The 72089-nt window shown below is 44.4% G+C and overlaps 2 protein-coding genes across 2 annotated transcripts in view; both read right to left on the bottom strand.

The window, feature by feature from the left end:
* Positions 1-29257: 29257 nt before the first annotated feature.
* MCM5 (minichromosome maintenance complex component 5) lies at positions 29258-53736 on the bottom strand. Its single transcript, XM_054988633.1, has 17 exons — positions 53656-53736; positions 52511-52686; positions 51585-51711; positions 51346-51474; positions 49771-49943; positions 48419-48574; positions 47605-47771; positions 45583-45754; positions 44461-44572; positions 42231-42374; positions 41130-41195; positions 40115-40291; positions 39208-39320; positions 35460-35588; positions 33439-33581; positions 30930-31057; positions 29258-29671 (listed from the first exon to the last, which is right to left on the bottom strand). The coding sequence occupies exons 2-17, from the start codon at positions 52675-52677 to the stop codon at positions 29570-29572; spliced, it is 2205 nt and encodes a 734-aa protein (XP_054844608.1). The 5' UTR covers positions 52678-52686; positions 53656-53736; the 3' UTR covers positions 29258-29569.
* Positions 53737-69351: 15615 nt separating this feature from the next.
* Positions 69352-72089, bottom strand: part of HMOX1 (heme oxygenase 1) — a 15650-nt gene continuing 12912 nt past the window's right edge. Inside the window, exons 4-5 of the mRNA XM_054989437.1 lie at positions 71789-71894; positions 69352-70401 (exon numbers count right to left, since the gene is read on the bottom strand). Of these exons, the coding sequence (XP_054845412.1) occupies positions 70265-70401; positions 71789-71894 (243 nt within the window). The 3' untranslated portion in view covers positions 69352-70264. The remainder of the gene's footprint in view (positions 70402-71788; positions 71895-72089) is intronic.

Below are 72089 nucleotides of genomic sequence, written 5' to 3'. Positions count from 1 at the left end.
AAATTAAAAGATTGCTTTTTATGCCCTCTTGTTTTAAAGATATAGGACTGATGAAGGAGATTGATGCAAACATAGATGAAGATGTTTAATGTTCCTGCCTGTGATGGAAGAAACTTAACCTAAAGGAGGGCTAAATAGATAGTACATATTACAGGTGAATGCGCAATCAAAGGACAAAGTCATGAGCAGTCTTTGTTAGCTGAGCGCAAAAAGAGCAGTGAAGTTACGCTGTGCTGATTAAAGAGGCAAAAAGTTTATTTGAGGAAATACATACTTGATAGTAAAGAGAAGAGAGAGAGATTCCTTGCTATCTGACTACATCTTGCAGAGAGAGAAAAAAGAAGTGGAAGCAGGAGAGAGAAGAAGCAGGATATTGCCCTGTTTAGCCCAATAGGAGACAAGGAAATGACCCCCAGGAAACAAGAGAGATGCTGCTCTCACTGTCCTAACTACGTGATCCTTGCTGCCCCCTGCATAGAAGGCTCTTCTTCCTTCTTGCTGCTGCAGTACACCAGACATTGCTATTTCCAACACTTTCTAAGGTTGATCAAGAAGGGAATGGTAGAGAAGCAGGAGGTGCAGAGGGTGGGGTAAGTAGTGGAGAACACTATCTAGTAGGGGTGCAAGGAGTTAAGCATTAAGCATAACATGGACACGTTCCTCCAAATACAAAAATACTGATACAAGGCAAACCTCAAGCATTGGGGGACTATTATCCCCCTTGCCTTTCTCCCCTGCAAAAGCCATTGAGGAAAAGTGGCTTGGGGTGGCTTTTTCAGATGGAGAACAGCATGGGAAGAAAGCATTAAAAATCATCTTTCTCCCCACACCAGTCCACACCTCAAAAAGGTGTCCATGGTAGTTGTATTTGGATGGTCTTTTAAAAATAACCTTAATTCTTCTTCAGTCTACTCTCTCCAACAGACTTCATCACCAATCACCCTAGGACATCATAGAGGCTTAGGGCCAAGTTAGACTAGATATTGGATATCAATGGGGCCATTTATGCCATCCCCTGATGCCAGCTATGGGAGGAGGGAGTTAGCCTCACACCACTTTCCTGACCTAACTTTGTTCCCTGGGTCTGCTCTTTCCTCTAATCAGGAGAACAAACATTTTCTGTATGTTTTCCTTATCTAAGAAAAACCAGCAGCTTCAGTGGGACAATATAAATCAGGAAAATAGTTTGAAAGGCAAGGGTTAAATTGTTTCTGTACCACTGTCAGGGGCCATAACTGCCAAGGCCTATGGTCTGAGGGAGGGCTCACCTGGCTAAGAATGCTGGGCTGATTACTCATTCCCAATAGTTCATGCAATGGAGTAAGCAACTGCACCCTTCCCTTGGCAAGCATCTTCTACACACCCACTGCAGAGAGGGTCCTAGTAGTTTCCCATTTCCTGTAACCTTGAAATGGTGGAAGTGTGTGATGCTCTCTTGCTTGAAGGAGCACGTAAAAGTCAAGTTCAGCTGTGTCCTGGCACCCCTCAGATCACAAACATGGGCAATCACCTGAGAATCTCTGAGGTGATCCTCCATCTCCTGATGGAACCCGGAAGGCAACAAAGCACAATCCCCTTGCTCTTAGAGGAACATGACAGAGGGCTAAACTACAAGTGATGCCTGACACAGGTTGGACACTTGTCAGCTTCCCTCAAGTTTTGATGTGAAATGTAGGCATCCTAGTCTTGCAGCTTGGCTCTCCGACTGCTGTCCAACGGACTTTTCAACTGCCACTTGTCCAACATTCCACCAAGCTGCCTACATTTCCCATCAAAACTTGAGGGAAGCTGACAAGTGTCCAACCTGTGTCATTCGTCACTTGTAGCTTGGCCCTCAGAGTCATGGCAGTAAGGTTGCCAACTTTGGCTTGAGAAATTCCTTGAGATTTGGGGGTGGTGCCTGGGAAAGGAGCTCAGTGGGGATGTGATGCCATAAAGTTCATCCTTCAGAGCTGCATTTCCCCACAAGAAAACTGATCTCTGCAGTCTGAAAACCATTTGTAGTTCCAGGAGAATTCCATTCCCCAGGTGGAGGTTGATAACATTGCTAGACACCTCTAGAATCATGAAATAAATTATCACCATTTCCTGACATGAAGGGCCAAATAATCCTGATCCTGTCGATCCTTCATGCTTGCCTAGCAGAAGAGTATTAGCACTTCCACTCCTGCACCCTTTTATGGATTAAATTAGTCTTCTGGAGGTGGTATTTACCTCAGTGGGGAAACATTTCCTGATATTACATCATATGTTTTCCCTACTAGGACCATGAGCAGCTTCAGCAGAATGCACTGGGGAAAGGTTCAGGGGGAAAGAACACCTGACCACAGTCAGGGGTCAGCTGAGACATTTGCTAGCAAAGAGGCTTCTTTCAAAAAATCAGGCTACCACTAATGTTATTCAGTGAAAGCCTTTCTCCCTATTTCAGAGAAAGCTTGTGTGTGTGTGTGTGGGGGGGGGGGTGTTCAAGATATTTCCAAGTGTTCTGCACTTTGCAAGACTCAAAGAGGATAATCATCACTCTCCAGTACTTAGGGCACATACAAGAAAAAACATTTCCCCAAGAGTGCCATCCTCAGCAGAGTTACACCCTTCTAAATTCGTTGAAGTCAATGGGCTTTGAAGGGTGTAACTGCTGCAAATTACTTATACGACTGAAATATAGGGGGTTAACATATCAGCTGGAAACCCCACAAAACAATTTTTAAGCTATCTGGGTGGAAAAGAAAGGATCCCAGCATCTCAATATCATAATGGAAAGCAGGATGTATGCCGGCCACATTTCTGATGGCAGTATTTTTGATGTTATTTTAAGGAGCTATGATTGGAACTGAAATAGTTTTTGGAACAGGGTACAAATACAAAGCAGAGAAGCTGGATCTCCCTATATATAAACCAAATGCAACACTTGAGATTCACTCTTAAAATGTAAAAGATTAGAGCTTGAATCAGATGTGCAAATATACCAAAAAATGTTGGAAGGAGAGACATAGCGTAGAGCCAGCCTTCGTTACTCACACCATATCTTGTTTTCATCAAAAACTAGCATTAGAGAGATCTTCCATCATCTTCTATCTGCCTCTCTGAGCAAAGCCTTTTTTGGTGTTAAGACTGAAAACAAGTTCAGTATCATGAGCAGCTGTATCACAGGATTCTGACTGAGGAAGTAGCTAGATATTTGCAGAGCTTGTATTATGGAAAAGAAACCATTATTACATGATGTGGGTCATCAGGATTTAAAACTGAGTGAGCAGATTGGTTGCAAGGACAGCAAAGAGGAAGAGGAGGGATTGGGAGGCTCAACAACTTTGGGTTGCCTCTTCATAAGGTGCAAAATGGAATGTAGCCTGTTTGTCTGTAATGCTGTATACATACATATGTATGCCTGTATGTGTGTGGTAGAAAGTGCTGTCAACTCATAGTCAACTTATAGTGATGACCCCTGCTGGGGTTTTCAAGGCAAGAGTCTAACGGAGGTGGTTTTCCATTGCCTGCCTCTGCATAGCAACCCTGGTCTTCCTTGGAGGAGTCTCCTATTCAATTACTAGCCAAAGCCAACCCTGTTTAGCTTCTGAGATCTGATAAAATCATGCTAGCCTAGGCTAACCAGGTCAGGACATAGTTATATATACTCAATAAGAAAAATAGAACATAAAACTTGCTAATTGATGTGAGACACCTGCATTTTACATTGGGGAGCCAGCATGGTTCAGTGATGGGACTGGGATCTGGGAGACCCCAGTTCAAATCCACACCTAGAGTCTCTTTACAGAAGACATCTTACAGGGGGATGCTCAAGTGAAAGATCTTACACTTGTTCTCCCGTTGTGAATACACATGCACTGCTAGGGAGACAGAGTACACTTGAATATAAGACCACACAGAAAGTAAGTCAACATTTAAATCTCAAGACTAAAATTTTTGTAATTTCAAAACATAATGATAGTAGCATTGTTAAACTTACCAGTAAAGATAGGAAGCTGCTTTTTTTCCTTTCAAATAAATTTGTGGAGTACATTATGTGTGTGTGTGTGTGTGTGTGTGTGTGATGTGCCATCAAGTCACCTCCCACTATGGCGACCTTATGAATGAAAGACCTCCAAAACATCCTATTATTAACAGACTTGCTCAGATCTTGCAGCTGGAGGACGTGGCTTCCTTTATTGAGTCAAGCCATCTCATTTTGTGCCTTCCTCTTTTCCTACTGCCTTCCACTTTTCTTAGCATTATTGACTTTTCCAGGGAGCCTTGTCTTCTTACCTCAGACTATAAACTTAAACTTACATCAAACCAATATAACTGCCATGGGCGTCACTAGAGGATCCTGAGAACTGGAGTTTGCTGAGGTTGCTGAATATTCTCTAAAATATCCCTCATTCACTGGACCACAGTTACTAGTATTCCTTGGGGAAAAGGAAGTATCTTTAAGCCATTTTAAATCTGTAGAGTGAATATGCCTCTAAAAGTACAAGCAGTTGTTGTATCTGTGAAATGAAGTTAAGATGTGGATTTCTCCCTACTTAATTTCTTTCTTCTATTATAAAAACACACACAGTCGCATCATGTTTATCCACATCTGTGTCACAGGCTTGTGGAAATGCATCATAAACTTTAGCGACTTCAGCATCTGATAAAATCTGTCTAGATGATCTTGACCTAAATGAAATAATTTCTATCAGTAATTCTGGATAAAGTCATTTTTCTGCTACTAAATCTAAAGAGGAAACTGCCCTTGGCAGCAAATCCTGTCAGGAAGTGACGAGAGCGGACCGATTAGTCCCTGTCCAGGCTTTCAAAATCCACAGAGTCCACTCCAAACCTGCCTGTAGCTCCTTGGTCTGTTGAGGCTGTTTAGCCCTTCCAAGTTTCATTGTTCCCCTTCTATCCTTAAAGCCTATATTACAGTTAAGCTGTAGCTTGGGGAATTGGTACCTTGTTTCCAGGTTACTGTATATATCACTTTGTGTGTGCCTCAGTGCAGAGCAGTAGGTTACCAGAGGGTACAACGTGTTGATGTTAATGTTGCTGTGGAAACTATGAGGTCTGAATTGCCTGACTTCAGAAATTACATGCACAAGAACTTGAGCAAATTTATCTATGGTTTCCACAGCAACATTAACTTCTCAACAAGGAAGAGGAGGCAGGGAAATAGCATGTGTATGTTCCAGACTTTGCTCTGCTACCGATTTTATGGATAACCTGTGGCTGGTTACTTTCCCACTCAAAATGTCTCTGTTTCCTTCCCACATCCTTTTTAGTGTACAAATTGTTCTAGCAAACAATTGCATTTGCAAAACACAAATTTGACAGCCATTGCAGCAGGGGATTCAGCTCATGTTGTTTTTTACTAATCAATACTTCTGCATCTAAGGAGATGTTGCAATTGATTCAGCAGCCCTGTGGGGTTTCCATTCAGAGTTACTGCAACCTTGTGGAAAACTGGGCAGCTGGCTAAGACCAGCATGTCAGGGCCTACTTGGACGAGATGGTGGGCTGGGAGAGAGGCTTCCTACATCATTGTAAGAGATGTACAAAGGAAGTTCTGCAGCTTGCCAGCTAAGTGAAAGCCTCCATATTCTATAGGAAGTGACCAAGAGTTTTCTGATCTTCACCAGCTGTACAGGGCATTGTAAAAGGAGGAAGCAAAGAAGCAAGTGATGTTATAAATGAAGAATAAACCAAGGTTCAGGCCTTGTTTACTCAGAGGGGATGATAAAACTACTCCCAACCTGTATAACCTGATATCAAGAAGATATGTTCCATTTAAATTTTTCTCTGATATCATAGATTATGTCTCCCATTTAATTTTGTCATCATCTAAGGTTCCTAGGTGCCCATTTGTGGCAGGCAATCTCCTGGGAATTCCAGTTGCTGCCTGCCAATCAATAGCTGATTGGTGGGCAGAAGCAAGCAGGCCAAAGGGGGGCATGTGATTGTTGTACTTGCACAATGATGTCATTCTTGGAAGTGACAGCACCTTACTGGAGCCAACTCTTTAGCACTTAGCCAAAAATCAAGTTTTTGAAATGAAATTATATTTTTAGCAGAGTGCTAAACAATTGGACTTGGGCAATGCTATCACTTCCGGGTTGCACCAGAAGTTTATTTTTATTTTTAAAATGTTATTAATTTCCAAACACAACATAAAAGAAACCACTATCAACGCCACAGACATAACATTCAGAATTACATAAAGGAATAGAGAAAAACGTGATAAAAAGGGGAAAAAGAATTAAAAAAGAGAAAAAAATAAAAGGAAAAGAAAGAAAACACGCAATGTTGAATCAACCTATTAATGGAGGACTTTTCAACTTTACCTTGTACTATATAGAACTGAGAGAGGAAATTTTTAATGGCATTTTTTTCCTTTTTCTTAGAGCATTTCCATGTATGCTACAAATCTAATCTCTTCCACAGTTTGGGAAAGGGTTCAGATAAATGTTAGTGTTGGGTACTTTTCTGATTATTATATGTAATGTTTCATAAAAATCTAACATTCTAGCATTATTGTTGATAACTCTGAGTTGGTATGTCAGTTTTTCCACCATTGCAATTTGCCATAATTTAGACTACCAAAGATACACTGACAAAGATTCTGCCGACTTCCAGCACTTTGCTATACCCTTATGCACTGCCATCAGCATGAACAATATCAGCCCCTTGATGACACTTTTGAATTTGTTCCCCCCAGATTGTTAATAGGGACAATGTTGGTGTGGCATGGATAGCGTGACGTGTGATATTTTCCATTTCTATGAATATTTTTTCCAGAATCTTGACACTACCGGACATGAATGAATATAGTCATCTTGCTGACCACAATTTCTCTAACAGTTAACATTATTTGTGTTGTTTATTCTGGCAAGACTTGCCAGGGTGAGTCAGAGAAATATTGTTTCTTTGCTGTTATCACTGTCATACTTTAAAATGAGCTCTAGCCTGTGCCTTGTCTGATTCATCCAACAAGAGAGAATTAAGGGGGGACATGAAAGAGATTTATAAAATCATGCATGGGGTAGAGCTATTGGACAGAGATAACTTTTTCTTCCTCTCCCAAAACACTAGAATTAGAGGTCATCCAATGATTTCAATGAGCAGAAGATGCAGGAAGGAGAAAAGAAAATACTTGTTCATTCAATGTGTGATTAAAATGTGGAAAATGTGGAATTCTCCACCAGGGGATATAGCAATGGTCACAGGCATAGATAAGGTTGCCATTCTCCCACCCATCACCCCCTGCCCTGCTTACCTGGCCAGTGAGGGAGCCACAGGCCTCCCGGGGTGTGCTCCTGGGGGCACGCACGCTCCCATGGGCCCAATCCAGCCCAAAATGGGCCGATTTGGACCACTGCGGAGCGCAGGAGCACTCCCATGATCCACAGCGACCCATTCAAGGCCAAATCGGGCCAAAGTGATGTCATTGTGCCGCAGCCTGCACAATGACATCACTTCCCAGAAGTGGCATCATTGTGTGGGTCCAGGAGCACATGTGTGTTTTGCGTGATGGGCATCAAACCAGGTAGGTGCCAGAGCCCCCACCTCCTTCTGGGAGGGCAGGGGAACCTGGCAATAACAACAACATTCGATTTATATACTGCCCTTCAAGATGACTTAACACCCACTCAGAGCGGTTTACAAAGTATGTCATGATTATCCCCACAACAAAACACCTTGTGAGGTGGGTGGGGCTGAGAGAGCTAGAAGCTGTGACTGACCCAAGATCACCCAGCTGGCTTCAAGCGGAGTGGAGAATCAAACCCGGTTCTCCAGATTAGAGTCCCACGCTCTCAACCACTACACCAAACTGGCAACCCTAGGCATAGATCACTATGAAGAGGGCTTAGACAGATTCATGGAGGACAGAACACCAGCTGCTACTGGCTGTGGTGACTAAAAGTAACCTCCAGATTCAGCTGCATTAAACCTCGGAATACTAGTATCAGAAAACAATAACACCTTGGCCTCTGTGCCCCATTGTTGGCCGTCCAGGATGACTGGCCACTGTGTGAGACAAGATGCTGGTGTTCATGATGAACCAGTGGGCTCTTCTTATATTCTAACCCTTGAAGGCTAAATCAGATGAGATGCTGAGAAATGTGTGATGAATCCTCCCAGCATTTTAAAAATGGAAGTTATAGCTCCAGGGGGCTTTGATTCTGAGCAAGGCATGAGAAACGTGGGGGTGGCGAAAGGAATTGGTTTCAAAATTACTTTCTAGGGCTGCTATTTCCCTAGAAGGGAAAAAGACAGGCATTGAGGGGTAGAGATGTGGTGGATTTAAATAGTAAAGCTATGCAGGCTTTCAAGAGTTAAATCTCTTCTTCTCACTCCCCCCCCCCAAATGCTGTGATAGTGGCCCTGATCCAAGTGAAGCATGCTGTGGGTGCAATTTACTTTTTAAAAATGCTAGAAAAACCTGTTTATGGGTCTTCAAGAATCACCTCTGGTTTGCCTGAGTTTTTAAAATAACCATGTTATTTTCATTACCATGTTAGTTTCAATCCAAACCTTAAATTTTTTTTTCTTATAACCCAATGTTTAAGTTAATTTAGGAAATGAGTAACCAAAATCTTTGTATAACAAGTCTAGTGGAGAGAAAGTAGTTATATTTTAATATATCCCGTTCTTACCCTGTGGTTTTCTACTTCTTATAGAAGCAGGGGTGAAGGTGACAATAATACTGAAAATTTCTGTTGTACGGAACCCTGTCAATCATGGGAAATATTCAGCCTGAACCAGGCTGTGATGAATGATGATCTCATTTGAACTTGCTTCCATCTCTTGTTTATTTTCAAGACCAAGCAATAAATGCAAGATGAAAGTAAGCTAAAAAGAAAGGAAAGAACTCTAAAATAAAATTGGTGTCTCTCACTATTTCTTATCTGGGTTCAGGGGAACAGTGAACTGCTGGTTTTGTTGTGGAAAAAGACATGGAACTCCCTGATTCTATGTTGGACATGGAGGTGGCAAAGTGGGGGGAAACCAAGACACCCAGAGCTCTGTGAAAAGCTGTTCCAATCTTGCTCCTCACATGTGCAAGAATCAAGATCATATCTGAAAACAGAAATGCATACATTAAAATCTTCCTTGATATATATGAACACTCTGTTCATGAAAACAAGACCCATCATTGGTGCAGAATACAAAATGGAATAATCCAGAACATCCAGATTTGAAAGTCTTGTCTGTAGATTTTACACACACGTTTGCCTTTCATTCTCCCATAGCTCTATATCATTCTTACACACTAAATGCTGTCTTAACTAATGCTGCTCTCCCAAATCTTGACTGAAATTGCTATTATTGGCAAACTGAAGGGTAAAAGCAAATTGTTGAATTATTCAGCTCCGTTTCCAAGATGCTTTATTTCTAATGTATAATAGTAGAATCTTTTTTGATACATTTCAACTGCATGCATAGTTCCTAAACAATAGAGTTCATTTGCAAGCCTTACACATACTTATGTAATCTTCCGCACCATATAATCAACACATTTTGTCATGCCAAAAGAGATCAATCATTCTGCCTGCAATTGTCAGTGTATGCTGTTCTTCTGCCAACACATCATGGCACAAGAACTAAACTATGATCAAGCTTATAACGGCATCATTGTATTCCTCTGTAAAATTGAGCTATACACTAACAAAAATGTGTTCTGTCCTGAACAATAGGCAAAGGCAATGTGAATGACGGGTAGTGGTCTTCCACCCTGGTTTATAAAAGGCTGTCATATTTTAAGGTGAACAATGCCCACCGTGGTACTTGGGTGTGGTTCCTAATGATTGCCTTACCCTTTTTCCCACCTCAAAACAGCACAGCAAGCCATGCATGCTATATAGGGCCTCTTGAACTCTGTGAGAGTTCAGCCACCATTTTAGTTGCCCTGGCAACCTTGCCATTGCCATGGTTGCTTAGCTAACCAAAATGGTGTCCTCTCACAAGTGGAAGAAATCTGTCCTGAGTCTCCATTTCTTGAAGCAGAGGACAATACATAAGAATCAAACTAGGACTGACGATGGCCTTCACGCAGAGCAACACAAGAAATGTACCACTTAATACACTTTGGAAAAGAAAACGCAGCAGAGAAGTAGGTAAGATGGAAGGACTTAATGGAGCTGCTCTTTGCAGGACCACAGGAAGATAAGTGGGCCGCCATCCAAAAGGACTGCTTGTTTTCTAATTTGTATTGGGCTAAAGGACAGAGACATTTGCAGAGCTGGGGTCGATACTGGCAAGTTTCTAGAGGTGGCAGTGCAGCGAAGGGGTGGGGGAGACATGGACCAGACAGGCTGTTTGAACCTTTTAAAGCCTACTGCATGCAAAAGGAAAATATCTCAATACAGAGGAATTTTTAAATGAGAAAAAACAAGGTCCTGTCAAAGCTATTGAGTGGGTGATCCAAACTGCAGTTAATATTTGAGGCTTACAACATTCTGACATAGGGCCAGATTGCTTATGGGATCATATTCTAAAGACATACAGGAAAAACTACTCATGGAAGAACTAATTCTTAAAAAAGCCTTGAGAATAGCCAGAGCTCATGAGATACTCTTGGCATCTGTGCAACACACCAGAAGCAGAACTGGGAAGAGTGCATGGTAATTCAGGAAGTGCCCACAAGTGTCTGGCAGTGACTGGTAACAGATATATCCGGATTGGAAATGAAGTGCTATTTGGTAATATTTTATTATTGTAGCTGCTATTTTGCAGAAACTCAGTTGAAAAATATTTCATCTAACACTGACACAAGGAACAATATTTGAGACCAAGCTGGTTTCTGACAATACCCCCCCCACACACACTTATATCAGAGGAATTCCACACGTTTGCAAAGTACTGCTAGTAAAGAAATATGAACAAAAAGCAAAATAGATACTGATCAAGCCCAGTAATGTTGGCTTATTATATAGGTTTGCTGAATTAACAGAATACACTCATGAAATCAGGGTACTTGTCCACTAAGGTTCAGAATACCAGAAAAGTTCAGGATACCTGCCCAAGAATCCCTTTCAAAACCAAGAGTAACCGATCACCGTTAGGTGAAATAAAGACGGATTAATGAATGAGGAGATCAGAAACTATGATAAAAGTGCCTAAATACAGAGATTACTTCCCAAGAATTCAAATATAATGATGATGCAATGACTTGAACAGAAAATGGTACCATGGTACAGTTACTGAAACCCCAAAACATGGCAGACCATACGCAGTGCAACCTGAAAACTTGCATCTTAATTTTATTTACTTCACTAGAGCCACTTTTCTCCCCAGTGGGAACCCAAAGGGGCTTACAACATTCTCTTCTTTTCCTTTTTATCTCAACAACAACCCTGAGAGGTAGGTTAAGCTGAGAGTGACTAGCCCAAGGTCACCCAGCAAACTTCTATGGCAGAGTAGGGAATTTAAGCTTGAGTCTCCCAGATCCTAATTCAGTACTCTCACTACTACACCACGCTGACACTAAGGCACTAAATCACAGACTAAGGGAAACCACAGGCACCTAAGATTTGCTCCCAGCAGCTGAAAGTATAGAAGAGAGGGATGGAAGAAGCATTTAGGAGGGATGTAACAACAACCTGCTTGCATATGAGGCAAAGGCACAGACACAAGAGCCAGAGGCACTAGCAGGGCTTTTTTTCAGCTGGAACGCAGGGGAACGGAGTTCCGGAACCTCTTGAAAATGATCACATGGCTGGTGGCCCCGCCCCCTGATCCCCAGACAGAGGGGAGTTTAGATTGCCCTCCGTACCGCTTGGCGGTGCGGAGGGCAATCTAAACTCCCCTCTGTCTGGAGATCAGGGGGCGGGGCCACCAGCCATGTGACCATTTTCTCCGAGGGCAACCCACTGAGTTCCACCACCTCTTTCCCCAGAAAAAAAGCCCTGGGCACTAGTAAGTATGAACAACTCTCATTCAATATATGGCAGTTAGTTCAAGTCTAATAAGTTGAAAGATATCACATCTTAGCGGCATCATTAAGCAGAAGCATTTGGAGTAATATTTACATTTGTTTGTAGAAAAGAGGGTATAATGTAGGCACATTTAGCCAGCATACATACCAGTGTATGATCTCTTGAAGAGAAATAGTTATGACCTGTAGCATCTTCTGAGGTGCAGTGAGTAGGAGCAAGCTTCTCTCTCTTGGTTCCAGTTTACCTGCTCTGTGGCCAATGTGCTGTTGGCTGAGTAATTAGGCATTACCTATTAAGAAACCCCAAACACTTGCCAGTAACAGAAAGAACAGAATGTTTATGAAATAAACTGGCTTGTTTATGAAATAGACTGGCTTAACTACTGCACTGTACCCTAGGTATTTCCCTATTGTTCCTAGGCATTTCCCTATTGTCTTCCCTGGAAGTCCTCCCAGTCCTAGCTTCCTTTTGTGCCCCCCCCCTTCCAAGCAGGAACTTCTCTCACAACCAGAAGAGTGAGAGAGAAACTACTTGGGACGCCCAGGTGTGTGTCAGATCCTGCAAGGTTCCCTGGGTAGTGTAGTCTTACAAAGAACAGCCACTCAATGTGATTCTCTACCAGGGAATCTTTTAGTCTCTTGCAAAAAGCCATTTTAGCTAACTAGGACATCCACATTCAGAAGCAATATACTTCTGAATGCTAGATGCTAGGCTCAGACAACAGACCCTTCATACTCTGCTTATGAACTTCTCAGTTGTACATGGCTGGTTACTGTGCAAGACAGAATACTGGAACAGAAGTTTATAAAATTATGCACGAGGTGGGAAAAGTGGGTACAGATAATAACTAGAACTCAGGGGGCAACCAAAAAAGCTGGGGGCAGTAGATTCAGCATCAACAAAATGAAGTACTACTTTACTCAATAAGTAATTCTGGGAAGTGATGTCATCATAACAGCCACAGACATGCTCCCACACTTTGCACGGGGCAAATTCAGCCTGTTTGGAGCCAAAACTGGTCCTAGAGAAGTGCAGAAGCATGCCCGCAGCCAGTACAACAATGTCATTTCAGGAAGTGACATCATTGTGACCCACCAAGAGCATGCACATTGCATGCTTTCCCAAGTTGTCTGCCAGTGGTGGGCAATTGCCTGGGGGTTTGCCACCTCCTGCCAATCACCAGCAGACAATGGGGCAAACCCCTGAGAGACTGCCCACCACCAGCAGGCAACTGGGAAGTCTATGCATGGGGAGGGTGAAGTGAAAATCTTCAGTTATTTATTCTCATAGTTTCCATATAAGTTCTCTAGCAAATGGGGACAGCAAAAGCGCCACATGGTAGCCTAATTAGTATAATGGCTCTCCAGCAATGCTGATTTCTGATGCTGCTTCTGTTCCTCCAAGTATTAGTTCTTCTTTTTCCCTTTGGAGAGTCCTGACGTCATCAGCCATGCCATGAAAGCCTTTGGGGAAAAGGATATGTTGCTGCGCTGCTCACTGTCTTAATACTCAGTGAAATCGGTAGGAGAGCAAAGAAATATATTGCATTAAGCTTTCTCTCCTCACTTTGCCCCAATGAAACCTTTGCAAAGACGTACAGTGAAGTTCCTAGAATTCCATCAAGCCCACGTCAGCAGTTGATTGGTACATGGCATATTCGCCTGCTTCTCTTTGCGCTTCCTACTGCATAATGCCATCAATGGCAGGACTTATCTACCAGAGGCAGTACATGAAGATGCAAGCAAGAGCCCAGATTTTAAAACATATCTGAACTGTCTTGGACAACCTCTAGAAATGGAAGAGAGAGGTGTTTGGCAAAGGGGTAATTTTAGGGTTAGGCTGGCTTTCTCTACCAACAGAATGCAGAATCCTGATAAGAACATGTCACTGAAGTGACATATAACTAAGAAATGCTGTTTTTCTGGGTGTATAAACCTGGAAGAACCACAGGATGCTGCCTTGTCAGTGTCTCAGGAGGACTAAAAAGATGGCTCATTGTTGTCACAACCCAGCTATTTGCATGCCTTGATAACCTCATGGTGGGCCTGTGCAACTTCTGGCCCAGTAAATAGAGTACAACCCATGAGCAATCCCATAAACCTTCTGTTTTCTCTGCTTGCCATGGAGGTTAACTTCAATTTAGAAAAAAAGGGACAGCAAAACTAGATGTAATTGATCAGTATGCTTAACAGCAGTCAGAATAGGTTTTTCTTCATTTGATGAGCAAACCTGATTGTGCAACTTGCTCATAAATGTATGCAAGTTGAAAGCTGAATCAGGGTGGATCTTCACATCGCAGGATATTGTTGTGCTATTTTTTCTTTGGGCACAGGGAAGTCCAGGTAAACTATCACAATAGTGCAAACATCCTATGATATGTGAATCCACTTACTATCAAACTAAACCTGGTGATAGTTTTCTTGCAGCCTCTCTGTCCAAGTGTGAGAGAGGTCTCATATTAACAGTAAAAATAACACACGGGAGAAAAGTGCTGAACTTTCACTTCTGGGCCCTTTCTTCCCTCTGTCTGTTGTTCTAGCCATCTGTCTCCAATTTTGTAGCTCCTTCCAGTTAGAGCCACAAAAAGGAAGAAAAGGATCTGGAATAGAGATGGGCACAAACTGAAAAAGAAAGGAACCGCAAGGTTCAAGGTTCGTTTAGTTTCACGAACCATGAACTTTGACGAACTTGACCCGGTTCACAAACTGGTTCATGGTTCACTGAGCCCAGAACTACCCCCTTCAGACTCAGAGAGCCCAAACTTGCAGGGAGTTTTCTGCAGTCTCCCCTCCAACCACCCTTCAAGTTTGGCGAAGATTACAATACAGCTCTCCGAGTTATAGACCCCCAAAGCTGCTGCCCCCAGGAAAGTCACATTTGATAGAATTGGAGCCATCAATGCCCATTGACTTATGGCTCCATGTGATGGACCCCCCAGATGTGGTTGGTGTTGGTGATGTTGGTGTTGGTGATGTTGGTGGCCCCCCTCCTTGCAGGCTCAGGGAGGCGGTCGGCCACCTCCCTTCTCAGGGGCGGGGTGTGTGGCCACCAGCAGGTGGAACCCCCCTGTGCCCAGCCGCATGCTCCAATGGGTGGCCACTGTCATGTCTGGCACATGGGCGATGTGGTGGGGGAGGGTAAGACTAAGTCCTCTGGATGGAGCCCAAGTCCCATGGATGGTGTGTGGGGTACCCCCGCCCCCGGGACGGGAAAAAGAGATTGATACCCATTCCTCATGCTGAGGAGCCATGAGTGACTGTGGCCAACAAAATTCACCTCCTGGACATGGCAGCACAGGCAGACACCTCCCCCTCCTTGGGGGGAGACTATTCTAAGTCCACTTGTGGGGATGGAAGGGATGCCTCCCCTCTTTGGGGGGAGGCTATTCTAAGTCCCGCTGGCGGGGTTCATGGGGGGCCTATTACCTCCTACAACTTACAATCTCAACAGCGTGAGGCCCCTCCATCCTAAAAGATGTGGCCGTCAACCAAATAAAACCCACCCAAACCCCTGCAGCACACAATTATTATCACAGTATTTCATATCACTGTTGCATATTCGCACATTATCAAAGTATTTCATATCACATTGTTGCATATTCTCACATTATGGCATATTACATTATCTGAGTACGTGGATTTGATTCTAATAGCAAAAGACACCTCTGAGACGAGACGGCAGTCACAGATGCCTTCCCCACCTTGCGGGGAGGCCATTCTAAGTCACAGGGGGATAGGATGTGGTGGCCACAGACATCACCCACCTGCCAGCCATGGCGGCAAGGACGGAACCCCTTCCCCCCAGTGCAGAGGAGACAGCAGGTCCCATTAGGAACCATAGAAGGATGCGGCCACAGACATCACTCACCTGCTGGCTGTGGCGGCAAGGACAGAACCCCTTCCCCCCGGCGCAGAGGAGACAGCAGGTCCCATTAGGAACCGTAGAAGGATGCGGCCACAGATATCACCCACCTGCCAGCTGTGGCAGCAAGGACGGAATCCCTCCCTCCCGGCGCAGCGCAGGCCACAGGTCCCATTTGAGACCGTAGAAGGATGCAGCCACAGACATCACCCACCTGCCAGCTGTGGCAGCAAGGATGGAACCCATTCCCCCTAGGTCGGGGGGTGAGGGATACACCAAGCACCATGCTAGGGGACACTCCCACTGTCCTGCACAGTTACATGTGTAACACTGTCCCTTGTGCTGAGCAGTGGTGGACACAGACATCACCCAACTGCTGCCCGTGGCTGATGAAAAGGATGCCTCCCCCTCCTTGGGAGAGGGGCTGTTCTAAGTCCCACCGCCCTTCATGGTGTGCATCCCATCGTGAGCAGGTGCAGATTATTGGCAGCAGGCTAACAGAGCCTTCAAGTGATGCCTCTTTCAGGGCTGCCAGGAGTGGGGGGGGGGACAACACAGAACACACAGAGACATGTTTATGCCCCCCTTGCCCCAGAAGACGTGGCTGCTGACATCACCCTCCTGCTGGCTGTGGCGGCACTGATGGATCCCCTTCCCCCCATTGGGGAGTGAGTGATAGGGGCAAGTTGCACCCAGAAGGGACAGAGACATCAATCCCCCTTGTGTGGGAACCCTATCCCACCACATACAGACACCCAACCTGAGCAGGCAGGACAGTTGCACAAAATAAAGAGATAGTAGCCCCTACGCATCAGGCCATCGCGGGAACAGCACTGTGCCACACAGGGTTCGTTCAGAAGGGTCTGAAAGTGCTGCCAGAGTGAAAGATTGAAACAGGGACCGGGAGCTAGGGAGAACTAAGCATTACCAGCCACGGTGTGGAACTGGGCTGGGAAGACGGAGTGATGGGTGAACTACAGGCAGGGACCCCCCAAGAGTTTGAGATGTGGCGGGGCTGGAGGTTTCTCCAAACCCCTGCCATTCCTCCTGAGATCCCTCGAGACCTACCACGCCACACAGAGAGACCTGACCTGAGCAGGCAGGACAGGTGCACAAAATGGATAGTAATCAAAAAAGGAAACAACAATGTGAGCCCTCGGCCGAGGTACACACTTAGCTTGGCCCCAGAGTCAGACGGTGGCCCTGAGCCAGGGGTGGGGTAGAGTCCTACCTTGCCACACAGAGACACCTGACCTGAGCAGGCAGGGCAGGTGCACAAAATAAAGAGATGGCAAAGAGAAAGAACAATGTGAGCCTTCAACCGAGGTGCCCACTTAGCTTGCCCCCAAAGCCTAGCAGTAGCCCTGAGACCAGGGGGGGGGGAGTAGAGCCCTACCCCGCCATACACAGACACCTGACCTGAGCAGGCAGGACAGGTACACCAAAGAGATAATAATTAAACCCAGAAGGAATAAGGAGAAACAAAGAAAATCCAAGAAAAAAAAGGTAGGTCTCAGTCAAGTTAGGCCCCAGCCCAGATCCAGGCAGTGGCCCTGAGACTGGGGTGGGGTGGAGGAAAGAAGACACCCTTCCCAGCTATGCCAAGACTGAAGCTGAGGAGGCTTTTCAGTCTCTTTTAAACCACCCAAGTTTTAAAGCAGCCAAGCTCAATGCCACTCTCCCTCTCTCTCATTCAAATGCCAGTGACAGCTCCTCACTCTCCCACTGTCTGCTGAAACTGAAAGCACGAGGCAGAGAGCTGTGCCTTATATAACAAATGCTCACATAGAGCAGAACAGGAGGTCTGTAGTTGGCAGGCAGACCTGCCTAACAGGGTTTGGAGGGATGAGATTGGTGTTTCCATGGCTACAGAAGGCCCGTCTCCCCCCTGCTCTTGGCTCCCATATAACAGAATGGGAGCTCCATGGTTGGCAGGGAGACCTTCCTATCAAAGTTAGGTGGGCTAAGATTGGGGTTTCCACGGCAACAAAAGGTCTGCAGGCATTCCTGGCCGACGTTGCCTAGAAAATCAATTGAGCAGCGCCAGCCTGTCTGGCTTCATGAACCGCTCACAACTCTCATGAATTGGGCCAAAAAAGTTGTGGAGTTTGTGGAAAACACAGCCCCACAAACCACATTTTCACAACCACGAATCAGCCCGTGAGAATTTTATTATATACATATGCCAGTTTGCAGATGACAACTGTCTCCCAAGGTGGCTCACATCGATCAAGAGACATTAACCACTGAGGGGCTTAAAATCTGAAGACAAAAAACATACAAGTAGAATGGAGTGGAGTGGCAAAGTGGAGGAGGGAAGTCAGTCTGACAGTGCCAGGGTGAAGAAAATGTTTATATATCCAGCTGGGGCCAAACAGACTTTTGTTGCATCTAGTCAGACCCTCAATCGATCCCAGTCACGAAAGAAATTCTGAGTTTGATAAGTGAATGATGCATCTTTAGGCCATTAAAGGAGGCATAAAAATGTAGAAAGACGATGGGATAGAAGGCACATTAGCTCTTCCCATCTCCTACATGCAAAGTAGATCCGCTTACTCTGCTGTAGGAAAGAGCTTTATTGTAAACCCCCAACTCATGCTTCTAAGGTCATAAATTATAGCCACACAATGCTTTACAACAGTGCCATCTTAAGCAGTTACAAACTTCTATTGAAGTCAGTGGGTTTAGATGAATGCAACTCTGTCAACTGCAGTCTTTACAACAACCTTGTAATTTAGGTAAGTTTTGTTGCCCCCATATTTCTGTAGGCTCTGGTATATCTTAGGAATTATCTTGAGTCTGATTAAGGAGTGAAAGAAGAGAGTTTATTCAGGAACTACATTTGATAGAAAGTAGAGAAACAGAAAAGATATTAACTACCTTTCTAAACTGGGAGAGAGAGACTTCCGGGGGGGGGGGGAAGCAGGAAGTAGCCTAAGAATACCAATCTGGAGACATGCAAGGACAGAGGAGAGGCAGAAAGTAGGATCTTATTTTGCTGTCAGATTTGCTGCCCCCTGCAGGTAGTCTGTGTCTTCTGCCTTCTCTGTACACAAAACATTCTATTTCCAACAATTTCTAGGGGCCAGTGCGGAGACTGAGAGGCTTGCCTAAGGCCATCTAATTAGCTCATAGCAGAGGCCTGCTTCAAACAGGGCATGTTCTAATTCTTTGCTCAGTCTCTTAGTTATGGTCCCATACCTGTTTTCATTAGATTGGGGTTTTTTTTAAGTTAAGATGGTGAAAGAACACCAAAATTGGCTGGAGTAAGCCATGCATTTCTTATTCTATACATTACCATCAGAATGACAATTCCTCATTTTAAAAAAAATATATATATTTTTTTACACCTTGCTTTGATGCACCCTGTAGTTAACCATCAAAATAAGACAAAAGGAAGCTGGGTGTGTGTGAGAGAGAGCAGGGAAGAAATAGTTCAAAGTAACGAAAGAATGAAACAGGCCTCTGAGACTCAGCCAGCATCTGAAGTTTGACAATAAAGGAAAGGAGAGAATGCTACAGTGAAAGAGCCAAAGGTTGTCATGGCAACCACTGAATTGGCATAGAGAGCTCTATTGTACACTTGAACTCCCATCCCTGCATGGAGTCTTGTCACTCTCCAGCACGTGCAGCGTGCTGGAAGAGGCTGTTCTCTTCTATATTCACAACCCATTCACCCCAGGGAGAAATGCCAGTTATGTCTGCCTGTGGATGGCTCGTGACTGTGACAGTTGCTGCTGACTTCAGAAGCCCTGAAGTCAAAAGGAACCCAAGTGCCTGTCACATTCTTATCCCACCCTCCTTTCATAAAGTGCAGGACAGCACACACCATTTCACCCCTTCTCATTTTCTGTTTGCAACAACTCTGGGGGGTAGGTTAAATTGAGAAAGCATGACTGGTCCAAGGTCATCTTGTGAGGTTTGATTTGAACCTAGGTTTTGCCTGTAGGGATTTCTCCCATAGTCAGTTTTGATAATGAGCTGTACACAACTCCCACCCATAAAGCCTTTCCTACCCTTTCATTTCTATTTCATCTTTGGTTGGTATCCAACACCCCATCTTGAATTTTATATTCTTGACCTGGTTCTACAAGATATTCAGGCAAAGGAATCTCACAACTCCTAATATGATCCATTGCCCTGACTTTATTTTATGCTGTGCTGGGGCAGAATTCTAAGGAATTCACTCCATGTTATTTTCAATTTCATCTCAGCAGTCATAGTGTGCTAGGTCAAATATGTTTAATTTATGTATTTTATCTGTGATATTTTTATACCACCGAGAAAGTCTTTTGGGCCGAAATGCATCTGGTTTTATTGATTCTGTACATATGACAAGTTATACTATTATAGCTCTTTATTAGTGATTTTATTTTATTTATGTACAAGGTTTTAGAATGTGTAGAAACATGTTTTAATCTAATTTATATATTTCTAATGAAATGCTATACATGTTTTTAATTTCATATAAACCCCTTCCAGTCTGGTTTCCGCCCGGGACATGGGGTCGAGACATTGTTGGTCGCCCTCACAGACGATCTCCGCAGACATCTGGATCAGGGCGGATCAGCACTGCTGATTTTGCTGGATCTGTCAGCAGCGTTTGATACGGTCGATCATGAGCTTTTGACCCACCGCCTTGCCGATGTGGGGATTCAGGGGACAGCACTGCAGTGGCTGGTCTCCTTTCTCCATGATCGGGGACAGAGGGTGGCGCTCGGGGAGAGGGTGTCATCTCGTAGGCCACTGGTTTGTGGTGTGCCACAGGGAGCGATACTCTCTCCATTATTATTTAATATCTATATGCGCCCCCTCACCCAGCTGGTGCGGAGTTTCGGGCTTGGGTGTCACCAATACGCGGATGACACCCAGCTTTATCTGTTGTTGGACGGGCAGCCTGGATCGGCCCCTGATGCCCTGGAGCGTGCTTTTGAGGCTGTGGCTGGTTGGTTGAGACAAAGTCGGCTGAAATTGAATCCCACGAAGACGGAGGTCCTGTATGTGGGTCGTGGGGAGATGGCTTTGGGACCCCAGCTTCCTACACTTGATGGGGCAGCACTTACACTGGCCCCGAGGGTTAGGAGCCTGGGGGTGATTCTGGATTCCTCCTTGAAGATGGAGGACCAGATCACTGCAGTTGCCAGGTCTTCCTTTTATTATCTTCAGCAGGCCAGGCAGCTTGCCCCTTATTTGTCTCCCCGTGACATGACTACAGTGGTCCAAGCAATGGTCACCTCTAGGTTGGATTACTGTAACGCGCTCTACGCTGGGCTTCCCATGGGCCTGATCCGGCGGTTACAGCTGGTACAGAATGCAGCAGCGCGGGTCATTGCTGGAGCACCGGTGTGGGAGCATATTACACTGGTGCTACGCCAGCTGCATTGGCTGCCAGTGGAGTACCGAATCAGGTTCAAGGTTTTGGTGTTAACCTACAAAGCCCTACGCGGACTGGGACCGACGTATCTGAGGGACCGTCTCTCACCATATGAGCCCCGGAGGACTCTCCGCTCTGGCGGAAAAATCTTTTAAGTGTCCCTGGCCCTAGGGAGGCCCGCCTGGCGTCGACCAGGGCCAGGGCCTTTTCAGTCCTGGCCCCGACCTGGTGGAATGCTCTGTCTTGCGAGACAAGGGCCCGGCAAGATTTGCTTGCATTTCGCCGGGCCTGTAAGACAGAGCTATTCCGCCAGGCATATGGCTAACGCCGGGCAGTGCCCGCCCCCCCCCCCCGTGAAGGGGGGGTTAAACCATCACCCCTATGCAAACACAGAGGCATGTATGAACCACTGGGCAGCATGAATTGTTATATTTAATGTTTTTAAATGTTTTTAAATGTATTATTTAATGTTTTTAAATGTTTTTAAACATGTTTGTATTTGTTATCCGCCCTGAGCCTGCAAAAGCAGGGAGGGCGGAATATAAATATAATAAATTAAATTAAATTAAATTAAATATTTGTTTTTAATTCATATTTTGTTATTTTCCACAATTTTATTTTTTCTGTTCTTCCAACCTCTTAGATTACCCATGGTTTGCAGGGTTGTTGTTTTTCTCCCCTTTCTGTGGTCAAAAGAAACCCCTCCATTTTTCTCCAGCAGAACAGCTGGTTGGATTCAAACCACCGTTTCTGAAAAATTAAATTGGCTCCCAGTCCTACAACTTGAGAAGCAGATAAAAGAGGAAAATTCCATGTCTCCAGCTGACAGAGTTGCTTGGAAGGTCAACTGCAGTACATCTTTCTCTTCCTCAATACCTTTCCTCAACATCACATCGATGTTTCTCACTACTTGCTATCATGGCAGATTTTCCCCTATGTAAGCATATTTGTAGTCATTATCTTCGGGAAGGCAAACAGGCATAAGCCGGGTCTTTGCTTTGACAGCACTTGACCTCTGGATGTGGTATGGAATTGGAAAGGGAAAGCAGTAAAAGCTCTTTAATTGTACCAGTTACACACATACACTCTTGTGAATGTCATACCAATTAATGTCTCTTTCCTTTCCAGAGAGCCGAAGAGATACAGGCTGCCATTTGGGAAATGTCAGCAAGGCTTGAGCATGTGTAATTGGGCAAAATGGCATGCCGGCAGCCTTCCAGAGTATCAGGGGAGAAACAATGGCTCATGCCACTGTGGCAAGACCACACCACGTTAGCAAATCCTATTAAATTTATGGGCTTTTTGCAAACTGTGCCGATTTACTCCTGCTTTCCCTTTCCTGCAGCAATTTGCACTGCAAAGTCTGCGCAGGCAACTGTTTTTCCAAAAAAGGGGATGGTGTCTTCCACATTGCGTCTTGGGATCTGACTCTTCTTAAGGTTTTGTGTGCATGCACAAATAGCTCATTAGAGGAGAACAACCTGTCTCCAACTTTCTCTTCCTCGGTCCATTCCTGTTTGTTCCACTTGCTCCATTTCTCCTCTTCTCTTCAAGGAGCTTCCCCCCACCATGTTTTCTAATTAAAATTTTTTTTTGCAAGTGACAAAGGATCAACATCAAAAGCTGATCTGTGATAACATCCTAAACACTTTTTCTTTTAAAGTAGTGGTAAAGATTAATATACATGATTATGGTTTTCACTCTTTTGCCCATCCAGTAAGCGTTCTTTTAGCAAAAGTTAAACTGGACTATTGGACAGCCCTGCATTAAGAACAAGCAAAATAGAGGTCTCTAGAAACCAGTAAACAACCGGGGACCACAGTCCTATGAGACCTAACAAATACTAAGGTTAACCGAAATATGATTTTATAATTTTTAATTTGGTTTTTATATTTTTTAAAGTGCAAGGTGCAAAAAGTGCTATCTTATGCTATGTCTAATTACTATAAATTCTTCACATCCAATCCATTAATACACCAAGTAGCAAATATTCAATCAACCAATGCTCCAAACTCAGGTAAGTTTCCACATCCACTCTTCACCTGAAACTTACCTGGTTTTGGAGCATTGGTTGATTGAATATTTACTGACTTTCTGTAGTAACTTTGACTTTCTGATTTTCAAACAAAAAAAATTGTTTTCTTCAGCCTTTTCCAAATTACAGTAAAATCCCTCTTGCCAAAAGAGCAAATACTATAATGGGAACAAATCCTCAATAGGCATAAAGTGGATTAACTAGCCCTTTCAATGTTTACTGTTAAATAATTATCTTTTAATAATAATACCATAACATTCAATTTATATACTGCCCTTTATAACGTCCATTTACAAAGTATGTTATTATTATCCCCACAACAAATCACCATGTGAAGTGGGTGGGGCTGAGAGAGCTCCTAGAAGCTGTGACTGACCCAAGGTCACCTAGCCGGCTTCAAGTGGAGGAGGGGGGAATCAAACCCGGTTCTCCAGATTAGAGTCCTGCACTCTTAACCACTACATCAAACTGACTAAATGTGTAGTCATAAATTTGTACAATCGTGCAGATTCAGGATCTTTAAAAGGACCCCGTCCTGTACGTCCACAACTCTGGGACAAGAAGACCCATATTAGAGAAGTAACATACAAACAGCAGTGAGAGGTAAAACTAAATAAAGTGTGTGCTAGATTCCTGCAATGGTGGCTCAGAGACTGGATTACAGTGCCTTCCAGAGTCCTCTTTTCCCCTTAAGGCCTTGGATAAGCCTCAGTCACAAAGGAGGGGTTCTTTAGTTCACCCTAGCCCCTCTCTAGCTATCTACCTCTCCCAACATCTCCTGGGGAGAGGTCTGGTTCTTCCCCTTTGCCGTTCTCTGGACCTTAAGAAAAGTTCTACTTGAACTGATATCATTTTACATTAAAAATTCAATACCGTAAAGGCAGTCAAGATCTGGTAAGTATTCAGTCATAAGAGCCATTTCACACACTATGGGCTGCTGTAACATAGTGGTTAAGTGGCTGGATTACAAACCATTAGTTCTGCCAGTTCAAATCCCACTATTGCCTTGAACTCTGCAGGTGGCCTTGGGTAAACTGCTCTGAGAGTAACTACACTGACACTGTTCACAGCTCTGAGTGGGGCATAGGGTTGCCAGTCCAGGTTGAGAAATTCCTGGAGATTTTGGGGGCGGAGCCTGAAGAGGGTGGGGTTTGGGGAGGGGAGGGGCCTCAGTGGGGTATAATTCCATGGAGTTCACCCTTCAAAGCAACCATTTTCTCCAGGGAATGGATCTCTGTTGCCTGGAGATCAGTTATAATGCCAAGAGATTTCCAGCTATCACCTGGAGGCTGGCAAGCCTAGTGGGGCACTAATCTGTTTAGAAGAGCAGTATATAAGCACAGTTATTATTATTATCCATCCCTGTGCATGAGAGAGAGAATCTGTGGGTATTGAACTGGGGACTAAACGCTGTGGGCCCTCCTGTGGTTTTAAAAGGCTGCTCTGCCTGCCTGTCAGATCCCAGGAGGCCCCACCTGCTGCAGGTCTCCTTTGGCCTATTCACAGGTGCAGTTTGCTGCCCGAGACTGCCAGGCCTCCCTGGGCCTGCAAGGCTCTGAGGCTGCTGCTGGTGCCTCTGTGAGCCTGGCTTCATCCTTGCTCCTGTCCTCATAGCCCCTGGTCGAGTTGCCTGCCTTAGCGGTGCCTCCTGCTCGAGGCTCCTCTGAAGTAGGTGAGCATGGGCAAGAAACCACCACCCCTAGACAGTTCATTCTGGACATGGGAATCTTATTTTTTCCTCAGAATATTGTGTTGTTGCTTTATCATGGAAAGACAGAATGGCTATTGACATATGAAAACCCTCTAAGAGGAAACACTGGCCAGCTAATAGCCATTATTGTGGCTACACCTGATTAATAAACAGATCCTCTGGATTGGCTAGCTGAAGACAACCCTGGATAGTTTGGCTATTCCACCCCCCCCCCCCGTGCCCCCCCCCCAGAAGAGGGACGCAATTTACAAAGGGAGTGCAAGCACTTGCAAGACAAGTTTGGCTACAACTTTTTAAAAAAACATCAGGCAATCCAGCCCTTCATTTCAGGAGAGGGGGCTAAGCAAAAGAGCTGAAGGAATAGCTAAGAGTGGGCAAGGGAAAGTGAACTGCAGAATTTGGGGGTATGGCCCAGAGGCAGCAGAAGACCAAACCACAGATTATGCTGGGGGTCTGTAACCAGGTTCCTGGATATACCATTCAACTGCAAAATGTAACTGTAGAAGTGACAGGGACAGGAGTAAATTCTATCCTACAGTGTTTACTCATATACAAACCGACACCTCCCCCCTTACAGGTTGCTCTTAGCCCTGTTTCTGCCCAGCTCACTGGAGACAGGCACAACTTACTTGACTTTTTTCTGTATCAGAGCTAGAAGCGGCTTAGGGGAGTCATGTGTGACAGGAAAATAAAAAAGAGTGGCTGCAATAGGGGAGTTTTTAAAATGTTCCCTTTCCCAAAACTGAGACCCAGACTGAGATTATTCTCCACCCCCCTCCAGCTGCTTTTAAAAGTTTAATTACACATTTGAGGATATGACTGTGACCCCCCCCCCCATTATGGCTTTGAGGCTTACTGTATCTGTGTGAAAGGCCCGTCCCTGTTGGCAATGGAGCCCTACCTGACCACAGACTACATCAGAGGCTATGGAATTCATTTTCTGGGCCAGGAATCTAAGCCAGTCTGTCCCATGAGCAAAGGGAGAAATGGAAGCCACTGGTCCTCAGAAAGCTGGCCCTAGCCTCTTTGTCAGGGGTCCCCAATGTGTTGCATGTGGGTACAATAGCACTCACCAAGTATTTGTAGAAAGTGGGTGGGACAAGCAGAGCTTCTGATTGGCCATTGGAGACTTGACAGATACTGCTAGATGAGTGTTTCTGAGCTAGCTCAATATGTGTGGTGTGTATGCAAGAAAATATATTTAAACAATATGGTCATTCTAAAAAGCATCATGTTTAACAAAGCTTCTGCCTGAAATGCTGAAGAGCTACTATTATGCATAACCTCACTCCGTGACATTTTGTGGTGGCTCCATCTCCTGAGGCAGCCATTTTGTGGTTCACGCACCACCTTCATCAGATTTCCAAAGGTGTGCACAGGCTGCTCTATGTACTGTTTCTAGCTTCTGCCATTAGCTTTGACTATAGACCACTGCTTTAGTTTTCCCTCAGCAAGTCTCTATTATTTGAACAGCTGATAAAGCAACACTTGCTCTTTTCCCCATCCTACCCTGTCTTCCCTCATCTCGTGTTCAGGTCACTATTTGGTGGCAGATTCTAAATCTTCACACAAGTGTTGTCCTGCAACTCCTGCCCCGATCAGAGAATCCCTGGTGTGTCAGCATTTGGGGAGAGGGAGCCTGTCACATCTCCACCTTTTGTGTTCACAAAGCCTTTAAAAGCAGCTGTTAAGTAGTTCTTCAGGCAACAAGTATTTTAGATGGTTAATAACACATAGCCTTGGTTTTTAAATTGCTGACATTTCTTATAGCAGTTAGTTATTTTCCTATATACACGTCAGAGATCTGAGCGTGCGTTTAAAGGAAAATACACAAATGTCAAGTACTATTGTACAGCCATAATGGCATCAGGCAGCTGTTATCCAGGCAAAATCTGGGTATTATGATTTGGCCAAATGCATTTCTGTCTGGCAAAAAGCTCAAAATCACAGCAGGGTATCAGAAGGGACTTTTTGCAATGAACAAGCCAAGAACAACACAAACCACCAATCAACTCCTGGAGGGTTTTGTTCAATGGACACAGTTTGTATCTACCTCTTTTTGAGAAGGGATAAATACTTTCTAAATCAAGGAGTAGGAAGCCAAAAGGATGGGAAGTTACTTGAGCTGAGGAAGGAAAAGGCAGAATATTCAGCTTGCTAATTTAATTTGCAGTTTTCTTTGCAATTGACAGCAGCTAGCCGTGATGAACTCCGACCTCGATAGCCCAGGTTAGCCCATTCTCATCAGATCTGGGAAGTTAAGCAGGGTTGGCCTTCATTAGTAATTGGATAGGAGAGGCTTGGAATTTGTCACTCTATGACCTCAAGCCGATTCATTTTTTCCTTTAACTCACTGCAATTCACAGCTAGACAAGTTCCACTATTTTTGTTCCCAAATTGCTAGCACCCTCTCCTGGCCACAAGTATGTAAAATACAAGGCACTTCAGGCTCAATTTATGTTGGGGTCATTTCCCACATTATTTTTAAGCAACAGTCAAATAATTTGAGAAAAATGACAGATTTTATAATATGAGCATCTGATAAAAAAAAGCATAAGCAGGAGCAAGGGCTCCAAATGGTTGTTTCCAAAAACCACAGATAAAAAGCCCCCCTTGCAAAAGCAACTGGATTGCCACTTGAAACAAAACCACATTTTTACGAACTGCTGAAACCCATTAGGCACTGTACAAATTGTTTTTTAAAGGGTCCCTTGCTAGAGGGTTTTATGCCGGTGTGATTCGATTTTAGATCATTCTGTGTTATTTTATTGCTGTTTTAATGATGTTTTTAATTCTCCTTATATGAAGTGGAGCTACTCATTAAAGCATATGCCACAACAAATGTGCTGGTGCTTAAAATATCACAAGACTTTGTTGCTTATCTTGCCAAATAACTTTGTGCATCCTAGTGCAGCAGCAGCATACAAAGAAAGATTAATAAGAGTTCTTTATGAGACAAAAATACAAAGGGGCCTTTTGCATCTTCAGAGACTTCGGCACAGGCAGCTTCAGACATTAGCGTTCTCCTAACCGTGGAAGCATAAATACATGTAAGAAAATTGCCTTCACCTATGATTATTTGCTATCTGGCCAAAAGCTACTGAAGGCAAATGTATTTGCATGCAAGGAAACAACACTGCCTTCACTCCACAATAAGGGTAGCTAACTAGAAATACTGGGGGTCATGGAATGAGGAGGAGGTGGGCAAACAGAGCTTCACATTATGGTGATAAAATACCTTAGTGGAGCCACGCAGCCAGATGAGTTCCTTTCACAGCCCAGCAGGGAAAACAGCAGCCACTGATATGCTAACGCCTTGCTATTAGGCAAGCGACTCTGCTGGAGTTTTGGGTTCCGGAACTTCAAGCCTACATGAACACTGAAAAGAAGCTGTCTTTGTATGTCTGCGGCGTGTGTGTGTGAAGGTATGTGAACATCTGTATTATAGGAAGATGTGCGTGTAATGTGATCCTGGGTGTATCACAGTGGGTGAATATGTGGAATGACCAGCAGCCATACCATTCCCTCACCTTCCTGTCACCTCCAGCCTGGGTGGGTGGGGGCAAGTGTACCAAAACTGCCCCAATTAGCTCTGCAGCCTTTCCCTCATGCCTTTTATTTCCTCAGCCTGTATCATAGTTCTGTACTGTATTCTAGAGTTGCACCTCTGTAGTAATAAAGTTGTCTTTGTTAAGAAGCATTGCCTCAATTCCTACCAAATGTCCATGACTGCTCACCAATGCTACTGTACTACAGTGTACCCATGGGAAGTGGCTAGAGTACAAGGGGAGGTGCCCAGGATGAGAGGGGGAATATCCAGGAGTGGTGGCAAGCTATGGAAGAGTGACCGTAGAGCCTTGCAAGGGGGTTGGAGGGAATTCGTTAACAGCTTCCTACCCCAGTCTCCCAGCCACGGCTGTGTGCCAGTGCGATAATCTCACTGGGCAGCTGGGAAGGAAATGTTACATCAAGTCTTTACTCTAGCAGCCCACTAGCATTAGCACATTTGGTCCCCTGGTGCTACTACTCAAAAGACACACAATTACTTTGCTGATTAGCAGGTAATTACTTATTGATGTGTCATCACCTTCTGGAAGAGTCAGGTTGCTGGCAGGCTTTGGAGTTCACACCTCTCAAGGGAAGGATCTTTGCAGAAAACAAACTATTTACCCTTGAGGAAATACTGGTGACCTCAAGGTAGGCTGCTTGAGACCAGGCTGTAATTTACTACACGTAACAGCTGATCTTCCAGAGTGGATGAATGGAAGTATTGAGCAGAGACACAAGTGGAAGAGGGGTTAAGATTTTCTTGGCACATGCAACCACCCACTCTTCCCTCCCTCACCCACGGTGCAACAGAGCCGCCTGTTACAAACATATTTTATTTTAAGTTTTAATGCAACTAAAAAGCTTTTAATCTTCTAGCAAAACATCAAGGTGACTCTTTCATGGGGAAGATGAAACAAACAAACAAAGCAACCAAGTCCTGTCTCACCGGCTTCTATTGACCTCCATGCCAGGAAGAGTTTCTGCACAGAGGGGGGAAAAGTGATGCAAGTTCCTCTTCACTCTGCAAGACTTCATCACAGGAGGTTGGGGTGGGAAGCAAGTAACGCGAGGACACCCAGCACTTTGGTGCCTATTGTGACTTTAGAGTCACAGCAGAAGCCAGAGTCTTACTTGATGCGGAAAAGGACCTTGCGCTGCATGCGGTGCTGGATCTCACCACGACGCATCATGAGCTGCAGCACCTTGTAGACGGCATGTTCAGGGTATTTCTGGGAGTGAAACAAGAGGGCAGGAAAGATGCAGTGAAATCTATTACATGAAAATGCGACAGCTGCACAATTAAGGCAAGGATGGCAGAACCGCTAGCTAGCCAACTGCTGGGTCAAGTGAACAGTGTAGAGTGCAAAGGTTTGTCTACACACACTACAGAATAGCTTGGCCTCCAATGCAACACATGATCCTGGAGAACCAAGAGGTGTATTTAAAGCTGCAAAAAACAGCTACTGGGGAGAGCAGGGAGTCTAAATCGCCACCCTACCCTGCTAACACTCCCCTAACTGGAAATTCCAACTCACTGGATGCTTTAAGCCCTCAGCAGGGAAACAGAGAGGTGTTTATATTGAACAAGTGCTTTGCACCTGAGATGTAACCAGGATGGGACAGGCGCGTGGGGAAGAACAGGAGGAAGGGCAGTTTCATGTTCCAGCACCATTGTGAATTGCACATACAAAACGTATATATAAAGGAGTACTATCTTTCCCCATACCAGTGTGCAGCCTCCACGTGCTGCAGGATCTTTACAGGGGGGTCACAGAGCACCTATCTTCCAAGCCCTGCACACGCACATGGGCAGCTCATTGGGCTATTCTGAGAAAACGGACGAACATCCCCCGCCCTCCAGTCCAGCTCTAGTGGATTGAGCTTGACGGCATATGGGAGATGTGCTGAGAGCTGATACTCCTTGAGCTACCTATAGATGCTTGACTCATCCATTGCAATTTGGCTTAAATGATCATATGTGGATGAAATCATTAGGTTACACTGACCTCCAACAGTGAACAAACTGAAATGGGATTTAAACAGGCAGATTATCTCAAAGTGTGCTCACAATTGTTGGGGAAAACAGAAACTCTGAGTAATTCTCATTGCAGAAAAAACTGTTGAAACAAAGTCACTAGAAAAATTCCTTTTTAAAAAGTGGAAGAAAAAAAATCATTTATAATTTCTCTGTTACCTGTTCCTCTTGAGCAAATGGACCAAAACTTAGCTGATCACTTCAAGCTGTTCCATCAGTGAATGGTCTGGACAAGCTCTACTCATTGAAACAAAATGCCTATGTCTATGGTGACACTTCAGGGCCCCAGGAAACCTCCCGTTTCTGCAGACTGGCTGGGATTGCAGGGCCACGTGGAATGCGCAGCACCTCACAGACTGCTACAAATGTCCAGTGGGCTGCATCCGGCTTGCTAAGTCATGAGTTTTGCAAGAGCTGCTCCAGGCTTACTCTTACCCCTCCCATTAACTTACTTGTTTAACAAAATCCTGGATGATGCTGTGTTCAGACACTTGGGAGCCAATGGCAAAGCGTCGCTTCAGCTGTTTCTCAATGCGGGACAGCATCTCCTGGTCTTCTTGGGTAGTGAAGCCTTCCACTCCTAGAAAGGAGGATGCTGCACTTTAGAGAGACACATTTCCTTTCTGGGTTCCGCTGGACCTTCCAGTGCATTCTGTGCTCACCCAAACATTTATGACTTTCACTGAAACATGCAAAGGCAGGCAAATGGCACAAAGGGGATGGCTGCAACTTCTCTGAATGTGGAAACACCAGGTCATTTACCCTGCAAAGGTTGTCCCACTGCTAATGTAATAGCCCATCATTGTGACAAGCTACCTTGATACATTTTCTTAAGCAGATGGCCTCCCCCTTCTGGTTTGCCCCTTGTGGTTTTAGACACCAGGGCAAAACATTTTTTTGACCATAGTTGACCTTTTAAAATTGTTTTTACAGTCTGCTTTTAGAATGAAGAGTCTTTTTATAATGATTTTAGGCAGCTAGATGTTTTTAAGCTGCTTTTATGATATGGCTGGGTCTTTTTTTTTTAAAGGCTGGGAATTTCATAATGCTTTTTATATGTTAAGATGTTATGTGTTATTGTGTAATCTGCCTTGAACAGGTTCTCTGGAGAGGCAACATAGAAATTCTTCAAATAAATCAAGCAAGCAAGCTAGAAGTTTCAGAAAAATCCAGCTAGGCCGCTCCTGGGTGAAAACAAACTACCCTAATACAAGAATCAGCCTCATGGTCTGTCCAAATGAGAGTCCGTTTGGTGTAGTGCAGGGGTGGGCAATTGTTTTGGCTCAGGGGCCACTTTGTGGGAGCAGAGGTTAGCGGAGGGCCGCACCTTTTAAAATGATCGCATTCGTTAGTTAACTTTGCATTTCAGAAAAGGTATAAATTGTATCATAAAAATCAATAAATATAAATTAAATAAAATAGTGGTAGTTTTAGTCAATTTATTTATTGTGCTAATTTCATATCATCTATAGCTGCAAGCACATTTAATTTTAGAACCAGTTTAATGAGACAAATGTACCCTATCACACTTTTCTACTGTCTTGGCGGGCCACAAAAAACTCTGTAGTGGGCCACATGTGGCCCGCGGGCCGCAATTTGCCCACCCCTGGTGTAGTGGTTAAGAGCAGCGGGACTCTAATCTGGAGAGCCGGGTTTGATTCCCCACTCCTCCGCTTGAAGCCAGCTGGGTGACCTTGGGCGAGTCACAGCTTCTATCTCTCAGCCCTACCCACCTCACAGGGTGATTGTTGTGGAGATAATAATAACATGCTTTGTAAACTGCTCTGAGTGGACATTAAGTTGTCCTGAAGGGCAGTAAATCAAATGTTATTAAAATTATGTTAATATTTTCTATACTCTGATTTGCAGCAGCTCTACAGGGTCTCCTGATGGAAAAAGACCCTCTCCAACACTTGCCATGTGACAGCAAGCGATGGCTGGACAGCCTGCAGTGGTTAGAATATCAAGGCAAGAACTGGGGAAATCTGGCTTCAATTCTCCACTCGGCCACAAAGTTTGCTGGATGAACTTGGGCCAGCGATCTCCAGGCCTAGTCTACCTTTGGCTAGACAAAATGGAGAAGGGGAGAACCAAAAAAATATGCCTAGAGCTCCTTAATAAAACAACAGGGTAAAAATGAGAATGAGATCCTTAAAATGGAGACACCAAGGACTGAATATGGGACCTGCTGCATGCAAATCATATGACTGACCAATGAGCCACAACCTCTCAGAAAAGGGAAGCTGACAAGGACAAGATCTCTCTCTCATCACTTGTTTTCTCTAACTGAGCCAGTCTTTGCTCAGTACTTGGCATTTGTATCATACTTGTTCAGGGCACTGCATTTACACAATCTTATATCGTCTGTACCGCAGAGCCCTATATGGGAAACTAGAAGGGCTTTTTTCTGGGAAAAGAGGTGGTGGAACTCAGTGGGTTGCCATCTGAGAAAATGGTCACATGGCTGGTGGCCCCGCCCCCTGATCTCCAGACAGAGGGGAGTTGAGATTGCCCTCCGCGCCGCTCAGCAGCATGGAGGTCAATCTAAACTCCCCTCTGTCTGGAGATCAGGGGGCGGGGCCACCAGCCATGTGACCATTTTCAAGAGGTTCCGGAACTCCATTCCCCTGCGTTCCCCCTGAAAAAAAGCCCTGGAAACTAGTAGTATCATTACATTATATTGCAGGTGGGAGTGCAGTGGCTTGCCTGAGGCCGCAAAACTTGCTCACATAAGAGGCAAGATTTGAAGTGCAGAAAAAAATCACTACGCCTAGTTTACTAAGGTCGAAGTCAGTTTAGGATTCATGCCACAAAAAGAGAAACCACCACTGTCATTCAACAAGAACCACTGAAAATCTGAGAAAAGCATGCAACTCCTTCCTTGGAGAGCAGCATGTTTATCCATTCAGTATTACTAATGTTGGTTCAAAGAGGACACTGTTTGTTCTTCAGCTGCCTCACCTGAAAGGTTGCCTGACATGGCAGCATCCAGAGTTGACACCTGGAAGAGCCGCAAGGCCTCCTCAACGTCTGCCTCTGTAGCAAAAGGCTGAAGCTTCATCTTGCTGAGGGCCTCTGCAATCCGCACAATGGCCTCCAGCTGCCTGCGTGACAAATCAAGGAACCCTTATTTAACAAAACAAATCAGCAGATGGAAGAGTAGACTGGCAGCAGGGTATGCTAAAGCCACCCCTAGGCAGACCCTGCCTGTTTCCAGGAGTGAGTCAGCTGGACAGGACAGTGCTTAAGTGGCCTGGGACCTAAGCCGCCACCTTGGGGATTCTTATTTGGGTGTAAAGCTGGTATAGAAATGTTGCAAATGAATAAGCCAGAAGACCCATTTCCAGCCCCAATGCAAATAACTCTGTAGAGCTGAACTGTGCTAGTATTTGGGAGGCCTAGGGAGACACTGGTTCAAATCCCCACCCAGCTATGGGACTTGCTGGGTGTGACCTTGAGCAGTAGCTCATCATCACAAGAACCCTGCAAGATAAAGTGAAGGCTGAGAGCTCCTTGGAGGGATGGTGGGATAAAACAGTATGAGAGAGAAAAGACCCTTGTGCAAGTGCTTCAGAAACCAAGAGTATTGGGGAAATTGCTGGAGCCCAAGAGGGCAAACAGCACACACATGAGCTCCAGGAATACTTTAGTAATACTGACATGCAAAATCAAAAAGAGTCCAGTAGCACCTTTAAGACTAACCAATTTTATTGTAGCATAAGCTTTCGAGAATCATGTTCTCTTCGTCAGATGCATGGAGGGCAGAAGGAAACTGGTCAAATATAGAGGAGAGGGGGGAGGAGGAGAGGGGGGATGTAAACAACTCCTTTGATATGGAGATGCAGACAGCTCATTTTGGTGTGGGGATCAGTTTGCTTGTGTAAAGGTTCAAAGGAGTTTGCTGTGTTAGTCTGTAGTAGCAGAATCAAAAAGAGTTCAGCAGCAGACATGCAAGAGAGCCATTGCACATGAACACAAATATCCAAATGGACTTGACAGAGTCCCACTAGGGAGTCATAACCTGGCACAAAGTCACCACAGTCCAAGGCATGCCCAAGGTTTCAAGAAATAGGGGAGGAAGCAAAACAGAGCTCAAGCTGAACACCCCAGGAAAGAGCAAACATCAGACAGAGGGAAGGACAGGATAGCAACTGGGCAATCTGGAGGGGGGGAGACTGACTATCTTGCAAGGAAACCGGCTGGTGTAACAGCAGCCACCCTGGCTGGAACACAGGATCAGACGTCATGGCTTTACCTGCTTTAGGCCTGACCCAACGAAGAGGCGTCATCAAGCCACATGAGCCAAGAAAGTGGTTTTACCAGAGTGATTCTTGGCAGAGAGCAAGAGCTAGCACAAAAACTGAGCCGGGTGATTTCTGTTCAGACACAGGGAAACTGAGGTCTAGGGTCTCAGTGAGGTGGCAACCTCAATTGTATACACAGCTAACTTGAGTTTAAGCCCACTGAAATCAGTGGTCTGAAAGTAACTTTGCACAGAACTGCACAGGAAGTGTGAGGGAGAAGGGTTCTTACCCAGTGTGTTCCCACCCCCACCCCCCAGCCATAAAGAGATGCTAGATTTCAGAGTGCAGTGAGATTTCTCACTCAGAGAAGCAAGCGAAGGAGTGAGTCTCTCCTCGCAATCTGAAATGTTATAGTGCAGACACAGGTTTGCATACACACAGCCTCACAAAGCAAAGTCTCCTTCCCTTGCCTAGAGCACAGTGCAACGGAGCACCTCTCTACTTGCTGAGCCAGGTCAGATGCAATTAGGCATGCAAGTGCCATTCGTGGGACTTCTAACATCCCACTGGATCTGAGCTCCCAGTGCCTCCACAACTGCCCTGAATCAAAGCAACTTGCTCAACCTGCAAGCAGGCTGCGACTCACTCAGAGGAGTCTCTTATACTCCAGGGTTACCTGACAACCCTTCTATAGCATCCCCCTTGTTCAGGGCTTAAGACCACAAACTGCCCCTTCACCTGACAGTAATGGGAATGTTGGACCGACGGTCACTTTCCCTTTCGTGCTGGCGGGCACCGCTACGCATCAAGATGTAGCGGTTCTTCAGCTTCTCTGCAGCCTCAGCGGAAAGACGGGGACCGCATTTCCTAGAGAAGGCAATGGAGAGCTCAGTAAGTCAGGCTCTAGCTTAGGAGCCAGAGATTCCTCCACCCCACCTAATATCACAAATATGGAAGAGCTGCAGGATCCTTGTGAACCATAGACTGGAAAAACTTCATGCTCTGAGCCAGAGTTTCAGTGGCATCTCTGACAACGATGCCATCACAAAATCCAACATCATGTTACTCAGTATGGCTAAACGGCAAACCCATATTTCACCATCTACCATCATAGAATTTAAAAAACTTTTGTGCTGTGCTTTGTTGGTTAGGATTGTGAAAAACAATACTCGGAAGTGAGAACAGTGGAGACATTTGGTGAAAAAAGGGGAGAAAGCAGCCATGGCGGCAGTGTAAAAATGTATTCCATGGTTGTTGTGGATTTTCCGGGCTGTATAGCCGTGGTCTTGGCATTGTAGTTCCTGACGTTTCGCCAGCAGCTGTGACTGGCATCTTCAGAGGTGTAGCACCAAAAGACAGATCTCTCAGTGTCACAGTGTGGAAAAGAAGTTGGCAGGTAATTTATATCTACTCAGGAAGGTGGGGTTGGGCTGAGTCATCCTGTAAGAGTTTCCCCGGGTGTGGAATGCTAATGGAGGGAGGCTTCACTGTATCCTGAGGAGGTTCTTTTGCATATGGATTGGTGCTTGATATGCTAATCTTCTCTGCAGGGCTATTGTCAGGTATAGAGTATTTTGTTAGCCTGATGTTTTTCAGGACTGGAAACCATGCTCTATTCATTCTTAAGATCTTTTCTTTCCTGCTGAAATTGTGCTTATGCTTATGAATTTCAATGGCTTCCCTGTGCAATCTGATGAAATTACCTGCCAACTTCTTTTCCACACTGTGAGATCTCTGTCTTTTGGTGCTACACCTCTGAAGATGCCAGTCACAGCTGCTGGCGAAATGTCAGGAACTACAATGCCAAGACCATAGCTATACAGCCCGGAAAATCCACAACAACCATTGTTCTCCGGCTGTGAAAGCCTTCGACAATACATATTCCATGGTTCTTCCACTTGGTTCACAGCTGCAGAATGCAGACTCTAAAGTTCTGTCTAACAGGAGTCCACTTCATGAACTTGACCAAGTGAGTTACAGCTCGTAAAAATTTACAAAACAGTATCATTGTTAATTTTTAAGGTGCCACACTAACACACAGTAAAAAAGGGAGAGAAGCATTCACAATGACAATCTATTAATCACATAACAGGTGATTTGAAGAGGCCTAGCCGAAAGAGTTCAGCTCCTGAAAGAACCACCAAAGGTCTGAGATAGTTCAACCATTTATTGTTTTGTCTTTTTAAATGTAAATAGCCTTGAGTGTTGTGACCTAACAATAGTGTATAAATGATTTAAACCAGCAAGCTTTCAATAAAATCAGTCATAATTCTTAATTGTAGATATAATCAGCTAACAAAGCCTCTCAGAGAGTTAAGTTACTTCTATTAAGTCAACAAAAATGTACAATTTACAGACTGCTGTTGCTGTTCTGAGGCAGGCAAAAAAGCAAAGAAGAACAGACACTTGGAGATGTGAAACTTGTAAATTTCCACCTTCCCGATGAGATCCAGGCTCTTCCAGTTAGTGAGTCAAGGACCTTGGATATCATTTAGCTAAGTGCCTTGGATGTCATGTCCAAGTGATCCTCCAAACAATTGCAAACACCCAAAGCTCTACCAATCTCATGCTACACTGGTGTTTCCATCAGCTGTGAAATGCGATCTGTCTCCTAAAAGCGTAGCCTTATTAGCATTAACAAGAAGAAAGAGATCCGTTTTCACAGCAGATAGAAATGCCAGTGTTTCACTTGATCAGTTCCTTGCTATCTGTTACCAGCATGAATACTAACCCCCCTGCAATTTGTTTCTTGAAGGAACTCTGCAACTGAATTCTCTTCCACACAAGCGTCATTGCAACTCTCCACCGACCAGTTATTAGGAAGCCCTAAACTAAACATGGCACTCAGTTGTGTTCATCTTTCCTTTGATTTCTTTCATTTTAAACCAAAATGGGCCACAGAAAATTGGGAGCTTTTTAGCAGAGGAACTGAGGTGGAAGGGGGAATGCCTTCCCTCAGCCATTTTTCTATCCCATTCCCAAGCTCTTCCCTTGTACAGAGATTTTTTTATCTGCAGGAAGGAGAAACATCAGGAATCTCTTTCTCTGCATGTGAAAAAGCAGCTTGGAGAGGGGGGATTTTTGAATGGAGAGTGGCCAGAAAGAAGAGGCTCAGCAGCAGAGCATCTGCTTGGCATGCAGAAGGTGCTGGTTCAATCCCTGGTGCCTTCTGTTAAAAAAGAGAGCGTGAACAAGTAGTATGGGGTGTGAAAGACCTCTGCCTGAGACTCTGGAGAGCTGCCACCAGTAAAAGTAGGCAATATGCCATTTGGCAAGACCAGTGGCCCGATTCAGTATAAGGCAGCGTCATGGGTTTGTGTTAAAGAGGTGCACCAACCCTTTCTGTGCTCAGCCACCTGGGGCTACTTTTGGTTGAAACTGAAAGCAGTTAGCAGAAAGGTAAATGCAGCTACATATTGCACCAGGGTTGGTCCTCAGTTTACATAGTAGCGTGTCCTGAATTCTCTGATCCTTTCCCGCATAACCATCATCACAATCTTCCAACAGACTGTCACGGATACAGCTAGAACTATAGGGGAACAACTACTGGATATGATCGAGAAAGTTGTTCAGGGCACCTATATACAGAGAAACAGGGCTAGCCCGGCCCCATAACTAGAGAGGCCACAAAGAGAATCTAGAGGCCTAGAATAAAAGGGGATCTAGAGACCTAGAATAAAACGACCTTGGAGAGGAGCATAAAATAATAAAGCTACACAGTTGTATTTCCATGTGTAGATTAGAAGAGCCATCTAACTCATACTAATGCATACAATGTACTAAGGCCCAGTTGCAGGGAGTATCTGAGAATGGCAGGAATGCCTAAGTTCATAGAGGCTGGCAATATTATTCAAGGACAGTTACGTTGGTGGAGGGCCAAAAGATATATGAGAAATTTGTAATCACTAATTTTACATAGACCCTGTTAACACAAAAAGTAGCAAGAATGAACTAGCTATTGTTATACGCTTCAAGAAGTTGTTTCAAATATGGATAATCTTGTTTGGCGTATGAAATCATAAGATAATAGGTTAGCCAAGAATGTAAGTTTTTGAAGTGGCTATTGTTAAGAAAAGCTTCTGAAACCCTATAAATATGACAAGCTAAACTGACAGAGAGCTTCTCCTTAGAGGAGGCTCCTTGCCTGTGACCTTCTTATATTTGATTAAGATACTTTTTGGGCTCATGTAATCGGTCTTTGTATTTGTCATAATGGATGGTATGATTTTCAGTTGATTGGGCTGTTATTAAGAATACTAAGCAGGCATGTTGTAATAATAAAAAGAATAAAAAGCAAACAGAGATTCCATAATTGTATTACCGGTATACTGTACTCAGTAACAAACCAAAAACATGATCTGTGGTGTACCTCTGGCCAGGAGTTAAATGATTTGATATAGGAAATCTAAGTAGATGCTCAAGGCTTCTTAACTGCTTGCTTATATCTGACTCAAGTCTGACCAGAATCATCCAGAACAAGACTCACGCTCGGCAGTAGGCAATCAGCTTCTTCAGCTTGTTCAGTTCAATCTCTCCCTCAACAGCTTGGGTCTGCGTCAGGGCGTTCACGTGCAGGGACATCACATGCTTAGCCAGGGTCTGGGATGTCACAAAGCAAGAGGATTTAGAGCAAAAAAATAATATATATATATTATATACACACAGCAAACCCACTTCCTCTTTTAGCTTGCAAGAGATCTGTGGCTCTCAATACTACTTTTAAAAACTCACATAAGTCTCCTCCTTGGGCCTAATCTCTACTACTATTTAAAGATTATGCAGTGATTTTTGTCTGCAAGGTGCTTTTCAGTTTCAAAAATCATCATGGGCAGAAGGGCCTGTGAAATCCTCGGCCCATTAAGGCTGAGACTTGTGCTAGGACACTCAAAAGACTCCAAGACAATGATGGGAGTTGAGTCCTTGACCACCCAGATCCAAGCTCAACTCTCTAACCCAGTGGATTATACAGATTATTGGTTCTGAATCTTTCACTGTATGGAACTCCAAGGAAACAACACTGCCTGTGAGGCCAGATAAGTCAAAACACACACACTGTTATGCTATTTCTTCAACTTGAATGTTTATTGAATGTATTTTTATTTTATTTATTGTGTATTTTATTTCAATTTAATAAAAATCTTAAAAATTAAAACACACACACACACACTGTTAGTTAAGGACCAGTGCAGTAGATGCCATTCTAATTCTTCCTTGAGCCTTGGTGAACAGATAAAATAGAACCACGCTGAAGATGAACAAAACTATTACTCACTCCGCCAGAGCAGGGAAAGATCTTTCCGTTGCCATTAAAGTAAGGCATCTTGCCATGCAGGAGATGCTAGCATCTTGATCCTCCCACCACCACAACTGAGTTGCACAGCCCCACCACCTACCATGTCTCTCTCCTCATTGTGCTCATCCTTGACAATGAAGATCATGTCAAAGCGGGACAGGATTGTGGGCATGAAGTCTATGTTCTCCTCGCCTTTCGTTTCATCCCAGCGCCCGAAGACAGAGTTGGCAGCTGCCAACACGGAGCAGCGTGAGTTGAGGGTGGTTGTGATGCCAGCCTGCATGGGCACCAGGGGGAGAAGATGGGCATTTAATGTGTTATGGTACAGCAGCACTAGTCACCTGACATGCAAAGCCTTCTCCTCTGAACTCTTGTTTTATGGAGACTGGGCCAGCAGTGCAAAACCCCATGATGATTAAAACCACTTTTGGAAACCTACTATGTCTACCTACATCAGGGGTTCCCAACATAGTGGCCACGAGCGCCATGGCACCCTCCAGCACCTTTCCTGGCACCCACCAAGTGTGCTCATCCTTGTGGGTGGGGCCAGGTGGGGCTTTTGCCCAGCAGAGGAATGTGATTGGCTGTGCAGATTAAAAAACATGGTTTGAGTAGCAGCTGCCACCACAGCACAAGTTTCTTCACTGCATGAATGAAGGTTAGCTGTGTGTATGCAAGAAAATATTTTTAAACAATGTTATTTTAAAAGCCATCCTGTTAAACAGCCTCTGCAAGAAAAGTTGAAGAGTTACTATTAAAATTATTCATGGCCTCACTCCCTGAATTTTGGGCTTGGTTCTGCCTCCTGCAGCAGCCTTGTTGTGACTGCGCCCGCTATCCTGGGTCAGACTTCTATAGGTGCCTGCAGACTCAAAAAGGTTTGGGACCCCTGCTCTACATGCATAGCAGAGCCACTTAAGTTGGAGGAAGGCTCCTTAGACTGGAAATTCCTCATGTCTAACTAAGGTAGGGCACATGGCAGCAACTCCATCTTTACATCAGTACTGAAAGCCAGCACACCTGAAGTTATTGACCCAAGCCAGTAGCCAGCGAGTGTATTCTACACATACTGAAGATGCTCAACACAGGGAAGACTCAAGAGGCTCTGAGCTCACCTTGGCAATGGAGATGGTCTGCTGCTCCATAGCTTCATGGATAGCTACTCTATCGTCTTCTCGCATCTTTTAAAAGAAGAAGAAAAAACAAATCCAACTATCAGAGAGCCAGGTTCCAGGTGGGAGAAAGGGGAATGAAAGTAGAGAATACCAAACAATAGTTTGTTGTTGCTTGTTCCCTTCGACATGGGTGCCGGATGCTGAACCCTCTATTAACCCGCCCCCCAACTCTATAGTGCTCAATGGCAGACACACACCTCCACACACACAAATCATTACCCCACAGCTAGAACTTGTGACATTAGCACTCCACAGAAGAAAGCTTCACACAGTTTCAACACAACACAGCACCGAGCTGACTCTGAAGCTCTTTACTATTAACTATGAAGAAGACCGTTCTAGGTGGGAGCGGCCAAATGGACCCAGGCCAGCTGAGGGAGGAAGCCTCGCCATCTCACTGCCTACTCTCCATATGACCAGATGGAAGCAGTCTGGGGGGAAGGAGCCAAATAAGCCGTCATCCCCCACCACAAGCTGCGCTATACTTACCAACATGTTTAAAATTATAGCAGTCAAGGTGCATTCAAAACAGAATGTAGCTAACCTTGATAACTTGGTTTTCACCACAGGGGTACCTTATGCTCACTATTTTCTCTAACCTCTTCATGAAGTTGCCTTGCAATGAATTAGATCATTGGCCTATCCAAGTCACTGTTGATTGGCAGAGGCTCTACAGGTTCTTGGGAAGAGGTCTTTCACTTCACCCACAACCAGATCCTTTTAGCTTCCAAGAACTGAACCTGAAACCGCCTTCATGCAAAGCAGGCACTCCACCGCTGAACCACAGCCTCTCTTCTAATGCAGCCCACAAAGTCAATCATTGCCTGTGCAAGCACTTTCCGTGTAACTGATGAATCCATCTCGTGAATTCATACCGACACTCTTCTGTTTCTTTACACCTAACATTAATACACTGCTCTGCCCTTCTCCTACCAAGATAATTTTTTGTCACTGTTAGTCTAGTGGGGAGGACTGCCTCCACCTCTGCTCCTTGGCAACATTACAGCACGGGCCGTCTGCTCCAATCCAGGCCATCAGTACCTTATCAAACTCATCAATGCAAACCACGCCACCGTCGGCCAAGACCATAGCACCTCCTTCCATGAAGAAGCTGCGTGAAGATGGGTCTCTGATCACTGATGCTGTCAGACCGGCTGCACTGCTGCCTTTCCCAGAGGTGTACACCTGAGAGAGGGAAATGGGACAGCAGGTCACACATTGCAGACAAGGCAAAGAAAGCATTGCGACAGAGCTACTCACACCTGACTTGTTTGACAGCCACAAAAGATCTCTGAAGCTCTGCACTGCATGCCTTTGTAAATGACTGAATTTGCACACAGCACAACATAAAGAGGGGAGGAAAGGAACATTCAGTTTTCCTCATAGTAAGTTATCCCGTATCATAGGCAAAGACCAGTAAGTACAAGAGAAGGTGGTAGGTGACCAGATGCATGAATGAAGATCTTGGCTGTTGGGAAGTAGGAGAACAAAGGATGGATGCCAAAAAGCAAGTAACTGGCTGAACTGGACTTACAAATGGTCCAACGCAAGTTTAGATGACGACTTGATAGGTTTCTATTCTATTTGCAGAGTTGCCTAGGACTCAGCAGATTGTAACCTGTGCACATTCTGAGCCACTGATAAGGCCAGCTTAACATTTGCAGATCCACCCGAGAAGTCAACTTCAGTCATGAGAGAAGGCCCCAGTTTGCAGGAAGCAAGCTAGCAGATTTAACATTTGTCACTTGGCAAAGGAAGGGTTAATCCAGAGATACTGAATTCTTTTTGAAAAGGTATTGGGAGGGCAAATATTAACTTTAAGGGGAACGATATTGCTGGCATTTAGGTAGTAAAAAGAATCCAGTAAACTGGAGAAGGATCATGGATTTCAAATGCAAACCCCCTTACTTCATTTGCTCTGTATTTGTCCTTATTGCACAGTGGAATCCCCATAGAATTAGACTCTATCTGAAAATAACCAGCAGGTTCCTTTTGCTTTCAGCAAGGAGGACTCTTGCTACAGTGCAAGTGCAGCAACAGAAACTCCCAGCCCACCAGACTCCTGGAGAAAAACTACTACACCTGAGATGCCATCATGTGAGTTACAAAAGTCATTTTGTCTGTGCAGATAAAATGTGCTTGCCCCAATTCACCTTCCAGCTTAATTCCAAACTCAAAGCACCATCTACAGTGACAGCAATATGTACATTTTAGCATCATGTACCAAGATGCTTGAAAGTCACAAAGTGTCATGAAAATTACTTTAACTCCCTTCACTTATAAAAATCAAACTCTGCTCGTGTAAAATGGGTGTTGAAATTTATTACTTAGCCCAAGTGAGCAGCTAATTGTTTCTGATAGCCAGAGAAGGTATAGTGAATTGGTAGTTCCATTTTCTTTCAGACTACACACTACCACAGATAAGTGTGGGCAGGCGTGCCAGTAATTTTGGGAAACTTAATTGCAAGGCAGACATAGGACACTTAACAAGGTCTGGCAAGATCCAAGTCATCATCTACTCATCACTCTTGACCCCCCTTTTCCCTTCTGCTTAGGCGGTACTGGCAAGTGCGAATGGCAGTTTCCCCCGGATGCCGATGCCCGGGCAGGGTTCTAATCATGCTATCATCCCGGGAAGTCCATTTCCTAAAGACCACAAAGGATACAAGATGATTTGCCAAGCACTAATAAGGACCCCTTTATTAACAAGGAAAGCCAATGGCTTTCATGCCTTGGTCCAGAGCTTCTCAGAGAGGGTTGGAGTCACAGGCCTGTCTCCTACCAAGCTGCTGAGCAAGCTTTGGGGCTTCCTACAGATTAAGGGGCCTTCCTTCAATTTAAACAGCTTAGACAGGAAAAGGATACCTTAGTCTTGAGGAAGGCTAGGTGGAGTGAGAGGATGTTGCCCTAGAAGGCTGCAAATATGAGCTGCCTTGTTTCTGTTAAAATGCTGTACTTTCATGATTGCGACCAATGTTATTGTTTTAACTGTTTTTTGTATCTATGTAATGATGTAAATCTGCTCTGAGCCCACTTGCAGGGAGAACAGACTATAAATTAAATAAATAAATAGGAGGACTCTGAGCCTGAGGCAAGGCAGGAATTCTTGCGAAGGACAAGAAATGTAACAAAAGGGACTGGGGTGCTTTCCATGCAGTACATTCTTATTAAAAAGCAACCCAAATATTTTTTTTTAAAAAAAACACTACACTTTTATTTTTAAAAAAACCTCCCAGGTGGTAGGATCCCCCCTGCCTTTGCAGACACTTACTCCAATGGGTGAACATCTTTCCACAAACTTCAAGAGTTGGGACTTAGCTGTGCCAGGGTCGCCCAGCATGAGCAGGTTAATGTCTCCTCGGCGGGTCAATCCATCAGGAAGCCTGCAAGAGCAAGCCGGAGAAAGGGAAGAATGGGGCACGTTCATTCAAAAAGCAACACCTCTCAAAAGGTCACTGAGATGTCTCAGCGAGAGAGAGAGCAGGATGCCCAGAGTGGCAGCCTGGAACTGTGAGTCCTGCTTCCTCCTCTAGGAACATTTCATTCACAAACACCACCAGGCAAGGCACTTTACTGTTCAGCAGTACATCCTTCAATGGGCAGTTTCCCCAAGGCAAAAAGATCCCAGTCACTAGGAAGCCCCATGTCAGCACTCTTTCCCCTTCTACCTCAGTGAGGAGGAGGCATGAGCAGGCAGCAGCATTTACAGTGCTATTGTACGCAGAGTTGGTCTGGTATAAACCCACAGAAATCAATGGGTTTAGACCAGAATAACGCTGCAAAGGATTATATCGCTAGCCAATTTAGGAGATTAATCTGAAGAGTATTATGATTAGGAAGCTTCCAATCTATCCGACAGCCAATTTTTTTCTTTAAACCCTGTGAACTATATAGTAACACATGTGCCTCTGATTCCATGAGTGGCAGGTGCCTTCTCTGGAGAGGCATTCTTCCATCTCAGCACAGGACAGAATGCCTCTTTCTGCAATCATATCTGCAATCACTTATGCATATGTCTTTAGAAAAAAAGATGCTGTTTTTTATTCAGAGCAATTTCCTTCATATGCAAATTTAATCCATTAAAAACAATAATACGAACACAATCAACATCTTTTAAAAATCACTGTCGAGACTGAACATGACTAGCAACCATTTCCCTCCAGTACACTCCTTGGTCATCATAAACAAAGTGAAGACAAAAGGGAATCTGACAGTGCAACCGGAAGCGAAGCTGCACCCTTGTAAGTTGGAGGAAATCCATGGGCTGAGAAGGATGCAACTCTGTGCAAGGACCGCACTGGAATAAGTCACCAAGACAGGCTGCTCTTGCAAGATGAGAGAAGGGGGGGCATTTCAGTTTCACGTCCTTCTGTTCACTCAGCACTCATTGTACCTTTTTCGGGAGCCTCCAAACAGCATGCATGCAATAGCTTTCTTGATATCACTGCTGCCATATATGGAAGGAGCAATGCTCTTAGAAATCATCTCATAAATGTTGGGCATGGAAGCAAGACTCCGAAATTCCTCTTCTTCCTGTGGAGTCACAGAGCCACTGGCGCTGCGGCCTATAGACGGAAGATTCCAAAAATGTGCATACTTAGGACTGATGGAATGAGCTCTGGTTTGCAAAAACACTTGCTAGAATACATATTGTTAGGCTTTAAGGCGCCACTGTATTGTTCTACTGCTACAGGCTAACATGGCTACCCATCTTGGATAATATATATTGTCAACTATTAGCCCTTTTACAACTGGTCCAAATATATGACCAAAAAATACCTTATTGGTATTTTGGGGGACACTTGGGTATCAGGAGTGGTATTTGGGATTCTAAGGAGCACTGGTATCCAGGTCATGCATATTGCTGGAAACATTGTGGAAAATCCGTAGCCAGTATTTTAAGCATCCCGGGCCTTGTTTTCTCCCCCCCCCCCTTTAACTGGTTTCTTGGGCAACTGAAGGGCAGCAAGAGTCTTGGCCGGCCAAGCTGTGCGTCTGGCTGATTCTTTCTCCCTCCCTCCACTGTGTGAGTGGGGCACATTTTTAGGGCTGTTTTCCCCTCCCAGTCTGGATTCCTGCGAGTAGGATGACTGGGGCACTTTGCTTAAGGAGCCTGCTGAATTGGACCCCTTGGTCCAATTTGCTTGAAACTTGGCTCTGTGTGTGTGTGTGTGTCAAACAGGCAGCACTAGCATCCCTGCAATTTTGGTGTCCTTTGGGTTGAAAAACAGCCACTCCAACCCCCAACCCCAGGTCCCCATAAGGAATAATGGAAGCTGAGTAAATTGGGAATCCCAGAAAAAACCCAAACGGTATTGGGAGACCCAGATACTATTAGATACCAGTATTTATGCCCTTCCTGAACTCCGAAAAATACTGCGTTTTTTCCATGTGCAAATCCCTACCTGTAATGCAATGAACGTGATTGCCCTTATTCACAATACCAAGGGTTTTTTAAAAATTAAATTACCCTTTCTATCATTTTAAAATATTCTGTGCCTTCTGTTATGTGCCAAAGGAGCTGTATCAACAAGTTAGCACGCTGGCTCAGAACAGGAGCTGAGAACTCTCTAGTCCAAGTTTCCCCCTCTTGGCCACAAACATGGGTCTTGGTTTAGTTTATCAGCTGATCAGTGGAAGCCCTCTGGCTCAACAGGGGCTTCCACAGATCAACTGATAAACTACTTCCGTTAAAGATAAGTACAAACAGTTGTATGGATGCCCACAATAAACAAATGTAATACATTTTAAGCCCCATGAAACAAACAACTGTGTAACCTGGAAAGCTGACTTGGGCTATCGGCATTATTATGGGAGATACATTCCTTTAAAAAGTAGGCAATAATTCTTCATCTTCCTATTTTCCAGGATGCTTCAACAAAACTTTATTCATAACATCCAGAGCCTCTTTCATTAAGCTTATCTGCATTTTTGCTTCTATGCAGGAGGAAATCTGGTGTTGCACTGGCAGTCCTGTAAGTGAACTATAAGCAAACGAGTCTTTTCATGACAACTTTTTCCAGTTTTTAAGTTGCTGAGAACCATGCAAGAGGGCTGTGAGATCAGACTAGAAGTCTATCATGCTGTCTTCCACAGTGGTCAGCCAGATGTTCCACAAAAACCAACAAGCGAGGGAGAAGGAATGGCTCAGTGGTAGAGCACATACTTTGTAGGCAGAATATCCCAGGTTCAAACAGCTGTTAGAAGACCCCGGGAAGAAAATTTTTGGTAAAGTCCTGACCTGCCTCTGTATGAAACAATGGAGAGCCAGTGCTAGCTAGGACAGTGATGTACTAGACAGACAGGTAGGTAGCTTTCTGCCCCAGCAGGGGATGGTAGTTAAGATGAATGAAAAGATGAATGCCACAGGACAATCACTGAAACAAGGGCCAAATCTTCCCAAGAATAGTTCTACCTGAGCCTTCGGTGTCTACTTGGATTCCCACCACACGGATGTAAGAGCTTCGGATGCCCACTCCGACATTGTCCCGGCCCTTGTTCTTTGTCAGGCCAGCCTTCTTGATGGAGTAGATGCCCATGATGGTGACCCTGTTCCCAGGGACAACCTTGTCACATAAATACCTAGAAGAGGAATTGTGTTAAAGTTAAGGAAAGCAAAAGAGAACGAATGAAATGGCAAGTTCCTTTGCATGTCATCCTGAACAACAGAGGGCTCTAAGGTGTAAGTTCTGCAGAAGTTCAAAAGCAGACAGAAAACAGGCATAGCTTCCAACACAAGCAGAAAAAAATGCAAGAGATGACTGCAACAGTCTGTACTGCTAGTGGGCAGGTCACCCTGTCAGCTAGCAGGGAATTAGACTTTCAGGTGGTCTTATGGGTCCTTCCCAATTCATGCAGCAGCTTTAGGCTGAAGTATGTTAGATGACCACCAATACTATTCCAAAACCATTAGGATAAACCGAGTTCCCTGAATTCCAGCTAGGTAGGTTCTTGCTTCTTTGCATGCTCCCAGTATCAAATGGCCCACTGGCTCACCGAATGAGTTACCCAGAAGCTGCAAAGAGCCACAAAAGATCAGTAAAGCAACTATTGGAAGAAGAATTGCCAAAGCACGAATGCTTTTTTTTACCCCAACTCAGTTTTCGGAGCCAGAAAAGAAACAATGCCTGTACCAATTCTAGGGGTCTTGACTAGCCTACCACTGACATACTCTTTAAAAACAGAAACGGAAAAAAAAAGTTAGGAAAGGGCACTTAGAGAAGCATTACCTGTCACAGTAGAGTTGCATGTGCCGGGGCATCTCCCCATGAGGGACATGATCTGGTGACTCCTGGAGTTTCAGTGTCTGGAAGTCTACACATTTGCATTTGTCTGGAACTATGAAATATGGATCCAAAGGGCACTTGCTCAGGGCAGATTGCTCCCTAAGGGAGGAAAGAAGAATGCAAGCGAGACAAGAGTGGGTAATACAGAAAAACACTGCCACCTGCGTCTAATACACCTTCTTAATAATTCAGTATAGTAGTTCATATGAAGTTCCATTTTGCAGAGTGGGGAGACAGTAACTTGTTCAAGACCATCTGCCATACAGAAAGGAAGACAGTATAATAAGAACAACAGTGTGGTTATATACCACTCTTCTAGACAGATTTGTGCCCTCTCAAAGTGGTGAACATAAGCTGTGTTGCTATTATCCCCCCAATACTGTTGGGGAGCTGGGGCTGAGAAGAGTGGTTTATCCACCCAAATGTACAAATTCAAGTCCAAGCAGGCATCCGCTGAGCCCCCACACTTTCATGTAGCATTAAAGAGAAGGCTTTGAGGGCTAACAATACTAGTCAACAATTCTGAAACATATGGGGCTATTTTTTTAACAACTCAGTATTAGAAAGCAATTGTAAACCTGGATTAGTTACTGAAAGTGAAATTGCTTATCTTAAATTACCAAGAAAGCAACAGACTGAGTGATGCTGAAAGATTCTCTAATGGCAATAGCATAAGATCAAGGCATGACTGAAAAAAGGAGAGAAGATGAAGGGGAATCAGCTGTCTTGCAAGCAGAGAAGAGAGGACGCTAGAAGAGAGTAGGATCAAAGCAGAGATCTCTTCTTCACCCGAAGATGCATAGATAGGGGCTCTAAACAGCATAACAGGTCTCAGTTATTTTACCAAGTTCTCTTTCAATTAGAAACTGTTTATTGAGGTGTTTGTTGTGTTTAACTTCAGGGTAGCCCTAGTACATCAGACACATTATAAATTCAGATATTTCAATGGATTCCATGAAGAGGCACTAAAGGGGAGCTTTGTTTTGCATGTCCTTATCTTGAGGGTCTGGATAATGGAACCTTGGCTATGGTGGGTCTTTTGTAAAACTTTCCAATGATCCTAATCTGAAAACATTTTTCTGTCATATTTTTTAAATGGACTCTGTCATTCACATGAGCCATGCCACCATTGTATATAGCCTAAAATATTTTAAATGTACGTAACCAACTGGCCTCTAATTCAAAGCTAAAGTAAATTAAAGAAAGTGAAGCAAACAAGATAGATTGGACAAACAACAGACCAGGAGAAGACAAAGGGGGGTGGGGGGAGGAGGATTCAGAGCTTCTTCTCTTACGTGCTGCACTTCCGTGGAAGGGCGTATCCCTCCAACCCAGGGCGCAAGGCTATGTTGGGGATGATGTTCCGGCAGGTGCGGCACTGGATGGTGATCCTAGTTGCTTTAGCCCTCACAGCTGTTGCAGCAATAATGATTCCAGGGATCTTCACGAGGTGCGACATCTGGTCAGACTGCAGAAGGAGGAAATCACAGCTGAGATGGGAGTAGAAAGAGAAACCCTTACACACAAAGCAGCCCAGGTTAAATGCAAGAGATCCACCAGTCCCAACCTTATTTTTCTTAACACACAGTTCCTGATTCTTAAGAAGACGGGTGGGAAGAAGAAATAAAGCACTAATTTCCTGATAGGCTCTGCTAGATCAGACCAATTGACCACCAAGACCAGCTTCCTGTTTCATTCAGTGGAAATTCAGGTGCCTTGGGAAGTCCATAAGCAGGACACAGAAGTCAATGCTGCTTCCTCCTGCTGAGCCCTAGAAGTGATTGGTGGTGTGACCCCAGACATTTACATCAAGAATGCCTAATCTGCTTAATTTACTTCAACCAATTACCTTGACTTTGACACTTAAAAAAACATCATAGTTCCAGAAACTCTGGCCACAGACTCGTGTAAGGCACCTTCACAAATGCCAAGTTTACCATGCACTATACAAGTATTTAAGTGGAAGCCATCAGACAGGGTACTAGTGAAAAAGGGGATGGGAGAGGTGCCTCAACAACCAACTCGGTAGGATTATTTAAATGCATGGAATAGAGAGCCACATGTACGTGATCCCAAACATGTTTACTCAGAAACAAGCATCCCCTGAGCTCAGCTCAAAGAGGACCCTGCTTTTAAGTCAGCACATACAGAAGTGCAGCAGAAATACAAGACAGATCCTGTGACCCATCCTTATGAAACAAGGATGGATAAGAGATCAGAGAACAGCTTGTATCACTATTTCCTATAGACAGGCCTCCACATAAAGAGGCCCCACTCCACCTTGAGCAGTGATCAACCATGTGGCCACACATAAAAATCCCTTCACAACAGCTTTATACCAGTAGGAAAAGCTAACTGTGAAATCCTAAGCAGAGTTACTCCAGTGTAAGGCCACTGATTTCGCTGGAGTAATTCTGGAGTGATTCTGCTTAGGATTTCACTGAAAGATATTCTTTTAAAATTATAGCTTGTTTGACAATCTGATTTTCTCCTACTGCACCTCAGATTGTGCAAACAAGAAACATTTTTTAAAGACTAGAGGCATTTCCACTTATGCAATTTTATAGCAATGCCAAGGCAGTCATTGAATGAGATACTAGCCCACGCCCTACTCGAACAGAAAGCTTCAACACTAAAATGCCAGGTCAATACACAAATTACAACCAGATCCACTTCACTGCAAAAGCAATACCTAAAGATGAAAAAAGGTACATGCACAGGGGGTGGGGAAAACACATTTTGCAGGACTGCAGCTGATCATCTACTTTTACAGATCCAAGATGGCCTCAGATGGCCTCAAATATGTCTTCCACATGCTTGACTGAAGCTTCTCCTCTTTTATTCCACCCTTCGAACTAGATCCAGCTTACCTTGAGGCTACGGATGGTGGATGAATTGGCATCTGATCTCAACATAACCTGGATGTCTTGAAGAGTTTCATCTCCTTCTGGACGTGGACGTGTTACTTCATCGGCTACCTCTTTTGCCGCTTCCTCTAGCTGAGGAGGGAAGGACAAAGCTTAAGACATCAGAAGCCATCCATCACCCAATACCCAAGCTGAACCAACCACAGCTCCCGATATCCCTCGTGCCCCAGTCCACTACATACCAGCTGCAGATTGTCTGCAGGCTGCTTATACAAGTAGTCTGCCAGGTCTTCATCAAAGCTAGCCAGGTCCTCCATCTCCACTTCGATCCAGTACTCCCCCAGGTTGTAATGCCGTTTGAGCTCATCTCTGAAACACAGTGTAAAAAGGGAGACAAATGGCAAGGTGCACGAAGGAACACAAGACGCTGACATCTAAGGCATCATTTAAGTCAGGTTTATTTTATGCATCACTTTCCTTTTACTGCATCATCTTCTACATAACACACTTTCTGCATTATAGGATTGTCAAGCCTTAGACAGTTCTTTGCTTGTTGTTGTCTGCGATTCTGAAAGGCTATTTAGAATCAAGCAGAAGGCTGGGGATATACATGGTAGTATAACAGCAAGTAAACCAAGGGGCCGCGTGGTGTCTCATTTGGACTACTGTAATATATCCTGCATAGGGCTGTCTAAGGAAAAGTATTCAGAAGCTTCTGCTGGTCAAGAATGCACCCACATCTTAACTGGTGCCCGCTGGAGATAACTTGTTGCCCTGATTCTGAAACAAGTCCACTGGCTTCTAGTTGGCTCCTGCATTCCAGTTCATACTGATTTTCTTTTAACCTTTATCATCACAAATACTATGGGTTGAGAATTAGGGACTGCCTTCACCTTCAGGCAGACCCTGAAAAGCTGCTATCAGATACAGAACACAGTACTGTACTATATGGACCAATGATTTGTCTCTGTGTAAGGCAGACAAGTTCATGTTTGCTAGGACCAAGTTGACTAATGAACATACGCTAACATCTACAAGGACTTGAATCAGTAGTGCATAAACTTATACGGTATGCCAAAACTGCTTTCAGTGCATGACACAGAAGCAACATAGAAACATTCAAATAAATAAAATGCCAAGAAAGGCAATTTCAGTGGAGAAAGGGCACCTGTATTTGAAGGTAAAGCCAGTCCGGTCTGTTCCCACCCGGTATTGTCTTAGGAATTCTTTGAAACGTTTTTGCAGCTGTGACTTTCGGATCTGCCCTTCATCTACTGCAGGCTCCCCACCGAAGCTGTCACTATAGAAGATGCCAGGATCATCAAAGCCAGACATGGTGACTCACTGGGTAGAAAAAAAGACAGGAGTAGCAAAGCATATACAGACCAGGTATATCTGGTCACCAAGACTTATGATGAGCCACAATGCAAGTTTAATTCAGGAACATACTTTTGAACATACAGGAAACAACCCCCAACTGCTCAACAGCAGACAAATCCTGCTAAAGTAGGAACAAACCATGCATTAGAGTTTCTGTTTTTCTTTCCTTTCACTTTTGTCTCTCTTCCCCTCTTTTTGTGGGCTTGTTTTTTTTTACACTGTAAACACACAGACATAACTGCTTTTTAAAACCATTAAACATATGCTAGATCAGACCAGGGGTTCATCTGTTCCAGTATCCTGTTTCCCACTCCCATTAATCAGATGCCCCAAAGGCACACCTGTTCCACTGTTGCTTCCTAGCAAGTGACATTGTGATATATTCTGCCTTTGAATATGGGGAAAAATCCATCAGGTTAGCCATGCTAGTCTGCTGCAGCAAAACTAAAGACTCACATTGCTTTATTCTATAGTTTCATAGACTAAAGCCCACTTCCCCAAATCCCATTTCACCGGCATGGCTGGTAGTAACATTCTCTACAAATTTCCAAGCCGTCTAAGCTAGTGACCACTAGTACATCCTGTGGCAGAGAGTTCCATAGCTTAATTATATGTTTTGTAAAGACCTATATATATATATATTTAAAAATCGGCTATAAATACACTATTCGCCAACTTTAGCCGGTGCCCCTAAGTTCCCTCGTATACAGCGTGGCCACTGAGACACTTTGCAGCATCGTCAGTGAGGGTTATTAGAAAGTTTTTTTCCAGGCCGCCTTCAGCCTCAGCACAAGTCATTTCAGAGCCTCCTGCTAGAAGAGCCACTTCCAGGCCTTGATCGTGCTCGGAAAGAGGGACGAGCCACATACCAAGCCCCCCACTCCGGTCAATCAGCAAGAAGCCCCTGCTCTACAGCGGCCAATCCCACCTCACCTGCCTTCCCAGTCGGAGTTTCAAGCCCAGGAAAAATAAACAGGCCCAGCTCCCTGCAAGAACAGCGCCGGTCACTTTCGCGGGAAAAAGTAAGAAAAAAAGTTTCTCTGCCCACCCTCTGTCTTGAACTCTTCGCTCCCATTGGCCCGAGCGCACAACGAGACTTCTGATTGGTTCAAAATGTCAAACGTCTCCTCCCTGCCCAGCAAGGATACGAGCGTGTGATGAGAGCCGCCGTCCAAGCCGATTGGAGGAGGCAGGGGGAGATCCTGCCCTTTCACTAGGCAGCTCTATATGATGGGGGCGTTTTGGCGCCAATGTTAGGCGGCGGACGGGAAGGGTGGGTTTGGCAGTCATAGCTGGGGAAAGGAAATGAGGAGGGACATAGGCGGTTCTCAGTTTTATTTATGCCTTTCTCCGCGAGGCTCGGCAGATTACGTAGTGTGAGATTAATACAGTCAATATAAAGGAAATTTCAATTAAAATGGGTATATCAATGAGAATTTGGAAAGACAATGTCAGCAAAGTTTCAATGCAGAGTACAAGAAATGCTAAAACCGAACATAAGCAGTTTTAAGACTGCTATATTAAGCATCCTACCCAGTAAGATCTTACTTAATGCAAGAGATACTACACGGTAGTAATACTTAAAGCAACAGCTAGGACGTAAGACAACAGAATACATAGTAGTGAAGTCTATGGTCCCTATCTCTTTAGAGAAGTATCTCTGAGACCACTTTCTTACAGTCTAGTCCTCCAATCTGAGTAGAAAGTCCTCTTGAATAATCCTCTGCAAGTGTAAATACAGTTGTCACATTTTATTTCTTCTTTCCCCACCTTGTATGCTTTTAATAACAGCGTGGAGCTTTCCCCCAACATAGAAATGGATCAGTTGAATTTCTGCCTGCCACATAGCTGTAAAAACTGGGAACTCTGCAAAGGGGGGGGGAGATGGTTGCTGAACAAATACACAACATCCTCAGTGCTCTATTGTGGGCAGAATGCTTACCCTGTACTGGACCCATCATAGCTGAATAACTTGATTGGTACAAATTCCAGCTCTTGTTTTGATATAGGAGAAAGAAAAAGAAACAAAAATGCCTATTTAGGTGGAAACTGCCTGTTTAGGTGATTCCACACAGTAGTTTTGCAATTTATGCAAACTGGATTTTTTTAAAAACAAATTTGCCATAACCTCGGTCTCTGTGTCCCTGCCTCATTCTGATTTTGCTGTCATCTTTCTCATAAGTTTGATATGCTTTGACACGGCAATGTCAAAGCACCTTTCACCAGTGTCTATAACTCATCTCACTCACTGTTTCTTTTTGTGGTAATGATATTTGTTTAGTGCCTATTCTGGGTTGTTCTGTGGTGTTGTGAATGCATTATGGCTGGGAGAGGGTTAATAAAAGCCTGCTTTCAGTGTTTTCATTTCTTAAATATTGTTCTCCGGTGTCTTTAATACATTGCACTCTTTTTTGCAGTACTGTTATGGACTAAGTACCTGATCTGGTGCATTCCATGATATTCTAGATGATTTTTGGCCTGGAAAGGTTTAATAAACACATGACGTTTCATTTCTAAAATAGTGTTCTCCGGCGTCTTTTACGTGTTGCACTTTTTTTTTTGTGGTACTGTTTTTTTTTGCTTACTGCTCTTTTTGTGCTGTTCTGGCTGCATTTTGTCCTGGAAAGTTTTAATAGAAATGTGACATTTCAGTATTTTCATTTCTAAAATATTGCTCCCCAGTGTCCTTAATACATCACACACATTTTTTTTTGCAATACTACTATTTATTTAGTTCCCATTCAAGGCCATTCCGTGGTGTTCCAGATGCTCGTTATCAAACAGCTCAAGTCACGCATTGCCATTACGATTTGCTGGTAACTGCCTTAAGCATGAGGGCTGGTCAGGTAGCTATTGTCCCAACTGCACAAATTTGGCAAATGAGTTCCCAGCAGTATAATATGTGATTCACTGCTTCAAAATCTCTTCATGACTCATTGGGAAGAAAAATTCATTTTCAATCCCAACAATATCTATTTGGATATTATTTATTTCTATTTATTTCTGTAAGCACTTTTTAGATGACATCTTTTTGATTTTCACTGATGGTTCTAAGATTCATTCATTTTTTGACTGGCTGAACTCACAACATCCTACTATTAAATTTACAGGTTCCTGTAAAAAGGATCATATTAATTTTTTTGACACTAGAATGTCAGTTTTATGCCAGTTATCCTAATTCTTCCCAAGAAAAAGTGTCAGGTTGAGCAAATATTATACTGCCTGGTCAGGTGGTTATTGATTCTTCCTTCCTGAAATGAGATTGTTTTCCCAAGGTTTGCTTTGCAAAGAGAATCACAGGCCAATCTGATATCTAAAAGGCCTACAAATACAAGCCCTGATCATGACACCCCCACCACCCCCACCACCAAAAGTAAGTCTTCCACTGGTTGCCTGGGGGATGTGGCCACTGTAGAAAGATGAGGTATTAAATGTGTTTAATTAATTATGGCCCCTTGTAGATGGACCGTAGTATATGGATTTTGTACGGTAGGGTTTTCAAAAAATATACGTACAAGTATTTTTTGTCTTTGTAAATATGTAAAAAGTTTTGCCTTGTTAAGGTGGGTTGCAGTATTGTGGGGATTAGGGGTGGTGGCAAAACTGACCCTGCATTCACCTTGTTCTGTCACAGGGATCTGGGATTTATTCACCTGTATGAAGTCACTGGACCTCAGTGAGGAGTTCACCCTACATCTTAATTCCCCACACTCAGTAAATGTAGGGTTCCTTTCTGCTGCCGCAAGCAAGTTAAGAGTTAAAAGTATGCTTGTGTAGTAATCTGCAAGTGAGAGACTATTTCTGTCTATGAAGAGGGTGTTTTTAAAATTAAGAATCACCCTTCTGCTACAAACAACTGTGGCTGTTGGAGAAACCCTGGAAATCTCACTTCTTAGAATTATTCATTCCCTGGGCGGTGTTTCACTGCCTTCTGTTTGTAACTTTCTAAATGTGTGCAGAGTTAAGCTTTTGGGTGGGTGCAGATAGGACTTAACTCCAAATTCAGAAAAAGAAAAAAATAAACACCTGGATTTGCTTTGGAGGAGAACTAGAGAATCATTATTGTTGGTGCCCAGAAGAGTCTTTACCTCCCCCAAATTGCAAACGAAACTTCCAAGAGACTTTTATGACTATTAAGACAACCCATTACCACCGTTCAGGACAGAATATCTCGTTGTTATAGGGTCTGCAGGCCTGCAATATCTCAGTAATTGTTCTATCATCCAACTGACCTTGGCCTTGAATGACTTTGTCTCATGTCTCATGCGGGATGCTGCCTTGGGCCACAAGGAGGAGACCTTTCTCCTGCTTCAGCCAACAGCTGCATGTTTTATTTTCACCACTGAGAACATCCCTAGATTTGATGCTGACAGAAGTAGTGGAATAAAGCAACCAACATGTCTTATTGCTTATTTATGTGATTTGGTGGTTAGTTTAGGGTGACCACACACAAAAATCATAAGGATGCATGCTTTGGATCCATGTGTTTGTGCCACAGTGGTGCCTTGGATGTGTGAATTTTGTGGTGCAATCTGTGGCTATGGACATATGTGATTTGATGGTGATTTGGTGGGGGACTCCACGTAAAAATCCTGATTATACATGAGGATCTGTGCTTTGGGTTTGCATTTTTGCACCACAATGATGCCATGAAGTGGTGGATGTGTGGTTTTTGTGAGCTAGAGTAATGTGGTTTGGTTTCAGGAAAACACACACACAGACACACATGGATTCATGATTCATGTCTCGGATCCATGTTTTTGCACCATAATGGCACCATAAAATTCTGGATTCAGTTTTTTTAATGGTTCAGCCTGTGAACCTGGCTGTGATATGTTATCTGATGCTGGGTTTCAACAGTGTTTTGTTAAAACAAACAAACAAAAAACAAACTAGCGGATCTGTAAGGATCCCTGTAAATCTTTTACTTTACACGAGGGTGGCTATACAGCTTCTTGTTTTTGAATTTTCTTTGCATTGGACAACAAGCAAACAAATCTTAGCTCAATGACCTGGCAAAGAACACCCAGGATTAAGCCCATTGAAACTGGGGGCAGGGGCTGTCTGTCCCCACAATGAGTGGTGGGATATGGTAAATGTGGGTGCTTTTGGGAAGGGGGAATCCCTGCCCCACATTAGTTTTGGGAGGGTGTATGTGTGAAACTGTTTATCCATTTAGAACCCTATCCTCTTCCCATCTAATTTTGTTTTGTGGAGGGGGGCACAGGATGTGTACTGTTTCCTGGTAGTAAGCCCCTCTGAATATCTAGCTGTGATTTTTAATTAAAGTTTATTATTGTTTTCTTAAGAGATAATATATAACTGTATCCTTAGATTAAAGGGCTGAGTCTGGAACTGCCTGCTCCCAGGTGTATGCCAACTTGTAGAACTAGTGGAATAAAAGCTCCTTCTGGGTTCCTATAAAATACTATAATGAGCAATTTCACAAGCCCCAAGAGCTACCAAAACTAATTTGCAACAGTAATTAACACACACAAAACAAACAAGCCCTAAAAAGATGCTTAGAGGGGGTGTAGTGTACCTTAAACCAGTTTGGTGTAGTGGTTAAGAGCACAGGATTCTAATCTGGAGAGCAGGGTTTGATTCCCCACTCCTCCACTTGAAGTAGAGTTGCCAGGCCCCCTCAAACTCCCAGCAGGAGATTGGGGCCTGGCACTTACCTGCGGGGGTGGGGGGTGCACACAGGAAGTGATATCATCATGCAGCCCATGGGAGTGCACCCACACTCTGCAGGGGCCCAGACTGGGGATGTTGCGGAGCGCAGAAGCGCTCCTGCCCTCCACAGCAGCCCAAAATGCATCCGTTTCAGCCCAGATTGGGCTCATTTTGGGCCCATTTTGGCGCAGATTGGTCCTGTTTTGAGCCGCTGCGGAGTCACAGCGGCCTGAAACGGGCCCAATCCAGGCAAAAACCTGGATTGGATTTCGGAAAAAACCTGGATTTCGGGCTGCTGCAGAACACAGGAGCGCTCCCGTGCTCTGCAGCAGCCCGAAATGGGCCTGATCCGGGCCAAAATGGGCTCAATCCAGGTGGTTGCAGCACATGGGAGTGTGCAGCATCGCAGGGGAGCGCGCACAGAAGGTGCGCTCCCCCCCCCGCTGGCCAGGTAAGCAGGGGTGGGGTGTGGGGGGGCAGGGGCGAGGGATCCCCTGCCCCTGGCGGGGTTATGGCATCCCTAACTTGAAGCCAGCTGGGTGACCTTGGGCCAGTCACAGTCCCTGGAGCTCTCTCAGCCCCACCCACCTCACAGGGTGTTTGTTGTGGGAATAATAACAACATACTTTGTAAACCGCTCTGAGTGGGCATTAAGTTGTCCTGAAGGGCAGTATATAAATCGAATGTTGTTGTTATTAAGATCTCCAAACCAGGAGGTCCTTTGTTTCAGTTCTGTTTCTGCCCAACATAAAAATTACGAGTGAAATCCTCTGGTTTCTTCTGACTTTCCAAATGGCCTTTGGAAAGAGAATGGATTGCTCAAAAGACAGCCTGGCAGCGCTGGCAAGGTGAGCAACGAGGCAGCCCACTTCCCAGCTCCCTCCTCACAGCCTTCCGCACTGCCTGGGCACTGGGCAGCGCCAGCGAAGGGGTGGGAAGGTAAGCTGCGAGGCGTCCGCCTTCCCTCTTGCCTCCCCGCTTCTCCACCTGTCGGGGCGCCCGGCAGCGCCGGTGAAGGGGCGAGAAGGTGAGTGGCAAGGCAGCCGGCTTCCCCACTCGCCTCCCCACCGGCTTCCTTGCCTGTCGGGACACCTGGCAGCACCAGCGAAGGGGCGGACAGGCAGCAGCGGCCAAGGGGCGCTCCGGGGGGGAGGGGGCATGGACCAGGCACCCCCTCAAAATTTTGCACCTGGTGCGGCTGCCCCCTCCCCCTCCCGCACGCTATGCCTATGCCTGCAAGGAAAAGTGTCTGCAGAAATACTCTGCTTGTAGCCGCCTAGAAGTTTCCCCTTTGGGTTAGTTTTTTCCCCCTTTAATTCCAAGGGGAAAGTATGGGAGCCACATGCATCATGCTTGGAATGAGTGCGGCATCATCTGGAAGCTCCTCCTGAAAAGCATCCAGATCTCCATATGTGGCACCCCCCCCCCCAAACAGTCCTCCCAGTAAAAGTTTTTAACTTCAGTCTGTGTAATGTTATGACCTTGTCCATAGATGGTGCTATTTAAGCTCTGAAGCAACATAATAAATGTGTTTCCTAGAAACTTTATCTGGAGCAGTCCCTTTTGAGATCACCTTATGTTTGTGATTGATGATTTTTCAGAGGTTAACTGTGGGTGAGCAGGACCGGGATCACTTCTCTTGTGGTGCACTGGAATTCTATTTTATCAGTTCTCAAACTGCAGTAATTTAAAATACATTTTTCCTGGCCCAGCACTTTAATTACGGGTCTGACTGTGCTGGAAGAAATATGACTGATGAGCAGTTAGTTTTCTTTATCTTCTGCACTAACAACATTTGGGGATTATTGTTTTTTTTAAAAGTGAGATCATTTTTAAAAAAATCTTTAGGACGAGAACACTCTGCTGTTGTGGCAGGCTATAGCCGTCCCTGAGAGGGACCCCTGAAAAGTGGGGTTATAAAATAATAAATAAATAATAATAAATAAATAAATAATAAATAAATAAATAATAATAAATAAATCACAAGAATCCTTTTTTCTAAAGAGGGTTGGATCTCTCTCACCAGCAATGAGATACGCAGTCTGCAATTAAACATGTTGTGGCTGTTCCCCTCTCCTCCGGGGATAATTGTTGTTGTGATTCATTGTAAATTGCATTGGGTGCCTTTTACACAGAAAGGCAATTAATGCTAATAAATAAGGGTGTCATTTGATATCCTTTATTACTGGACCAATTGTGGTCAAAAGTTTGGGAGTCCTCTTGGACTTGTGTTTTTTATTTGCATATTCAGTTGACACTGTTGCTAGAAGTGCTTCTATGAGATTAGTTCATAGATTTCCCCCTCCCTCTCTGGATTCAGCTGAAAAAGCCCTGCTGATCTATGTTTCCATAACCTCAATGTTGGATTACTACAGTGTCCTTTAAGTGTGACTATTCTCGGAGATAACAAGGCTGAATCCACACGGTCCTGGCATAGCATTAAACTGTCGGAATGATAGCATATTCCTGGTGCGATTTCTGACGTAATCGTGTCACGATTCCGCTCTCCTGGCGTGATGATGTCAGAAATTGCATCAGGAAGACACTATCTTTTCAGCAGTTTATTGCTATGCCGGGACATGTGGATTCAGCCTTGGTTTGGAATGATGTATCCTATTTGCTACCTGGGACCCTAGGTCTGACCTGTGAGGTCAGACCTAGCTGACCTCACAGCAGGAACAATTGGAACACTAGAGCAAAGGTTCTGTAATATTTGTGCTTTTAGCTGGAATGTATGCTCACAACAAGATTTTTATTAAAGGTCTAAAAAACCCTTTAACAGGTAGCAGGTGCTGAAACACCCTAAACTATTCAGCTGGCCACAGACACAGATTGGTAGCAGGGAAGTATATCTTTGCCAGTGGGCTCTAGAGAATGCTCTGTCAGCTTCTCTTTGAGTTTTTCATAAAATATATCTCCCAATGCTCTTTCAGTCACCTATCTCTGTAGTAAATCATGGCACCAGATTCCACCTTGAGAGTGGGAGAGGACGGGGGGGGGACTTGTTAACAGCTTCCAGGACTTTCATATACCATATACCACACCCCTATTGTGGCCTCAACAGAGCTGTTATTTGGGGTTCTAAAATCTTCCATAGCATACTGGAATCCAGTTGAATCCATAAGTCTCTGTGGGCTGACCATTTTAATTGCTACCCTGTCCATGTCTTGAAGAAATCAGACTATTGCGCAGACTATTGCATAGGCTGAACCTTCAAACCAAACCACAACCCGCAAACCAAACCACCTCCAATGGTTCAGTGCAAAAGATTAAATCCAGTGTGTGGTTTTTTTTTTTAAAAAAAGAGTAAGGATAGTCACAACCTAAGAGAAACCCACGGTGCCCAAGGAGGCCATGGAATCCTGAGCCAACCCAGAAACAGTGCCCTTGGCATGAATGTTGAAATTCCTCAGAACCAGGGCTCATTTCGAGGGGGAACGCACCAGAACGCAGTTCCGGCAGTTCCCCAAAGAGGTCACATGTCAGATGGGCCCGCCCACCTGACTCTCGGCCATTTGGGGCCCGTTTCAGCCTGGATTGGAGCCGAAACAGCCTGGATTGGGCCTCTGACGGGTGGTGGATCACTCTCCCACTCAGCAGCAGCCCGATCCTGACTATTTTGGGCCCCTTTTCGGCCATTTTCAGCCCCATTTTGCCAATTTGGGCCCAATTTCGGCCCTGAATGGCCAGGATTGGATCCAAAACAGCCAGGATAGGTGATGTCAGGGGGTGTGGCATATGCAAATCAGTTATGCCAATGACACACTTCCAGCAATGGCAAGGGGTGTGGCATATGCTAATAGGTTATGCTAATGTTATGCTAATGAGTTCCTCCAGCTCTTTTTCTATGGAATGACCCCTGCTCAGAACAATAAATTGGGGGGGGTCTCTAACACCAAACACAAGACTACTTCCACCAGCATGGAAGAGGGCCTACTGGTGAGCTAAGCAGTCAATAAACCAGTAGACTGCCTAATCTATCCCTGGGTCCCAACACAAGGAACAACCAATCAATGTCAGCAGTAGTTTGCACAAGTAACCTGTGAAAAGTTTAAGACTCATGGAGAATGATAGTCACTCCCAAGCCCTGGATTTTAGTCCAGAGTTGTTGATGGCATAACCAGGTTAACTGAGACAGATATACCCCAGTATTTTCTTCCTGCTAGGTCTCAGTCACACAAGCCAGATCAATTTTATCCCCCTCCAACAACCCAGACAGGAGTGTGGTCAAATTTCTTACCGATCTGACATTGTACAACTTGGGGGGTGAAGCAGAAGAAATAATATTTCAGGGTGAGATGGAGGTGATGGCAAGCATTAACATGTTTTACTGACCATCTTTGGCAATCTCTTCGCTTCCATGATCTTATCTCCCAGCTCCCCGTTGTAATGGAATATCAGCCTCACCCAGCATCATGCCCCAAGTACAAGCCAAGGGCAATAAACAGCACCTGACATCTTGCCAACCCTGAAGTCTCCATAAAAGCATTCCACAGGCTGAACCAAAGCTGATGCAATCCAGAGGGCGTGTCCATGATCCAGTCTCAGACCAGTGCTGTTTCTGGCCTCCAGATGCAAGACTGGGTGTCTCTTTCCCTTTCCCTGTGTCAAGCCTTCCTCTCAGCCCATGGGTCCTTTGTTATGAGCCCCAGGCTAAGAGTCAAAGGGCAAGAGCCAAAGCCTAATGCTTCTAACTCAAGCCTTACTTTAAAGAGATTTACCTGTGAGGAGAAGAGTGGGAGGAGTTAAAGTATGGAAATTTCCTGATATTTGAGGTAAAGTGATCTATGGGAAAATGGAAATATATCCATGTTAGAGAAGGCTCTGAACATTGTTGGTGGCTCTATCATAATAAGAAGACTCATAGGTTACAAATAATGACCCTTTGACCCTTCCTCTGATGTATTCAGTACATTGTACATGATTTTCTTCAACAACCCCCATTTAACTTCATAACAACCCTGTATGAGGTAGTTTAGGCTGAGTTGTAGGGCTGGATTCCATCAAACAGACTTGTGTACATGGGGCAGGGTGGGTGGGTGGAGAGTTTCACTGATTTCCCCTTCCTGCAGCAGCCCTCTAACTCCCTCCTTTTAAAAAATATATTTTCAAAGTTTATATTTTCAAAGGGAATGACTTAATTATTTCTGGCTCTTCTTCCAGCAGAAGTGTAGGTGGTAACCTTATCAGCAACCCACCAAACTATGTCCGTTTCCACACATACCAGCGTAGTGCTAATCTCTTGCAATGAAAGCATCTTCCTGGTGTGATGTCCGACGTCATCTTGCCACGATCCCGTTTTCATGGCGCAATGATGTCAGATATTGCGTCAGGAAGATGCCCTCATTGCGAGAGATTAGCACTATGCCGGTATGTGTGGAAACAGCCCATAATATCCTGTTGCTAAATGCCAGGTCAGTTACAGGAAGAACGACATCCATCCAGGAATGAATCTACCAGTTTCAAATGGTCCATTCTTGAGCAAGGTGATTGAACAGGTGGTGGCTAGACGACATCAGCTTACCTGGATGAAACGGATTGTTTGGATCCTTTCCATTCTGACTTTAGGCCTGGTTATGGGACTGAAATAGCCTTGGTCACCCTGGTAGATGACTTGAACAGGAGTAGGGTTGCCAAGTTGGAGTTGGGAAATTCCTGGAGATTTGGAGGTGAAGCCTGGGGGAAGGCAGGACTTGAGGAGGGGATGGACCTCAGGGAGAGTATAATGCCACAGAATCCACCCTCCAAAGCTGTCATTGTCTCCAGGAGAACTGATCTCTGTAGTCTTGCATCTGACAAAGGGAACTGTGGTTCTTGAAAGCTTATGCGACAGTAAAGTTGGTTAGTCTTAAAGGTGCTACTGGACTCTTTTCTATTTTGCTACTACAGACTAACATGGCTAACTCCTCTGGAGATCAGATGCAATTCTGGGAGCTCTCCAGGCCCCACCTGGAGGTTGGCAGCCCTGGCTGGGAGATAGGAGTGTGACTTTATTGATTCTACTGACCTCCCAGTGACTGTTGATAGTTGTGCAGTAGATCATATTACCCTTCTGGATTACTTTTCTGGCTGGGATTGGGAGGTGGAGTTTTATGGTATTTCCACTCCTATCTGGATGGTAGGTTTCAAAAAGTGATGCTGGGGGGGGGGGGGTGTTGCTGCTCAACCCCTTGGCTTTTGTCCTGCAAGGTTCCATCTTGTCCCCTGCACTCTTCAATATCTACATGAAACCACTGGGTGATGACATCTGGAGATTTGGTTTGGGTGGTCACACCAGTATGCAGATGACACGCTCTCTCAACTCTATCTTGTACTTCTGCCTGATCCCAGGGAAGCTGTAGAAGCCCTAAACCTGTGTCTGGAGGCATTTTTGGAGTGGATACAGGCTAATAAACTGAAGCTTGGTGGAGGTGCTACTGGTGAGTGGAAGTTCTGGCCCAGGATTTAAGGTGTCACCTGTTCTGGATGGGGCTGCACTCCCCTTGAAGGAACAGATTTGTAGTTTGGGAGTGCCTACTGGCCTACTCTGGCCTACTGCTGGATAAGCAGGTGGCAGCTGTGGCCAGGCATGCTTTTTACCAGCATTGACTGTTTAGTTAGCTGTGGCCTTTACTAGACAGAAAAGTTCTGGCCACTGTGATTTAGGGTTGCCAACCTCCAGGAGGTAGCTTTACATCTCCCAGAATTACAACTAATATCCAAGCAACAGATATTAGTTGCCCTGTAGACAATGGCTGCATTGAAGGGTGAACTCTATGGCGTTATACCCAACTGAGGTCCCTCCCCCTCCAAAGCCTGCCCTTTCCAGGCCCCATCCCCCAAATCTTCAAGAATTTCCTAACCTGTACCTGGCAACCCTACTGTGATTTATGCCCTGGTTATATATAGATTAGATTACTGCAATGCACTATACATGGGGCTGCTCTTGAAAAGTGTTTGGAAACGTCAATTGGCACAGAAAGCTGCAGCCAGGATGCTGACTGGAGTGGGTTGCAGAGACCATTTCTTTCTAGGATGGCCTATCTATGCTCATTCCCAGTCTGTTTCTGGGCACAATTCAAGGTGCTATTATTGACTTTTAAAACCCTATAGGGTTTGGGATCAACATACCTGAAGGACTGCTTACTCCTTTATGAAGCTTGCTGACCATGGCAGTCATCTTCTCGGGCCCTGCTTTGGGTGCCCCCAACCGTCTGAGATTAGGTAGCCAGCATCCAGCGAAAGGGCCCCTTCTCAGTCCTAGCACCAAGACTCTGAAACTCTCCCCCCAGGGAGACTCATCTGTCCCCTCCTGTTGCCATCTTCCACCAGTGGGTGAAGACTTTGGGGGGGGGGGGGTTGGCATCCCCTCAGTGATTCTCCTTTCTGCCCAGTTTTTAAAATTCTTGTTTTTTATATTTTTGTATGTTCCCTGACCTGGATGCCCCAAGCTAGCCAGATTTTTTTTCAGATCCAGAAGCTAAGCAGCATTGGTCTTGGTTAGTAATTGGATAGGGGACTACCAAAGAAGTCCAGGGGGTCACTAAAGGCAGGCAACTGCAAACTACCTCTGAATGTCTCTTGTCTTGAAAATCCTACAGGGTCATCATAAGTTGATTGCAATTTGATGGCACTTTCCACTCCTATGTGGTTTAAATTGTTTGAAGAATATGCTTTTTGTTGTTTAAATGGTTTTTGAAATGTGGTTTTATTTTGTATTTTTTTAACGTTTTAGCTTCCTTTTGTGGCTTTGATGAGGACAGAACGGCAAGGTATAAATGTTGTAAAATAAAAATTATTTCCTTCTAAGAAATCTTTGGTGCAATTTGAAATCTAATTTATACCTAGCACCATGTGATCCAGTTAAGTCTGCAGTTCCTCCCTGTCTCCATCTTCAGTAAGTCACAAATTACATGGGCGCGAACCAAAAAGAAACTGGGAGGTTCGAGGTTCATAGTTTCACGAACCACGAACTTTCACGAACTTGCCCCAGCTCCCAAACCAGATCATATGGTTCGTGAAAACATCACTTCCGGGGCAGAATAGGGGTGTGAGCTTCCAGTTTCCCCCTTTTAAATGCCAGCTGCTTTTCAGCTGATGGGAGGGGAATCCCCATCAGCTGAAAAAAGCTGCCGGCTGTTCTGCTTCCCATGTTTGCAGAAGTTTGTTTATTCCTTGCTGGCTTTAAAAGCCAGGAAAGGGCTAAATGACTGGTTTTCCCTTCCTCCTTTGGGGTATGCACACACACATACTTCCCCCCCCTAAGGCAAGAAAGTGTAGCAACGTTGTAACATTGTAGCATTGCAACATTGTAACATTACTGCACTTTCCTCCTGGCTTTAAAAGCCAGGAAAGGATTAAATAGCTGCTTTCCCATCCCTCCAAGGCATGTTTTAGGCTTTGCAAAGAGAAAAAAACCTAAGCGTTTTGCACAGTCCTTTGGAAACAAAGTGGCAGGGAAACTGCAGCCATGAGTGCAGTCATGTTGCAATGTTGTACAGCTACATTACAATGTTGCTACACTTTCTTGCCTTTGAAAAAAAAGAGTGTGTGTGTGCATACCCCAAAGGAGGAAAGGAAAACCAGCCATTTAGCCCTTTCCTGGCTTTTAAAGCCAGCAGGGAATAAGCAAACTTCTGCAAAAATGGGAAGCAGAACAGATATTGAAACGCTTTAAAGTTCCAGCCGGCATTTGAAAGCAGCAACAGTTTTCTTGCAGGCAAGAGAACTGCTGCTTACGCTGGTGCTTTTTTCAGCTCATGGGTGATCCCCCTCCCATCAGCTGAAAAGCGGCTGGTGCACACCTCTACTGCGGAAAGCTCATCTCCGGTTGCCTAGGAAACTGATCGGCACTAGGCTGTCTGCAGTGATGAACCAAAAATGAATCAGCCTAAAGTTCACCCAGTTCATCAGAAATGAGCTCTGACGAACTGCTGGTTCATGAACCACGAACTGGCCAGGTGCATGACGAATTTTGGTTCGTATTTCAGTTCGTGCCCATCTCTAAGGCAGGCTTTGGGCTTTTCCATCATGCTATCAGCATCTTTCTTACTACCCTTCCACACCCTATTTTGTATTTATCACTTTAGCCTGATGAAGAGTTCTAAGGAACTTGAACCTCACACTGTTTTGCAACATTTTGGTTGGTCTGAGAAAAACAGTATTGCATAATTGTTATTTCTGGATTTTTTTTTAATGGACCAAAACAAAATTTAAATAAAAAATAATAATAAAAACAAGTATCTACAATTTTCAGTATATATGACTGACTTCCTTGTGAATGGAGACAGCCACAATCATAGGCACTCTCAGTAGGAGCAAATGAATCCTTTCCGATTTGTCGCTAGTTAACTCTCATCCAGTTCTTGATGCAGAAACTTCCTAGAGCTTCCCCAGGAGACAGAAAACATTGGCTGGGTGTTTGTTATTCTTATCTGTGTAACCACAGATATTACTTAGCTGTAGTAACTTTGACTTTCTGATTTTCAAAAAAAAAGTTTTCTTCAGCCTTTTCCAAATCACAGTAAAATCCCTCTTGCCAAAAGAGCAAATACTATAATGGGAACAAATCCTCAATAGGCATAAAGTGGATTAACTAGCCCTTTCAATGTTTACTGTTAAATAATTATCTTATAATAATAATACCATAATAGCATTCAATTTATATACTGCTCTTCAGGACAACTTAATGCCCACTCAGAGTGGTTTACAAAGTATGTTATTATTATCCCCACAACTATCACCCTGTGAGGTGGGTGGGGCTGAGAGAGCTCCTAAAAGCTGTGACTGACCCAGGGTCACCCAGAGGGCTTCAAGCAGAGGAGTGGGGTTTCAAACCTGGTTCTCCAGATTAGAGTCCCGCCACTCTTAACTACTACACCAAACCGACACATTGATAAAATATACACACACAAGCACATTGCCTTTTCAACTGTGGTTTTCAGGAATCAATTTGGCCAACAATGCCTAAGTTTTGCAAATTGAGAATGTGTGGCATAGAAAGAGTGCATGCTTCACAGCTGAAACAAAGGACACATAGCAGCACTCCTGTTCTCATAATACAAGTCATTGTCAATACTCTACAGTCTCCATTATGCACTGTTGCAAAATCTGTAAGCTGTATGTGTTTACTGAGCAGTAGCCTTTCTTCCACTGGCTTGAAAGTCAAACCTGTTCGTTCTTTGGTTAATGATATACAGTAATAAAGATATAATTGTATGATACTGTGCAAGCAGAGATCAAAATATAGCTCAGCATACGCAGTGGCAAGCTGTATACTTCATGGTGCCATATGGTAAAACAAACAGATTCCCAACATTTTAGTTGAATCTTAGAACGTTGCCGTGACATAATGATATGACCTTTTGTTTTGTGCAGGAAATGAGGTTGCACATCAGCACAACTCAAATCATCTCCCTCCATTTTTTAAAATCCACTGTGTCATGTGTCGGGCCAGGATGTCTCCCACCATAGTGGGAGACCTGGCCTCCCTACTCTCAAGCTGTTTCAGGTCAGGAAAATGGCATGTGGGAAGACTGAAGCCCATTCTTCTTATATGCCGTGGTCCCTGTCCAAATTGTGCCCCGTTTGCCTGGAAATAAACTTCCCAGCATGTCTGATACTGTGCAAACAGAGATCAAAATATAGCTAAGCATATGCAGTGTGTGAAATGGCATGCTGTATACATCATTGTGCCATGTGGTAAAACAAAAGAAGGGAGCTCTGACTCTTGAAAGCTAACACTCTGAACATCTTGTTGCCACTGGGCTCAAATCCAGCTGTTCCCAGTATGAACTCACACACAGGCCTGACTGTGAGGAAGTGTGATGGTGGTAGTGGGGGTGGAATATGATGTGTAGTTATATTCTAACTTTTAACAATGTATTAATAAGGAAATCCTAAAGAGCAAAAAGGGGGACAGCAATTTACTAGGACAAGAAACAAGAAATAGGGATAATAAATATATACACAGGGTAAAAAAGACTAATTTATTTGAGGAATTAGCTGTGATTTTCTTTCAAGCATAGCAGAGAAAATACCAAGATCTGATAAAAGGTGAACACCATTCAGTCACCTCCCTTGGATGTTTAATGGTTGTTTTTCTATAATACACAGCTTGAATGGATGTACATATAAATTAAAAAGATAAATCACAAATGCAAGATCTTCGCAAGATTATCAGGATGATGTTTGTTTCAGATATGATTGCTGAACAAAACTTGAAACACGTGTTTCAAAAACAGAAACATAGTTTAAAACTAAACTAAACATAGGGTTGCCAACTCTGGGTTGGGAAATTCCTGGAGATTTGGAAGTGGAACCTGGAGAAGGTGGGGTTTATGGGAGGGACCTCAGTAGGCTATAGTGCCATAGAGTCCACCCTTCAAAGCAACCATTTGATCTAGAGGAACTGATGTCTGTGGTCTGGAAATCAGTTGTAATTCTAGGATATATCCAGGTCCACCTGGAGGTTGGCAACCCTAATTCAACAATGTCTTGCCTCTCAGTACCAAGAGAAGCAAGCAACAAAGCATTAGACATTTGTACAAAAAACCCCCCCCATTGGACAAAGTACCAGCTCTAATATTTATCTCTCAGCTCTCTCTCTGCTGGCAAGTTATCAGTCTTTAGTCTTTGTGTCTTTCTCCTTGTCTGAAGGCTTGCCAGATCATGGCATTTTAAGATCGTAAGAGAAATGTTTCCAACACAAGCATTTGCATTCTTTTAAAGCCATTTATGAAATTGCCTATATTGTTAGTACTAGGGACAGTCATGCTCAGACTACCCCAGGCTGAGAAATCTAAGCAGGCCTTTCCTCCACAAGGGAAAGATCAGTTAGTTGTGGGAAAGACAGGTGCTGGTGAGAAACACTTAAGGTCCTTTCTCTTCACATTGTGTACAAGCCCACGGCCACTGTCATGGCTAAGAAGAAAAGAGCAAGAACCCAACGCAGGAGTGGCGTGCTAGGTAGCATGTCCTTATGCTGCATCTGCGCCCGTTCATTTTCCACTGCAGCAACTGGACCTACATGAACAGAAATGAAAAACTTGTTAGGCTGGAAACCAGGTGAAGAGCTTTTGTTTCTAGTGCATTAGTGATGCTCCAGTGACATTGATAACATCGCTGGATGCCAGGAGAGCTGCCGGACAAGATAAACAATCCAGAAAGATAATATTACAGCCAACTGTATAGCTGAGGCTGCACAAACAACATGGAAAACTCATTTGCTAGACAAAACCTTAAAATGGAAGTTACTAGAAACCAAGAACTTCCAAAAGATGTCAACCACAAAAGTGAATTTTCTAATTGTGCTACATTTCATAACTAAGCTGTGTAATACAGAAATACCAGGAAACTGTGACGCTAGGGTAGGGGAATGGAAAGAGCAGGAGCTTTTAAAAGTTACGTCTTTTCCAGACAGAGGCTGGGTCAACAGAAATGTTACAGTAGAGATTGGCATCTGTCTTCAGTGCATTTGATCTCTACCAGTCACACTAAGGTTCCAAACTTGATTCTTAAAACAGGGTCCTTCCACTTTTCTGAAATTTTTCCTTCACTTTCCAGCATTGGGCTCACTTCCTGTGTCACTCTACGCTGCTGCCTCAGATGGCTAATTACACAAGGCTTTCTCAGCCCTGAGGTACCTTTGACTTCCATATAATCCTCTCAAATGTGAAAGAGAGGAGGCACAGTAAACTGGTCATCTGTAATCCCACTTGGCCTCTACAAATGTAAACAGGGCTTTTTTTCTGGGAAAAGGTGTGGTGGAACTCAGTGGGCAGGAAAGGTGCAAAGTGCACGCATGCTCCCAAGGCCAATGACATCACTTTGGTCAGCTGGAACAAGGGGGGAGTATTTAAAAGTTTAAATCACCCTTGGCAAAAATGGTCACATGGCTGGTGGCCCCGCCCCCTGATCTCAAGGGGCGGACCCACCAGCCATGTGACCATTTTCAAGAGATTCCAGAACCCCGTTCCACCGTGTTCCAGCTGAAAAAAAGCCCTGAATGTAAATAAGCTTCTCGACTATTTATTATGTCTTGGATTAGCCAAAGAATGCTGAACTAGATAGTTTTGTAAAGGGACTAGAATCTCTGCCAGAGGTTCCCCAACCCACTCAACAAACTACAGTCCCTAAAGTGTCAGCCAAAAAATCAGCAGAAACCAGTGATTTTTTGAATCCCAGACAGTTTTTTAAAGTGCCTGTACTTATGATGCACTGATTTCCACCAATTCCCGCTCAGGACCTAGAAGAACGCCCCTTACCCCCTAGTGTCAGTACTCAGTACTGGTGAGGACCACCACAAAAACCCCTCAAAAACTACGGAAAGGGATCAATCATATTTCCATCACTTAGAAGATTTAAGAGAAAGGTGTAGCAATACAATGGAAAGAGTAGGAGTTCTTCTTACTGTGTGATCTGTTGGTTCCTCTCGTGCGAAGCTCCAGCTTTGGTTGTACAGCATTGCCATTTGCAGATGGTTGTCCTTGAGTCAGCCTCTGCAGTTCCTCAAACACCTGGGAAGATGGATAACAAAGAAATGTTACTATGAACCATACTTTTACATATGTCACTGAATCTAATGGCACTTTGGGAAAAGCATTTTAGCAAAGCTAGAAAAATTCTGATATCCCTGGCCTTCCTACTGAGATAAACATGAATTTGAAACTCACAACAGAGAGATGCTGTAAATGTGCCAGTACACAATGGAA

Source organism: Eublepharis macularius, chromosome 9, assembly GCF_028583425.1.
Source record: "Eublepharis macularius isolate TG4126 chromosome 9, MPM_Emac_v1.0, whole genome shotgun sequence".
Lineage (NCBI taxonomy): Eukaryota > Metazoa > Chordata > Lepidosauria > Squamata > Eublepharidae > Eublepharis > Eublepharis macularius.
This window is presented reverse-complemented; position numbering and strand designations above follow the sequence as displayed.

What these genes read in the sequence shown, in the direction of transcription:
- MCM5 (XM_054988633.1), bottom strand. Translation starts at nt 52,677, where the DNA reads ATGTCTGGCTTTGATGATCCTGGCATCTTCTATAGTGACAGCTTCGGT. An exon ending in AACATTCCCATTACTGTCAG is followed by an intron (nt 33,582 to 35,459) that starts GTGAAGGGGCAG and finishes TTTGTCACGCAG; the next exon opens with GCAGCTGGAGGCCATTGTGC. An exon ending in TCCAGGATTTTGTTAAACAA is followed by an intron (nt 29,672 to 30,929) that starts GTAAGTTAATGG and finishes TTTCACTCCCAG; the next exon opens with AAATACCCTGAACATGCCGT.